The sequence below is a fragment of the Microcaecilia unicolor genome, chromosome 1 (genome assembly GCF_901765095.1).
Source record: "Microcaecilia unicolor chromosome 1, aMicUni1.1, whole genome shotgun sequence".
In the NCBI taxonomy this organism is placed as follows: domain Eukaryota; kingdom Metazoa; phylum Chordata; class Amphibia; order Gymnophiona; family Siphonopidae; genus Microcaecilia; species Microcaecilia unicolor.
Genome location: NC_044031.1, coordinates 6,687,523 through 6,759,417, shown reverse-complemented (window position 1 = coordinate 6,759,417; position 71,895 = coordinate 6,687,523). Strand labels below are relative to the sequence as shown.

The 71,895-nt window shown below is 46.3% G+C and overlaps 1 protein-coding gene across 1 annotated transcript; it reads right to left on the bottom strand.

Moving 5' to 3' along the window:
• Nucleotides 1-27,784: 27,784 nt before the first annotated feature.
• Nucleotides 27,785-49,702, bottom strand: LOC115462536 (oocyte zinc finger protein XlCOF6-like). The gene is made up of 3 exons (XM_030192533.1): nucleotides 49,669-49,702; nucleotides 29,023-30,681; nucleotides 27,785-28,959 (listed from the first exon to the last, which is right to left on the bottom strand). The coding sequence occupies exons 1-3, from the start codon at nucleotides 49,700-49,702 to the stop codon at nucleotides 28,361-28,363; spliced, it is 2,292 nt and encodes a 763-aa protein (XP_030048393.1). The 3' UTR covers nucleotides 27,785-28,360.
• Between the last annotated feature and the right edge of the window lie 22,193 nt (nucleotides 49,703-71,895).

The following is a 71,895-nucleotide window of genomic DNA, read 5'->3' as shown; positions in this document are numbered from 1 at the left end:
TAGCTTTGGTATTATTGTTTAGTTCCTAGCCTTGCTTCTGGTCTGCATTTCCTTGTCTTGTGTCTGTGTTCCTTTTTAGTGGCTGCGTGGCAGCTTTTAGTCCTGACGATCACCTGTCTGTGTTTCTGTCTTAGTGGCTGCCTGGCAGCTTTTAGTCCTGATTCTGTTGTGTGTTTCCTGTTGGTATCCAGTTCCTGCCCAGTCCGGTAAGTCCTGCCGGCCGCCTGCACCCAGGGGCTCAACCCCTGGGGAAGGGCAGTCAAGTGCAGGTGAAGTCTAGCTGTTTCTGTCAGAGTTCTGCCTTGTCTCTGGTGTGGGGTGGTTTAGCCTGCCACTGCCGCTCCTCGGCAGTGGCCCAAGGGCTCACGAACCTAGTTTCTGCCTGGAAAGCCTAACAGTATTAGAGCTGAAATAAGGAAGAGGCAGGCTAATATTATGGTCAATAACTGAGTGATTCTAAAGAAGAATGAAAAATATTTTACAGGTTACAAAATAAAACATACTCTAAAAAGAATCTACTGTATCTACAATAGGGGGGTCAGTGGGATGTAAGAGAGATAGAGAGATGTATGTTAACATATAGGATACCATCTAGTGGGATATGTTGCATGTGTACATACATGGTATCATAAGATTTTGTCATCAATAGAACCTTGATCTTTCCGCTTCTTCTTGGAGGGTGCTAGAGAGTTGGCACGCTAGACTGCTATGGTGATAGGAATAACTAATTGGACTAAGGCACACTGACCTTGCTAGCATGGCGGAAGTTTGGATACAGGGTCTCCGTGCCACAAGGGTTATAAACAAAAATGGATTGTGGTGTGTCCAAAGCACACAAATAGACAGAGTACTTAGCATAATAAGTACCTGTATATAATATGTAAGCCGCATTGAGCCTGCCATGAGTGGGAAAGCGCGGGGTACAAATGTAATAAAAAAAAATACCGCTGCCATTCTACATTACCACATGTGACAGTACAGACATCAAATTGGAGTATCACTGGTTGGGAGCTTAGAACTAACCTAAAGGTGTATTGGGTTATAGTACATGTCATCAGGGTTAGTGATCTCAAAATCTTGTGTGTGAGTGAAGTCAATTATGGCGATAAGGCCAAGGGCTAAGAAATGAGAAATATACATATTTCTTAATATGGTAGTTCAAAATTTTACCTTAGCAGTTGATCAACAGACAGTTCAATCAATGTTTACAGGAAAGGGATGGCTATGGCTCCCATGGTAGGGAAGGAGAGTCTTACAAGATCAATAAGCTCAAACAGCTCAGGAATCCTGTTTCCAATCTGTCTAAGAGAGTACCAAAGTTCCCAATCTCTTTCTAATACTGCATAAGTGATGAGCCAAAAAGGAAACATAGGCAAGAAAACAAATACTAAGCTATGAGTAACCAATCAAAAATCCGAAGAGAATTGTTGATTCGTGTAACTGATTCCTGTGTCATGTAAAGTATATTGGATTTAAGCTTTAGTAGAGGTTAGCTTGAGCATACCTATAAAGAACAGAAGGAAAGCGAGAATAAAAACTAAAATCAGAAAAAGAGTTACAAGGGTTAATTTTTAAGTTCTGTGGGGAAGTGACAAGGCAGTTTCCCATATTTGTGTGTTTGATCTGAGTCTGCTTCTGAGGTGCCCGCTGTGAGCATCGGAATAACTGAAAGACAGAATGCCACTTCTAAAAATAAAAAAGTAAGTTTACATTCTTATCAAAAATTTATGCAAGTGTAATTAGTGTTATGACTGGGGATGTGAGCCCTGGTGCCCCGACTGAGCACGGCGAAGATGGAGTGCACCGCACTCGGTCAGGCAGCCAGACAACCCCTAGCTTCACCTGCACTTAGCCACTATTCCCCAGGAGTTGAGCCCCTAGGTTCAAGCAGCCAGCAGGACTTCTGGAACCAGTGGGGTTGCAGGACCACCAACCAGACAGGTAGCCAACAGACACAGTCCAAGAGCCAGGAAAACAGTAGAGCTGAGAATAGTCAAAACACAGTCCAGGGTCAGAGGCAGGCAGCAACACAACGCGTGGTCAGGAAACAAGCCAAGGTCTGGAACACTGAAAATACTGGAAACAGGATAACCGACAAGGAACACGGATGTGGACCACGACCTCTATGCAGCAGAAGCCGAAGCAACGAAGGGCTGGAAGCAGTGCCTTAAGTAGGGAAGGAATTAGGCTCAAGCATGTGCAGCTGATCCAAGATGGCTGCCCCCATCAGCAGAGTAGCACAACGCCCAAATATGGGCTTCCTTCCTGTTCTCATATACAAGATGGCTGCCCCCTCCTGAGGTAGCCAAGATGGCTGCTGTCCTTGATCCAACCAAGATGACGGCTGCCAGAAATAGGAAACAGAAACAGACCCATCCTAGAGAAACCACATCCAAAATAGCCGGCTATCTCTGCCGGACCGTGCCTCGCCGGCGAATCGGCCGCGCAGGCCTGGAACCAGGTGAGGAACGTAACAGTATCCCCCCGGAAGCCTCCCCCTTCTCCCTGGCCCGGGCCGAGTAGGATGAAGAGAATGGTACTCACGGACCAGGTCTGGAGCATGGACATTGGTTGCTGATTCCCAGGAGTTGTCCTCTGATCCGAAATGCTTCCAGGACAGCAAGTAGAACAGCTTCCCACCAAGCAGCTTTGAATCCAGGATCTGGTCCACTTTGTACTCAGGGTCCGGATCGCTCTCAGGCACAACTACCTTCTTGGGCTCCGGATGCCACTTGGACCTACGGAAAGGCTTCATTGTTCACTCGGAGTTGACTGGGTAGGTGCAACCGGTATGTCACTGCTCCTATCCTGGAGCACACAGCAAATGGTCCAATGAACCGGGGAGCAAACTTCAGAGAGGGGAGCCTCAACTTCAGGTATCAGGTACTTAACCATACTTTCTCTCCCGGCAGAAACGTGGGAGCCGCTTGTCTCCGGCGGTCGTAAGTCTCCTTGGCCTTGATTGCTGCCTATCTTAGCTGTTCTTGGACCTTCCTCCAGGCATCCTGGAGTACACGAACTGTGGGTTGTACCTGAGGTGGAACCTCCACAGGAGAAATGGGCGGAGGTAGACGCGGATGGCGTCCATAGATGGTGTTGAACGGGGTAGTCCATGAGGCTGAATGCAGACTGTTGTTGTAGGCGAACTCTGCCCAGGGCAACAGAATGGCCCAATCATCCTGGCGCTGATTCGAGTAAGCCCGGAGGAACGCCGTTACCGTCTGACTGACCTGATACACCATACCGTTGGTCAGAGGGTGGTAGGCAGATGAAAATAGTGTAGTCACCCCAAAAGCTGAGCACAAGGCTCTCCAGAAACGCGAGGTGAACTGTGAGCCCCAATCGCTAACGATCCTCAGTGGTAGTCCATGGAGCCGGAAGATGTGAGTGATGAAGCTAGCGGCAAGGTTGGCAGCAGTGGGTAAGGACTTAATAGGAATGAAGTGGGCCATCTTGGAAAACCGATCAATCACCACCCAGATGACCGTGTTGCTCTGCGAAGGCGGCAGATCCGTGATAAAGTCCATAGACAAGTCCTCCAATGGCTGCTGTGGTACCGAGTGGTACCAGCATGGGTTGCATAAGACCCCACTGTTTTTGATGGGAACTCTTAGTTCGGGCGCACACCAGACAGGTGGACACATACTGCAGTATATCTTGCGCCATCCGAGGCCACCAGTAGGACCGGGAAATGAGATGGAGGGTCTTGTGAAACCCGAAATGCCCGGCAAACTCGGAAGCGTGCCCCCAGCGGAGCACCTTCCTACGGAGCCCCACTGGCACCGCCTTCCGACACGCGGCACTGGCCCCAGGCATGGAGGGAATACAGGCCAGATTCAGCATCGGGTAGGTTTCCTCCTGGTCCTCGGGAGCCTCAAAACTGCGAGAGAGGGCATCCGCCTGGACGTTCTTCTCCCCCGCCCTGAAGATCAGTCGGAAGTCAAACCGGGCAAAGAACAGCGACCACCGCGCCTGGCGAGGATTCAGTCTGGTGGCATTCTGTAGATACAGTAGATTCTTGTGATCAGTTATTACAGTCACTGGATGCGTAGCTCCCTCTAGCAAGTATTGCCACTCCTCAAAAGCCAACTTAAGTGCCAGCAGCTCCTGATCACCCACCGTATAGTTCCGCTCCGTGGGGGTGAACTTGCGAGAAAAGAAAAAACAGGGATGTTTCTTCCTGGCTGCCGACGTCTGGGAGAGTACTGCCCCTATTCCCAAGGAGGATGCGTCCACTTCCAACAAGAAAGGCTGAGTCGGATCCGGACTGCGGAGTACCGGGGCAGAAAGGAAGGCCTTCTTCAGGGTGTCGAACGCTGCAATTGCTTCCAGCGCCCAATTCCTCATATCAGCGCCCTTCCTCGTGAGGGCCGTCAGAGGAGCTGCGATAATGGAATAGTTCTGGATGAACTGCTGGTAGTAGTTCACGAACCCCAGGAACCTCTGCAAGGCCCGCAGACCCTGGGGAGCCAGTCTCGAATCGCCATCACCTTACCCGGATCCATCTGTAAGCCGGTGGAAGACACGATATACCCCAGGAAGGGCAGACTCTGTTGGTGGAACGCACATTTCTCCAACTTGGCATACAGCCGATGCTCTCGAAGGCGCTGGAGCACTGTGTGGACATGGGTGACGTGCTGTGACAGAGAAGGGGAAAAATCAGAGTAACATCCAGATAGACGATCACGGAGGAGTAGAGTAAGTCTTGAAAAATTAAATTCACAAAATTCTGGAAGACCGCTGGGGCATTGCAGAGGCCGAATGGCATTACCCGGTATTCGAAGTGCCCTTCGTGGGTATTAAAGGCCGTCTTCCACTCATCTCCCTTCCGGATCCGCACCAGGTTGTAGGCCCCATGCAGATCCAACTTGGTGAATGTCTTGGCCCCTTGAAGTCGGTCAAATAGTTTTGGGATAGTCAATGCACGGGTGGAGCGACCCGTCCTTCTTCGAGACAAAGAAGAATCCGGCCCCAGCTGGCGAAGTGGAGGCTTGATGAATCCCTTGTGAAGATTTTCTTGGATGTAGTCCCTCATGGGACTCTACCCGAGACAAGGTATACAGGCATCCCCTGGGAGGGTTAGCTCCTGGCAGCAAGTCAATGGCACAGTCGAAGGACCGATGAGGAGGAAGCGTGTCAGCCGCCCGGGCACTGAACACATCATGGCAATCTTGATAGTCCTTAGGCAGCCCGGGCGACCCTTACTGGGAGGTCTGGAGCTGAGCAGAGCAGATAGGCATGGGAGGCTTGACCTGCTGGAGACAGTTCTGGGCACACCGGGAACCCCATTGTCCGATCTCCCCGGTGGACCAGTCGATAACCGGAGCATGTAGATGGAGCCAAGGCAACCCGAGGATCACTGGGTGAATGGCTCGAGCGAGCACCAGGAACTGGATCTCCTCCTGATGTAGCACCCCCACCTGCAGATGCAGGGGTGAGGTGATCTGAGTGATGATCCAGGGAAGACTATTCCCTTGGATGGAGGTGACCCGAAGCACTGGTTGGCAAGGCACCGTGGAGACACCCAACTGCGACAGGAACTCGGCATCAATGAAGTTTCCTCTGGCCCCAGAGTCCAGCAAGGCCCTCGTATGAACCTGACGTCCTTCTCCTTGGAGCAGTACGGGAACAGAGAGTAAGATGTCAGGAAGGGATGCCAACCAACCCAAAGCCACTCCCTTCACGGGGCTCAGGTCGGAGCATTTCCCGACTCTCCAGGCTTATTTGGGCAGGCATCCATCAGGTGGCCCGGTTGGCCACAGTATAGGGACAAATGGTTCCTCCGGTGGTACGCCCTCTCTGGTCTGGATAACCGATGCCGTCCCAGTACCATGGGCTCCTCTTCAGTTCTTTCCGAACCTTCGTCAAGAACCCGGGGCATCTCCGGTCGGCGTGGACGAAGCCTGGGTCTCTGAACGGCCTGCTGAGTAGTCCTCTCCTGGGCTCGTTCCTGGAACCGGACGTCAATCCTGGTGCAGAGGGCAATAAGCGCATCCAGAGTTGCAGGAATCTCTCCACCCGCCAATTCGTCCTTGATCCTGCCATCCAGACCTTGCCAGAATATGGCCGTTAAGGCCTCCTGGTTCCACCGGAGTTCTGCGGCTAGGGTACGGAACTGGACGGCATACGCTCTGACCGACCTGGAGCCTGCTGGATCCGCAGCAGCTCCCCAGAAGCAGAAGAAGGTCAGCCAGGCACGTTGAATACCATCCAGAACTGCCGTAGGAACTCATCAAGGTCTGCCAAAATCGGACTCCACTGCTCCCACAGTGGGGACACCCAAGCCAAGGCGGCACCGGAAAGCAGGGAGATGATGTAGGTCACTTTTACTTTGTCAGAAGGAAAAGCCTCCGATTGCAGCTCAAACAGGATTTGGCACTGGTTGAGAAAACCCCGGCATGCTAAAGGGGTACCGTCGAACCGCGGAGGCTCGGGAAGTCGCAATCGTGCGGCGGAAGCCTCCGCCCTAGAGCCCGGAGGAGCTACGGCAGCCTGTTGCTGGAGTGCTGGTAGCTGGTCGCAGACATCCTGCAAGACATTGGACAAGCGGGTTAGCTGAGCCTGCTGCTGGTGTAGAACCTGAGCCAGGTTGGAAAGCTTGGTCTTGTCTGGCGAGCTCATGGCTTCGGCTTACTGTTATGACTGGGGATGTGAGCCCTTGTGCCCCGACTGTGCACGGCGAAGATGGAGTGCACCGCACTCGGTCAGGCAGCCAGACAACCTCTAGCTTCACCTGCACTTAGCCACTATTCCCCAGGAGTTGAGCCCCTGGGTTCAAGCGGCCGACAGAACTTCCGGAACCGGCGGGGTTGCAGGACCACCGACCAGACAGGTAGCCAACAGACACAGTCCAAGAGCCAGGAAAACAGTAGAGCTGAGAATATAGTCAAAACACAGTCCAGGGTCAGAGGCAGGCAGCAACACAACGCGTGGTCAGGAAACAAGCCAAGGTCTGGAACACCGAAAATACTGGAAACAGGATAACCGACAAGGAACACAGATGTGGACCACGACCTCTATGCAGCAGAAGCCGAAGCAACGAAGGGCTGGAGGCAGTGCCTTAAGTAGGGAAGGAATTAGGCTCAAGCATGTGCAGCTGATCCAAGATGGCTGCCCCCATCAGCAGAGTAGCACAATGCCCAAATATGGGCTTCCTTCCTGTTCTCGTATACAAGATGGCTGCCCCCTCCTGAGCTTGCCAAGATGGGTACTGTCCTTGATCCAACCAAGATGACGGCTGCCAGAAATAGGAAACAGAAACAGACCCATCCTGGAGAAACCACATCCAAAATAGCTGGCTATCTCTGCCGGACCGTGCCTCGCCGGCGAATCGGCCGCGCAGGCCTGGAACCACGTGAGGAACGTAACAATTAGTGGCTATAGAATTAATACTTTAACTCAAACTTATTTAAATGCTTACAAGTTATGTGGAAAGAACAGAAGTTTAATGCTTTGTTATCTGTTTTAGAAGTACAGCACTCAGACAGAAAAGGGAAGTTGTAATTTTCAGTGCGTATGTATGTTGAATAGACTTATACTTTAACTAACTTATCCTATAACGTTTCAACAGAATAAATGCCATAATTTTATAAGTCCATGATTCCTATAAGCCAACAAATAAATGTCCAAACAGTGTTATAAAAAGTATTCTTAATGCTGATGCAGTTTCAGAGACACTTCCGGATCCAGGCTGTCTTCCAGTAACAGCAGTGTTGGTGAGAGAAACTTTCACTTCCTCATGTGATACTGCAGCTTCTATATTGGAAAAGTCTTTCTGAAATGAAAGCAATTAGAATGTCTGTTGTTCTGGTGTGTCTGGTTCTGTTATGTGAGGAAAAATCTTTTGTTCCTGGACCGAAGCTTGTCTAAAATTCTGATGTTTCTGAAGAGTTCTGGTCACTTCCGGATTCAGCTCCTAAAGAGTTTTTTTTTTTTTTAGCAGTGTGAAGTTGCAACTCAACTGCAGTCGCGGCCACCTCCTCAACTCTGAAGGGACCGGCGTAAACTGAGTCTTTCCAGATCTTGTGTGTTTATCTGGGGTTTCTGGTTACCCAATCAATACTAGCCTGGCTTGTTAAATCTGACAGGAACAAGACAGAATTGTTAGTGCAGATTGTAATTTGTCTCAATACAATAGAATGGGAGACCAAAGGATAACATTAGAAAACCTAGTAGAAAAGTAGAAAAATAAAATCCTTTTAACATATGAATTAACAACACTTGTTGTGAAGCATCTTCTGTCTTCCGGCAAGATGCAGTTGGACCAAAGTTGCATCAGACTATACACAGTTTGGGTTTCACATAAGAAATGGCATGCAGGTGCTGTAAGGCGTCAACATGGAGTAGATAAGAACAGACGTAATCTGTAACATGACTTAAAAGAATAAAACCAGTAAACATGTCAAAAAGCATCTCAATCTAGACCTCAGGTCAAAGCTGTAACTTAAAATATTTAACATGGTAGTTTTCTGTTCTTTGGATAACTAGAGGTAAGCCTTTGCTTAGAATCATCAAATAGGGACATTACAATAATGGAAAAAGAAAAGAAAAGAAAGTTGTCTAAGACAGTCAGAGCTCAGACGAACAGCACAGCAACTTCTGCATTTTCAGTAGTGCACGATTTAAGGAAGTCAGAAATACATGAATTAAAAAAACGGAATCTTTAAAAAGGCAGGCAAAAGCAGCACCCTTGATTGACTTTCACATAGAGATCAATTAGGATTTATAACATTTCTAATCAATCAAAGAAGCAGGAAATAGCAGATAGTTTCAAGAAGAAACGCAAAATGCAGCTCTAATTCTGTACATAACAAAGGGAGGCAGTGTTTATCAAAAGAAGGAAGTTGAGAAAGCAGACTGAGTACAGAAGAAAACAAACAAAATAAAACATGGAAAAGAAAATAAGATGATACCTTTTTATTGGACATAATACATTTCTTGATTAGCTTTCGAAGATTGCCCTTTTCCGATCTGACGAAGAAGGGCAACCTTCAAAAGCTAATCAAGAAATGTACTAAGTTATGTCCAATAAAAAAGGTATCATCTTATTTTCTTTTCCATGTTTTATTTTGTTTGATTTCTATTGATAACCTTTAAGAGTGGACTAACACAGCTACCATACAGAAGAAAAGAAACTGTTTTTTTTTTTCTTTTTTTCCCGTCTGAAAGTTGCACTTATTCTCAGTTCAAGAATATGTTAAAATGTATCCCTATTTATACTAAAACAATGAAATCTCAAACAATAGACGCAGGACCCAGAAAACAATAGACGGAGGACCCAGAGAAAAAAGGAAACCGATATGGTTCTCCAAGAAAGTGGCTGAGAAAATAAAGGCTAAAGAGTTAGCGTTCCAGAAATATAGAAAATCTCAAGAAGAGGAACACGGGGAGGAATACCGGGTGAAACTGAAAGAAGCCAAGAGAGAGATACGTCTGGCGAAGGCGCAAGCGGAAGAACAAATGGCTAGAAATGTAAGGAGGGGAGACAAAAATTTCTTCAGGTATATTAGTGAAAGGAGAATGACTAAAAAGGGAATTCTGAGACTGAAAGATACAGCAAAACGCTATGTGGATAATGATGAAGAAAAAGCAAATTTGCTAAATAGATACTTTTGTTCTGTTTACACTGAAGAAAATCCTGGAGAAGGACCGCGAGGGACTGGCAAACGTACACCTGAGAATGGAGTGGATAGAGCACCGTTCATGGAAGAGAGTGTGTATCAACAACTTGGAAAGCTAAAGGTGGACAAAGCCACGGGACCGGACGGGATCCACCCCAGAATATTGAGGGAGCTCAGAGAGGTTCTGGCGGGTCCTCTTAAAGATTTGTTTAATAAATCCTTGGAGACGGGAGAGGTTCCGAGGGATTGGAGAACGGCGGATGTGATCCCTCTTCACAAAAGTGGTGATAGGGAAGAAGCTGGAAACTACAGGCCAGTAAGCCTCACTTTGGTTATTGGAAAAGTAATGGAAGCGATGCTGAAGGAAAGGATAGTGAATTTCCTGGAAGCCAATAAGTTGCAAGATCCCAGACAACATGGTTTTACCAGAGGGAAATCGTGCCAAACAAATCTCATTGAATTCTTTGATTGGGTAACTGGAGAATTAAATCATCGACATGCTATAGAGGTCATCTACTTAGATTTTAGCAAAGCTTTTGACACGGTTCCCCACAGGAGGCTCTTAAATAAACTCGATGGGCTGAAGATAGGTCCCGAAGTGGTGAACTGGATTAGGAACTGGTTGACGGACAGACGACACAGGGTGGTGGTAAATGGAGTTCGCTTGGAGGGAAAGTGGAGTAGTGGAGTGCCTCAGGGATTGGTGCTGGGGCCGATTCTGTTCAATATATTTGTGAGTGACATTGCCGAAGGGTTAGAAGGTAAAGTTTGTCTATTTGCGGAGGATACTAAGATTTGCAACAGAGTGGACACCCGGGAGGGAGTGGAAAGCATGAAAAAGGATCTGAGGAAGCTAGAAGAATGGTCTAAGGTTTGGCAATTAAAATTCAATGCGAAGAAATGCAAAGTGATGCACTTAGGGAGTAGAAACCCAAGAGAGACTTATGTGTTAGGCGGTGAGAGTCTGATAGGTACTGAGGGGGAGAGGGATCTTGGGGTGATAGTATCCGAGGATCTGAAGGCGACGAAACAGTGTGACAAGGCGGTGGCCGTAGCAAGAAGGTTGCTAGGCTGTATAGAGAGAGGTGTGATCAGCAGAAGAAAGGAAGTGTTGATGCCCCTGTACAAGTCGTTGGTGAGGCCCCACCTGGAGTATTGTGTTCAGTTTTGGAGGCCGTACCTTGCGAAGGATGTTAAAAAAATGGAAGCGGTGCAAAGAAAAGCTACGAGAATGGTACGGGATTTGCGTTCCAAGTCGTATGAAGAGAGACTTGCTGACCTGTACATGTATACCCTGGAGGAAAGGAGGAACAGGGGTGATATGATACAGACGTTCAAATATTTGAAAGGTATTAATCCGCAAACAAATCTTTTCCGGAGATGGGAAGGCGGTAGAACGAGAGGACATGAAATGAGGTTGAAGGGGGGCAGCCTCAGGAAAGATGTCAGGAAGTATTTTTTCACGGAGAGAGTAGTGGATGCTTGGAATGCTCTCCCGCGGGAGATGGTGGAAATGAAAACGGTAACGGAATTGAAACATGCGTGGGATAAGCATCAAGGAATCCTGTGCAGAAGGAATGGATCCTCAGGAGCTTAGTCAAGACCGGGAGGCGGGGCTGGTGGTTGGGAGGCAGGGATAGTGCTGGGCAGACTTATACGGTCTGTGCCAGAGCCGGTGGTGGGAAGCGGGACTGGTGGTTGGGAGGCAGGGATAGTGCTGGGCAGACTTATACGGTCTGTGCTAGAGCCGGTAGTTGGGAGGCGGGGCTGGTGGTTGGGAGGCGGGGATAGTGCTGGGCAGACTTATACGGTCTGTGCCCTGAAGAACACAGGTACAAATCAAAGTAAGGTATACACAAAATTAGCACGAGTTATCTTGTTGGGCAGACTGGATGGACCATGCTGGTCTTTTTCTGCCGCCATCTACTATGTTACTATGTATATGTTACTATGTTATCTCCCTTGTGTGGCCAGTACAAGAGAGCTTTCTTCGCAGCTCATGTAACTCCCTTATAGGTAGGAGAAAAAGTTTACGTTATTTTATTTATTTATTTAGGTAATTTATACCCTGCCTTTTGCCGCAGTTTAGCAGCCTCAAAGCAGCTTACAATGAACTAATGAAATAATTACAATGAGAATTGAGAGGGTAGAAGGAACAGAGAAAGAAAGGAAGGGAAGGGAATATAAATACAATCTTAAAACAAATAAATAAAGTAGGCAGTTAAATGAAAGCAAAAAGAAGAAGAAGGAAGGAAGAGTCCAAAATCAGGTCTTGACTCGCTGAGACTCATTAAGGCAGGCGAACAGGACAGCAAAGCCGAGAAGGCAGTGACTGATGCCTGAGACAAGCAGTGTAGGTGACGACCGCGGCCAGCGGGAGACATTGGAAAGGCTGGTGAAGAATCGGGACACAAAGGTGCCAGGGAAGTGCTGATTGAGCGGCGTCAAACATCCACCTTGCAGATTGGCATCGCGTTGAACCGGCAGTGCCGAGGATGAAGATGAAGATGGAGAGCACCGGGCCGCGAAGCAGTTTGCCAGAAATTGCCTTCATAGCTGCTTCTGCCATAGTCATTTCTCGCTTCAGGTGGTTTCAGCTCCCCAAGGCAGGTTGGTCCAGTGTTGGACTTGCGGCCCTGCTTTCTTTGGAGAAACAATGAAATAGAAGATGCTGGATCAACCTGTTTGAAAAAAAAAAATGAAGTCAGTTGGTGATGTACATCCTGCAAAGTGCCACTGCTCCCCTCTTGTCTGTTTCCTCTAGAAATATAAACAGGATGTGAGCTCTAAAGCAAGCAGAGTAGCAGAGTTAATTAATGAAAGTTTTAGAGCTTATCAACACCATCACGAAACTTGAAAGATAAGTGATTTATATTTCTATAAGATTTACGTATAGCTACTGGAAATGAAAAATGGCTGACTTGCCATTAGTACACTGAAGCGGAAAAGTAAAATGTAATGTACTTTATACTACGACATAGCTTAACTACTTCCTAAAATGCAATCATACAGGCAGGAAAAACAGAACTTTAGTGAAACATAACAGATAAACATTTCAGTACTTAGCAATGCATTATTTTTTGTAGAAATACTTCAAATGGAATGAAATAGCATAGCTAATCCATAAGTAATGAAGAGAAAATATACGCTCCTTGGAGATCTCTGCAGCTGATAAGCAATCTCATGGAGTGCAATGACCTAATTTAAAAATAAAGAAATGGTTTCACATTATTCATCTGGCGTAACTATGTTATTTCTATAGGACAGACATATACGAATTTAGATCATAGTACCAGTAGTGCATGCAAATGAATACACAGCTATTTACAGACTCATAACTAGAATTCTGTCTTAGCAAGAAGAGGAAGCATATTCAGGAACAAACTAATTTCAAATACATTTTTAAAACAGACAATCAAGAACTGATACACTGGTTAGCAAAATGAGAATTTAATTCTCTAATTCTAGTTAAAAGAAATTTATTAAGAATTTGCACGTCTAATGAGTTTTGGGAGTCTCAGCATATATAAGCAATTTACATAGAACCTTTTCCGGAGATGCGAAGGCAGTAGAACGAGAGGACATGGAATGAGATTGAAGGGGGGCAGACTCAAGAAAAATGTCAGGAAGTACTTTTTCACGGAGAGAGTGGTGGATACTTGGAATGCCCTCCCGAGGGAGGTGGTGGAGTTGAAAACGGTAACGGAATTCAAACACGCGTGGGATAAACATAAAGGAATCCTGTTCAGAAGGAATGGATCCTCAGGAGCTTAGCCGAGATTGGGTGGCAGAGCCGGTGGCGGGAGGCGGGGCTAGTGGTTGGGAGGCGGGGATAGTGCTGGGCAGACTTATACGGTCTGTGCCCTGAAAAGTATAGGTACAAATCAAGGTAACGTATACACAAAAAGTAGGACATATGAGTTTATCTTGTTGGGCAGACTGGATGGACCGTGCAGGTCTTTTTCTGCCGTCATCTACTATGTTACTATGTTACCATGGATGAAAAGATCCATATGTGGCTTTCCCAGTTTTATGGGATTCGTTATAAGCAATTAAGCGACGTAACTTAGCTGGCTCAAAGGAGCCAAAGACAGGCCACTGAAGGTCCGTCTTCTTTATTCCATTTCTTAAACCATTTCTCGCACATGCGAGTGAGTTATTTTTTCTCGGAAGGGGTTAAATATAAAGTAGTGAAAGGTTAAGTTTGACAGTGTGACAAATAAGAAATAAATTATAACAGTCTTGCTGCTACACTAAAACAAAAGTAATAACACAATCTTTCTGTTGTACCTAAAACATGCGTCAAAACACAATTTAAAAGTGAATGAAGAGTATAAAATCTTCAGGGGTAGTCTCTCAACTGGTGTAAACTCACCACTCTTCAGAGCTATGCCTCAAAAACCGGGAGTCACCCCGACTTAAATAAATCACTTGGACCGGATGGCTTATATCCAAGGGTACTCAAAGAACTCAAGCATGAATTTGCTGATCTGCTGTTAGTAATATGTAACCTGTTATTAAAATTGTCCATAGTATCTGAAGATTGGAGGGTGATAATGTAACGTCTATTTTTAAAAAGGATTCCAGGAGTGATACGGGAAATTATAGACCGGTAAGCCTGACATCAGAGCCGGGTATAGTGATAGAAACTATTATAAAGAATAAAATTACGGAACACATAAATAAACATGGTTTAATGGGACAGGGTCAGCAAAGCTTTGGCCAAGAGAAGTCTTGCCTCACCAATTTGCTTCATTTCTTTGAAGGCGTGAATAAAAATGTGGATAAAAGTGAGCCAGTTGATGTAGTGTATCTAGGTTTTCAGAAATCTTTTGACAAATTTCCCAATGAAAATGAAATGTTCTGGTGTGGATTAGGAATTGGTTGTTGGACAGAAAACAAAGGGTAGGATAAAATGGTCATTTCTCTCAATGGAGGAGGGTGAATAGTAGAGTGCCACAGGGATCAGAACTGGGACCGGTGCTATTTAACATATTTATAAAGGATATGGAAATTGGAATGACGAGTGAGGTGATTAAATGTGCAGATGACACAGAACTATTTGTCATGGTCTTACTGTGACTCGGGACTTCAGCACCACACAGCTGACAAGCTCGGAGTGGCTATGCGGCAGGAAGGTGTATTCACTCCTGTGTTGTGGGACCTGCTGCACACTGCGCCTATACAAGCCAAACCATTCTGTTATAACAATATGGATTTTACAGCCTGTGGCCTGTATGCATCAGTAACCATCTGAAACCAGCTTGGTTACAAAAAGGAAAATTACTGCTGATGACTTCATCCAAGGACATATTCTTTTTTGCAAACTAGCCCAGTTCTCTCCTGGGAAGATTGGAGGAGAGAGACACACATGGCTCCAATATGGGATCAGACTTGCAGGTGGATAGAAGGCTCGGAAAGAGCAAGAGACTGATTTCCTAAACACCAGTGAACTATTTATATACTAGTAAAAATGGCCCGTTTCTGGCGCCGATGAAACGGGCGCTAGCGGGCACGGGACTCCCTTCCCCTCCCCTTACGGTACCTGTTCCGTTGGCCCAGGAAAGAAAGAGCCCCCTCTTTCCTCCCGTAGCGGTGGCTTCCTTGCTGCATGGTGTGGGAGTCCGGCTCTCGGCGTTTCAAAATGGGCGCCGAGAGTTGAAGTCTTGCGAGGCAGCTTGAACTCTCGGCGGCCATTTTGAAACGCCGAGAGCCGGACTCCCACACCATGCAGCAAGGAAGCCACCGCTACGGGAGGAAAGAGGGGGCTCTTTCTTTCCTGGGCCGACGGAACAGGTACCTCTAGACCACCAGGGAGACACGCGTAAGGGGAGGGGAGGTGACAGGGAGGGAGGGAGGGAGGTTGGTGAGGTTAAGCGTGTGCTACCGTGGGCGGGGCTATGTGGCGAAAGGGGTGGGGTTCATGTGCACGTCAGCGGCGAGTGGGATTTGTTGGAAGGGGAGGAGTAGGTACTGCTCCCCGTGCATTAATTTGTTTTCGTGTTCCGCCCTGGACGTCATCACATGTGACGCGAGGGCGGGGCATGAAGATGTTGTGGTGGCTTCACCACCATGAAACCACGAACCGGTGTGTGAGTGACTTCAGTGACGTCAGTGTCCTCAGAACGTTGAGGCTGCGTTTTATTATAGTAGATATATTTCTTTACCTAATAAATAATATATATTCCATCTGTGGCATTGTTCCTTTTTCCAGCACAGCTAGCTAGCCATTGGGTCAAAGAGGTACGCTTCCCCTAGACACGAGTCCAGAATAATTGCTATTTAGGAGTGTTCTGTCAGCTAAGTATCTCAGGATATATATATATTAGGAGTTGTCCTCCTGGATATATACCCCTACAACACCCCCAAGCTCATAGCACTATGTCAGACGACAATGGAGGAGCAGTACTTAACCCCACCAGTCTCCTGCCTAGACGCTCTTGGGTCATTAGCCACCCTAGCTGCTGTCATGCTCCTAGGGATCTTGAGACGCCGTTGCTTGACAGTTCAGAAAAAGTGATTACTCCGGAGTTTGTGAAGAACCTGCAGATGTGTGAAGTTCACTAGAAAAGGCACTGTGAGAGTGCCTAAGTGAACTGACCAGTGTGGACGCGTCTGGAATTTTGTTTAAAGACGTCTGTATGTATTTATTTATTTTTTATTTTCATGGGGGAAGTTAATTTGTAGTTTTCAACTGCTTTCTTTGACAGCAGGAGCTAGATTGTATATTTTAATTTGTGCGTACCAATAATTCTTTATTGCAGAAAGCTTTTGTGAATGATTTGTTAACTTTGGAGCAGGATAACAACTCAGTATCAGTAGTTTGCTTAAGTACTGTTTTTCTCTTGTACTCTGTAAAATGCCATAAATAGTTGTTCATAGCCTTGGCTATTTGTGAAAGGGTTAACAGCTTGTGAAAAGTGTGTTGGAGTGGTTTTGCAGACAGCGAGACTTTCTCATTTACATAGGCATAGTTTGACTGTTTAATTTTTTGGGGGGGGCAAAGGATGGGGCGGAGCATATTAGCATATTCATTTGCATATATACATATGCAAATGAATATGCTAATATGGAGGAAGGAATTGAAATTTATAGGCAAAATATCACAGATGCACATTTCAAAAAGCTGACATATTTCAATTAATAAATTATGAATAAAATACTTTTATCTACCTTTGTTGTCTGATCATTTAGTTTTTCTATTCGCTTTGGTCCCAGTGTCTTCTGTTTTATGCAGTGTCTTCTTTCCAGTAGGCTTCCCTCTGCTCCCCACCCTCCCAGTCCCATCCATCTCCTGCTCCTTCCCTCTGCTCCCCACCCCTCCCAGTCCCATCCATCCCCTGCTCCTTCCCTCTGCTTCCCACCCTCCCAGTCCCATCCATCTCCTGCTCCTTCCCTCTGCTTCCCACCCTCCCAGTCCCATCCATCTCTTGCTCCTTCCCTCTGCTCCCCTCCTCTCCCAGTCCCATCCGTCTCTTGCTCCATCCCTCTGCTCCCCACCCCTCCCAGTCCCATCCATCTTCCCTCTGCTCCCCACCCCTCCCAGTCCCATCCGTCTCTTGCTCCATCCCTCTGCTCCCCACCCCTCCCAGTCCCATCCATCTTCCCTCTGCTGCCCCCCCCCCCGCGAGGTCCAGGATCATGACTCCGTTTACCCCCTTTCTTCCTCCCTCCCTCCGGCGCAGGCAGCAGTCTTCTTCAACCTTTCTGTGCTCCTGGCAGCGGTAGCGACGTATACACGCTACCTTCGGTCTGCCCTGGAAGCCTTCTCTTCAAGTTCCTGTTCCCACCTATGCGGGAACAGGAACTTGAAGAGAAGGCTTCGGGGCAGAGCCGAAGGCAGCGTGTACGTCGCTACCGCTGCCAGGAACACAGAAAAGTTGAAGAAGACTGCTGCCTGCGCCGGAGGGAGGAAGAGAGGGGGTAGACAGACACGCTTGTTGTCTGTCCGCTTCGCTTCCCTGCCCTCTCTGTCTGCGTCCCGCCCGAAAGGAAATGACATCAGAGGAAGGCGGGATGCAGACAGAGAGGGCAGGGAAGCAAAGCGGACGGAGACGAGCGCGTGCCTGCTTGTTTTTTTTTTTTTACTACTAGCGCCAGTCGTCACGTCGTCGTCATTTGGGGGGGGCATTGCCCCCCCTCGCCCCCCCCCCCCCAGTCTACGCCCATGCTCATTTAGTAGGAAAAAAAAAGAGGAATTTTTTTTGTTCCAGTCTGTGTTACTTGATTCACTTGCATAAAAGATAGCCGTACTTTTTTTTTTTTCTTCCCTAAAGTTCTGGCAGAGGTTATGTTTCTTTTCTGTTGCTGTCCGTCATCAATGTGTGTGTGTGAGTGCAGACTGGCCAGTTTTCTATGTGGGCGTTTTCCTTTCAATACGCTGTGTTTCCTGCCGTGTAATGCTTTATTTTAGCTGTGCAGCATGAGTTAATTGCATTTTGCTTTTAAATCCACCTGCTTTCTGTTTCAAGGGCCCTGATCTAGAAATCAGAGGATTATTTAAAATGCAATACAAATGTTAATTTCCAAATTATAGGCTCTTTCTTGCCTGCTCTATATTTCTTATCAGTCAGTCAAGGCTGCAGCTTTGTTTCCTTCAGTACGATTTTATTTTACAGCTCAATTTTTTGGGTTCACAGCTTATCATGAATTCTTCTGAATTTTCTGTTCCTAGTTTTCAAGGCTACAGACTGATGTTCCCGAGGTCTGCCTTTAAAAAAAAAAAATCTTTGCAGTTTGTGAGCGTTGTACTCCTTGTATGACTTGGGTCTGACTAGAAAAAGTTTATGAATATCTTAAAAGTCATGTGTTGTCTCACATAACCCTTATGGTCGGCAATAAAGAAATTACTTTCCCGTATAATGCATTTGACGATGCACAAGTAATTCCTTTATCCTCTGACACTATTATAGCAAAGAATGCAGGTGCTGCTATACTACAAGAACCATTGTAAAATCATGCTCACTATTGCATTTCTACAGCATAATCTAAATTATAACCTCTTAATTCCTTGACTTTCAATTGTTCATCTGTCTTTATGCGTTTTTTTTCCATAGTAACATAGTAAACATAGTAACATAGTAGATGACGGCAGAAAAAGACCTGCATGGTCCATCCAGTCTGCCCAAGACAAACTCATATGTGTATACCTTACCTTGAATTTGTACCTGTCCTTTTCAGGGCACAGACCATATAAGTCTGCCCAGCAGTATTTCCCGCCTCCCAACCACCAGTCCCGCCTCCCATCAGCGACTCTGGTACAGACTGTATAAGTCTGCCCTCCCCTATGCTCGCCTCCCAACCACCAACCCTCTTCCCCCCACCTGCTCCACCACCCAATTTCCCTCGCAGGAGAACCGATAAATGTTTAGATGCTCTCCGTTTCACTTACACTGCTATTTGAGTGGAGGAGTGGCCTAGTGGTTAGGGTGGTGGACTTTGGTCCTGGGGAATTGAGGAACTGAGTTCAATTCCCAGCACAGGCAGCTCCTTGTGACTCTGGGCAAGTCACTTAACCCTCCATTGCCTGCCACATTGAGCCTGCCATGAGTGGGAAAGCATGGGGTACAAATGTAACAAAAATAAAAATTTGGCAGCACATATACTAAAATTGGAACCCTAATTTTTGTAATGTAGTCTTATTTCTGTATACTAAAATTTGACTGTACAGCGTATATAAAAACAAACACAGGAATTGTTGTTAAGCTTTTTTATACACCTTACGGTACTGTATTTTGTGCTCTTACAGTGCTTTTCTAGGCAACTGCCTAAGTTTACTCTTGTTTGTTTAAATTGCCCTCACAAGTTATCGTTTTAAAACTTTTTCCCCTTCCTTACAAATAGCCACATGTCATTAATGAGGAAAAAAAAGGGCATAACAGTCACATCAGTATTAGATTTTCAAACGTGCAAATTAATGACGTGTGTCTGTTTAATGATTTTTACGCAGAGGCTTGTTGGTAACATATCTCATTACCCAGTTAAGCAATTGTGCACACATTATGTGAATTGTTACTTGGGGCCTAAACAGAGGCCCTTGTTGTCCTACTCTGTTTACTTGATTTTTTTGTTTGCAGTTATTTTTTTTTTCAGGTTCGTAAAATTGTCCTTTCACCTTCATTGACACCTTACAGTACAAGCAGGACATTACGTCATTTGAACCCTGACTATGTGACCACTGCCAGTACCAGTCTTCACTGAAATTACGTCTACAATACAACAGGTTACAGGTTTATTCTTCAAAATTAACTTCAACTAGATTTGCATTAAGTATCAAACCTTGTGCTAATGCTATTTCCTGCTAATAGGTACTGTGACCTTTATGATCTCATGTCTATAAACTTCTATTAAGTTGTAATTGCTCTGCTCTGTTTAGTTGGTTTATTGTTTTCCTTCAAAGCACCCTTATTTACTCCACGTTGGCCTCCTTCTGAAGCATGCTGCGAGACTAGTCTGAAAACAGTGACACCTACAGCTGCTTTGCTGGATGGAAAATTTCATTGGACTCCTTAGTGTAATTTCAGACCTGCTCTAATTTGTTTTTTTATCTGGAACTTGATCTACTGCATGAACTGTTGACCTCTACCCCAGCGATTTCTGTTCCATTTTTAGTTATAATGCTTTCTGTCTGCTTACTAGCTGTACACTCATATGTTTCCACATGTTTTTGTTTCTATTTTTCTGTATATGCCCTCTTATCATTCACCTACTGGCTGCTCTCTTCCTTCTGGGTAATCAGCCATTTGTGAGTCTGCAGCCCATACTAGATACACTAACTGTCCCTTTATATGTGTTATGGGGGGAAATATGAGCCCTTGTGCCCCGACTGAGCACGGCAAAGATGGAGTGGCACCGCACTCGGTGAGGCAGCCAGACAACCCCTAGCTTCACCTGGGAAGTGACCACCGTTCCCTGAGAGTTGAGCCCCCAGGTGCGGGCAGCCACCAGGACTTCTGGAACCGGCAGGGTTGCATGGCCACCAACCTGCGAGTAATCAGGAAACAGTCCGAGGTCTGGGCAGGCAGCAACACAACGCAAAGTCAAGAAACAATCCAAGGTCTGGTACACAGGAAACACTGGAACAAGGTAACCGTCCAGGAACACGGGACGAGAACCACGACCTCTATGCAGCAGAAGCCGAAGCATGGGAGGACTGGAAGCAGTGCTTTAAATAGTACTGGAATTAGGCTCAACCATGTGCAGCTGTTCCAAGATGGCTGCCCCCATCAGAGGAGATGCTCAACGCCCAAATATGGACTTCCTTCCTGAAGCAGCTCAGCTCCAAGATGGCTGCCACCACCTGAGACGCCCATCACCAAGATGGCCGCCCTAACCTGGAGATACCCACATCCAAGATGGCCGTTGCATCCTTGAATGCCCATACCCTGTGCAAGCAGACTGCACCTCTGGAGGAGTGTAGCAGAGCGTAACAACATGAGTCTTTTATAGATAGATAAAGAGGCACCCTTCCTGGATCAGGCACTCCACAATAGGGATGGTAACAAGAATATTCACAGCATATGAGATTTCCCAATACTGTAAATTTCTGTTTGTCAGGCAGTATGTAGAAATCACTGGCAACATATCTGAAGAAAACGTTAACTCACAAACCTGTTTCTCTGTCTAATGTCATTCCAGATCAGCTTAAAGATCCTACACACACTTGTCAGTCCCTGCTGTAAAGCTGCAAAATCATACTTCCTGATTCAGACATCGGAAGTCTGCTATAAAACTTGACTCAGCCATACTTCATACTGTACGATTGGGGACTTATGGTTCTAGATTTTTCATGTATTTCATTTTTTGTCATTATTCTCACTGCCTTGCTAACAATAGTTTTGTTGATATAAAGGGAATTTACATTTTGTATTATTTCACTATTTGTGAAAGAATTGCTATAACATTTTAATCCTCTCATGTCTGTTTTGAGTTAGGATCCTGGTCAAGATGATCATGCTGCCTGGAGTCCTTACCTCAGGTTTTCTATATTCTGTGAACCTTTACTTGACAGTTGGACCACCTCTATGGGATTGGCCTACTTAAACTTGAACAGGGAAGCATACCATTACCTAGACCTAATACTGGAGAATTGGTACACTTTTGGCTGATCTCATATAAGATCCTAAATAGACAGTGGTGCCCTTGGTTCTTCTTTAGGTAAAGGGGAGAGAGTTTTGAGCTGTTTGAAATTGTTCACACACAAAACCACTGGGGGGCCATCCCTTTACTGCCTCCATCCTGTTTTTCATTTTCTGTTGTTGGTCACAGATCCTGAACCTGTTGAGCTCGGCAAGGTTCAAGCAGGAGTCTAGGTCCTTATCCAGGCTAACAAGAGGGAAAATTGCACTTCACCTTGCTAGCAGGGTCCATACCAAGTACTCCTGAGTACCCCCACGGCTGTATCGCACTGCAAGAAGGTACTAGAACCAGGTGCTGAGATTAAGCAACCAGAGTACACCAACTTCTTGCAAGGGTAAGCCCGGCTGCATAGGGGAGGTGCTTCAATAGGAACCCTCGTCTCAAACCGGTGAAGAAAACAACCCAAGCGAGAATTTAGGGTCCAAATGGAGGCCTTACCATCTGATCCGCATGATACTGCTCCTGTCTAATCGGGACACTTTTACAATTGGACTCTTACCCTAACATCATCTTTCCTTGAAGGAGCTTCTTTCTAGAACCATCTATCTGATCTTCGCCCTTCACCTACTGTTTTCTCTGGAACTTGAACTGGACTTTGCATTTTGGACTTTTACCATAGTGAAGTATTTGCCATAATGACTTTGTGCAATTAAAAAAATAAAATTCTTGCATGCACCCTGTTGTCTTATTCAATTTATCTCCAAGTACTAAAATTACGTCTGACAGACATGTTCCAATACGGTCTGTGCCAGAGCCGGTGGTGGGAGGAGGGGCTGGTGGTTGGGAGGCGGGGATAGTGCTGGGCAGACTTATACGGTCTGTGCCCTGAAGAGGACAGGTACAAATCAAGGTAGGGTATACACAAAAAGTAGCACATATGAGTTTATCTTGTTGGGCAGACTGGATGGACCGTGCAGGTCTTTTTCTGCCGTCATCTACTATGTTACTATGTTTTTTATTCTTCCAACTCTTTGTTTTTCTCCTATTCTTGTTGCTCACTCCCCACCCTTTGCTTCTCTTCTTAATCTGTCTGCTTGGTTTCATATGGTTTCTGCTACTGCTATGCATGTTAACTATTTATTTTAATTCTATCTGTCCTGTTTTCCTTTTATGGATCTTTTCTGGCACTGTTCCACATACTTATACCTATAAGTTCCTGGAACTACTTCTGATATCTGAACACTTGCCCGCTTGATTTTCTATTTCTGTTGAATTTTGTTTATTTTCTAACACTGATCTTGCTGCAGTTTCTTTTTCACTCCTAGTTTGCAGGCCGCTACTTATGCTAAGTGGCTTTAGAAATGTTGATATTACATGTTGCAATTTATTAATTTAGTGTATATCTGCTCATCCTGTTGTTTTTTGTTGATGATTGTTTTTTCAGGTTTCTGTCCTTGTGTATGACATATGCCACCATAGTTTTAATTGTCAATGGCCCATTTTTACTCATGATACCATACCATTTGCTTTATGCTTCCCCTTACACATATCATTCTCTCCTGGACCCCATTTTTGTCCTTAAATTCTATTTTTTGTTTTAATCATTAGTTTTTTAGCACAATCATCCCTTGTGACCTTTTCTCTCTGAGGCACTTCCAGTATTGGCTCTGAAGAACCCAGTCCTAGTTACCACCTCTGTGTGTGCTCAGAGTGTGTGAAAGGCTTCATGCTACTCGCTATTCAGCCTTTCAAGAGGGAAATGTATATGCCTTCCTATGCTTGGCCTGTTACTAAGAGCTAGGCCTAAGGCCTGTACTGTCAGTTTGGTTCTCACATGTTAGCCTACTAACTCAGCATCTTGTGTAACAATCATTGCTTTCTCAGGAGCTGAGAACTGACACTTCATAACATTTGTTTGGAGCTGAGTATGTTTTTCATATAAGATGGATGTAACCTTGGCAGTTGCTGCAAGGCTGAGGACACAGTGTGAGGGCTAAGGGAGATAGACAGAGAGAGGACACAAGGGTATTGTTCTATGTAATTTTTTGCTCTGTGACTAACTGCACTCTATACTGATAACTGACTAACTAATGGCCACAGACTGTTCACATGCAAACACATCAGGAGAGACTGATAGAATACAGGAACAATTCCATATATGGTATAAGTCAACCTAATGGTGCTAGTTTATGGGAAATCACATGATTTATGAGAAATGTAATTTGCAAGAGTATATATGTGATGTCCGGGAGGGCTTAGGAGAGCAGTCCCTTGTCTTTCAAGATGCAAATTACTGACTGACAACCTGCTCCAGGGAGAGAACTTTTGTTTGTCTTTTTTGGCTCTGTGATAATAAAGGTAATTACTGGCTGCGCCTAACGGAGTCTAAGTTCTCTTTCTTATTTTTCCAGCTGTTGGGGCTGTAGTGCTTTCTCTCCCTGTGGGGGCTAAGGGACAGAAATACACACTGGTTTCTCACAATTACACTTCTTTCTGCCCGTAACATACCAGAAATCAGTCTTTTATACTTCTGCGGTATTATCCCATCTGGATCTTCTCCCAAGAGCATTCCTAATGCAGAATTAATTATAGGTGTATTAGTAATCTGTGAGTCAATTGTGAGGACTTGATTCTAAAAATGTAGGGACAAAGTCCACCACATACATTCAAATGTCCCTACTTGATTCCATTGCCTCCAGCATAAACCTGAAGTCTTAGAATCCTATTTCACCATTTGGTTTCACTTTTAAAAGGATTCTCTGATGCAATCTGAGGTTTATCTTCTTACTGAAGCTTTCCCCCCCCACACAAAACGTACATATGGTTTCACTCCCATGTGGATTCTCTGATGCATAGTAAGCTTTTTTTCTCTCTCTCATCAAAGCTATACCACACTTACTACATGTAAATAGTTCCAGTTATGAGACAATGTGTCCAACTTAGACAATTTTGCACATCTAATGTAATGTAATGCTCAAGGCAGATTACAGATTGAAGCAATGAGACAATTTTCATTGAATAAACAATGAATCCATTTAGTCATCAGACTTACATGACTACAAAATCCTTCGGATATTGAGTAAAAGCCTTTCTAAAAGTAGTGTAGCAAGTAATATTTCTAATATCTTTAGGTAATTTGTTCCATAACTCTGGTCCTGTTAATAATTATTGTTCTATTCTTTGCAATCTTACGACAAAAAAACAACCACGGAATCTCCAACCTTGTTTCTTGTACTGAACTTAGAGTCCTAGAAATGGAGTAGATTGAAACCCCATTAGAAAGGTACTTGGGGGCCAACTCATGAAAAATTTTTTTAAACAAATAACAGCTTAAAATGAATTCTAGCTTGAACTGGAAACCAATGCACTTTAAATCAAATATATGTGACGTAGTCAGTGAATCTGCCACCACAAATCACCTTGGCAGCCGCATTTTGTGCGAGCTGCAAGTGCTGAATAGAAGAATCAGGTAATCCCAGCAAGACTATATTACAGTAGTCTAATTGACTTGTTATTGTAGCCTCCAATACCGGTCTTCAATGCGATTGTTCCAGAAAAGGCTTAATTCTAACCCACCAGTCTACTATCTAATAGATAATGCTGGTGTAAATAATCCTGTAATTGTATCCCAACTACTGCCTCAGGTCTATAATTTAAGCATTGTTTAGAATCTAATGTTGGTCCCTTTAATAAAGGGGTTAGCACAGTATATCCTAATTGAACAGGCATGTTCCCTTCCTTTAAAAGTTGATTCACTAAGACCCCCTTTTATCAAGCCGCGGTAATGCCGACAAAGCCTATTCACCTTAAAAGGTCTCCGTCAGCATTGCTGCGTGGCAGCCGCTAGTGTGGCTTGATAAAAGGGGGCCTAAATTAATCAGAAAAATCAAAGAAAATGAGGCCATATGTTTGAACACGTAGGTTGGACATGGTTTGAGTCTACAGGCCCTTTTAGCAAACTTAAGGGGTCTTTTACTATGCCGTGGTAGCGTTTTTACGATAATGATTAGCACTCGCTAAACCCTAGAGACGCCCATACTATGGGCATCTCTAGCATTTAGCACATTCTAATCATTAGCGTGTGCTAAAAACGCTACTGCGGCTTAGTAAAACACCCCCCTAGAGAAGAGCTTCTCAATAACAGTTTGATCAACCATTGAGAAAGTGCTCCAGTAGCGATCTACTGGAATCTCATCTGATTGTGGTCCCCTTAAATTAATTGCAAACGAGTTCTTTTCGTTGTCCCTCAAACTCTACCCTTACTCAATTCCACTTGGATTTTACTATTTTTTTTTATTCCTGAGAAACACCCAAATTAAAGCTCTGCTGCTCAGCTGGAGAAGAAAGACTTCTAACAACATTAAAAAGTTCTTTAGAGAAGTGACCTGATTCTAGTAATGAAACTGACTCCTAAGCTACAGTGTATGGACTGCAATCTCAGTCTCTTGGATTCAGTGGCATACCTAGGATATTTGACACCCGGGGCCCATCATTTTTTTTAACACCCCCTCCTCTATATGAAAATATTATTTTTAGTAATAATCCACAAGCCACACAACAAGGGTGTACCTACGAAAGGCAGCATCTTAAACACTGCAGTGAGCACTAGAACATCAATACACCCATTGTAAAACTAACTAAGACATTAGTAAACATGATTCTGCCAACAGAAAACCATGCCTTTTTCACAAATATAGAACACCGATACATCCTCACCAAGTATAGAATAAGTAAATTTACCAAACAAGATGAAGAAATAAAGCATAAAATGGATCGTTTAAAATTTGAGATCCAGCAAAGGAAAATTAAAAAATTTCGTTGTGATGAAAAGGATTATGAAAACAAATTAGTATACCCATGGTTGTATAAAGAAAGTAGTGAACAAAAGCCTGCATTTGAAGAAGGGAGTGATGGGCTAGATTCAGATTCAACCAGTTCAGGTAGCGATAGCCGTTTTTTAGAACAAGGCAGAGGCAAACGTGGGCGAGGCAGAGCCTTGAGACGAGGGTCCAGGCAAGATCGAAATTATGGACCAGACAGATTCGACGACCGACCACTCGGTCACAACAGTAAAAGACTCTGTAGCAATCGATCTATCTAAATACTCCCTATCAGCGGTTGAATATAAAGTACTCGCGAAGGGATTATCATATGTGCCTACGGTGTTTCATGATCCTTTTCAGACTACAGTGGATCTCGAGAGATTTTTGCGTTCAATACAGATTAAATCTTTTTTACAGGACAATCTACTGAGAGAATAGAAACCTCAAGAGTCATATTAAGATCAAAATGGATTCCTCCTGCTCCACCGGAACCAGCAGTTACTATTTTCAAACAACTGATTATTAAGGTTACCAGGTTTTGAACATAGTGAATTGAGGCTGGCAGACAGTAGAGGCCGTAATTTAAAAGAGATTCTTGCCCCTTCAACTTTAAGACAATCTACATGTACACAGGAGAAGAATGAAATAGGACACAGAAGATGCGGAGAATGTGGAATTTGTAATATTATGCTGAATATTAACGAGTTTATAGATCCCCAATCTAAGAAAAAGTATATTTTACAGCAAAGTACTTCCTGTTCATCTGATTGGGTGGTTTATTGTATTATTCATAGTTGCAACAAACTTTATATAGGTCAGATGTCTCGAAAATTATCCACCAGATTGATCGTGCACAAAAGCAATATTAATACTAAGAAGACTACGGCACCTCTGGCAGTCCATTGCAATAAGGAAGGACATTCTTTTGAAAGCCTAAGGTGTTTCGTGCTTCAACAACTTAAATGGCATTCAGGAGGAGGTGATAAAAAACTTCTTCTATTAAGACAAAAACAACGCTGGATCTTTTGTTTACATACGTTATATCCGTTTGGTATAAATACCAAAATAGAATGGAATCAATTTTTTTTTAATATGACGTGACATTTTTTGAATGCAGCGTGACATCATTTGATTGACACCTCTGGAGGTGGGCTTTGAATCGAAGGCGTCTGACATAGCCCTATATAAACTGCGGTCATTTTTCAGCAGCTAGAAGTGGAAGTGGACAGATAACGGAGCATATTGTAAGGATCACTTTGTGAAGTAACTTGTGAAGTCACGTCTTTGAAAAAGTATGCTGATGTGATATATTGCGCTTTTTCTACAGATCTTATCAGTCAGACACCACGGACCCTGAGGCAGAATTCGAAGCTTGGGCCGAAGTCGGGCCGTGGAGGGTTTCATAGTGACTGTAAAGTTAAAAGATAAGTGCATTTTGATCCGTTGAAAAAAATACAGACGGTTCTTATCTATTTAAGAGTATTAGAGCAGTAGCCATACTCGTGCAAGAAAAAGGAGGTTTTTGCCCGTGATGATTTAAGGGACCTCCCGTATGTTGATTTTATCAACGACGGAGTGTTCCCTTATGATTTGAGGTTTTTCCTCCGCTTTAAAATCACTTAAGTGCATCAGAAGTAGTTGGGGATATCACTTATTGCTACATGAACAATTGACTATTGGATATCCTAGATAGCTCTTGTTATTTAGATAGAAATCAAGGTCAGGGATACATATAAAGTAGCACATATGAATTTATTTTGTCAGGCACACTGGATGGACTGTTTCAGTCCGGTGTGGGTTTTCTGATGTGCGGTCAGTGTTTGTTTCCTACTAAAGAAATCACTTCACTCCTATGTGGATTCTCTGGTGTCTGGTCAGTGCTCCCTTCTCACTAAAACGTTTACCACACTCAGTGCATAAAAATGGTTTCACTCCTAAATGGCTGTTTTGGTGTCTTCTAAGTTTTCCTTTGTGAATGAAGCTTTTACCACACTCACTGCATGCAAATGGCTTCTCTCCTGTGTGGATTCCCTGGTGGCTGTTCAGTGCTCTCTTCTCAGTAAAGCTTTTACCACACTCACTACATGTAAATGGCTTCTCTCCTGTGTGGATTCTCTGGTGTATGATCAGACTTCCCATTACGCTAAAGCTTTTATCACACTGATTACATATAAATGGCTTCTCTCCTGTATGGCTTCTCTGGTGTCTGGTCAGTGTTCCATTCGCACTAAAGCTTTTACCACACTCAGGACATGTAAATGGCTTCACTCCTATGTGGATTCTCTGGTGTCTGGTCAGTGTTCTCTTCGCACTAAAGCTTTTACCACACTCAGGACATGGGAATGGCTTTTCGCCTGTGTGGATTCTTTGGTGTATGATCAGTGTTTCCTTTCTACTAAACCTTTTATCACACTCAGTGCATAAAAATGGTTTCACTCCTAAATGGCTGTTTTGGTGTCTTTTAAGTTTTCCTTTATGAATGAAACTTTTACTACACTCACTACATGTAAATGGCTTATCTCCTGTGTGGACTCTCTGGTGTATGGTCAGTGTTTTCTTCTCAGTAAAGCTTTTACCACACTCACTACATGTAAACGGCTTCTCACCTGTGTGTCTTCTCTGGTGTTTGTTCAGATTTCCCATTATGGTAAAGCTTTTACCACACTCACTACATGTAAATGGCTTCTCTCCTGTGTGGATTCTCTGGTGGCTGTTCAGTGTTCTCTTCTCAGTAAAGCTTTTACCACATTCACTACATGTAAACAGATTCTCCCCTGTGTGGATTCTCTGGTGTATGATCAGACTTCCCATTACGCTAAAGCTTTTACCACACTTATTACATATAAATGGCTTTGCTCCTGTGTGGATTCTCTGGTGTATGATCAGTCTTTCCTTTTTACTAAAGCTTTTACCACATTCACTACATTTAAATGGCTTTTCTCCTGTGTGGATTCTCTGGTGTCTGGTCAGTGTTTTCTTCTTAGTAAAGCTTTTACCACACTCACTACATGTAAATGGCTTCTCTCCTGTATGGATTTTCTGGTGGTTGATCAGTTTTTCCTTCGTACTTAAGCTTTTACCACATTCACTACATGAAAATCGCTCAATGCTGTGGATTCTCTTGTGTTTTGTGAGGTGTTCTTTTTGACTGAAGCTTTCATTATAGTCAGTACAGGTAAATGGGTTCATTCCAGTGTCAGTTTTCGGGTGGTCTCTGAGACTGTCTGTAGTGAAGCTTTTACTGCACATAGTAGAGGTAAATGGTTTCACTACTGAATTAAGTCTCTTGGGCATTGTGAGGTTTCCTTTCCAACAAGCACTTATACCACTGTCAGCAGAAGTATATAATCTCTCATTTTTCTTGATTTCCTGGTATTTTGAGAGTGTTGCCTTCCTGCAAAATATTTGTTCAGATTTAGTAGAAGTGTCCGATTCCCCAGCAGTTTGAGCTTTTTGGTGATCTATGACTGCTTCCTCTTGACTAAAGCTTTTCTGACATTCAGCACTTGAAAGTGAGCTCTGTCCTTGGTGGAATTTTTCTTCCTTGTTGGAGCTTTTCTCACATCCAGGACATGAAGATATTCTCTCATCAGTGATGTTTTTCTTATATTTTATAATGTCTGCTTTGTTCGTAAAGCTTTTCCCATATTCTGTAAATGTACACATTGTAGTTTCTTTATTAGTTTTCTCATGTTGCATTAGCTCTTTCTTCCTATTGAAACCTTTACCACATTCAGAACCTGTAAAATGTTTTTCTTTTAAGACTGTTTTCTGTTGTCCCTGTAGTTTCCTCTTTTGACTGACGTTTTTCCCACTGTCCGTACATGTAGACAGTCTCTCGTCAGTATCAGATCTGTGATGTGATTTTAGAACGAGATGATTACTAAGGAATATCTCACAAATATCACAGGGACAACTTTGATCTCTCATCTGGTTTCTCTCCTCTTCCCCTGTCTGTATATTACTGGTACTGTTTTCACACAGAGCTGAGCCTCCTGGTGAAGGTTTTTGTTTGTTTTGATTCTTTTCCTTTTCTCCCCTGTCAGAACTGGAAGAAGTTTCCTCTTTGTCTCTTTCTGATAACATCTTTTTCCCTTCAGGCTTCTCACTGAGCTTCCAGTGATGTGTCTCTGAATTACTGTTTTTAGGATCCTCTTGTTCTAAATAAAAGAAAGAGAATTGAGTATTATTGTAGGACACAAAAAACAGGAGGTCGAAAATGCTGCCATCAAAATGTATCACAAGGAAAAAGCAGCAATGATGAGCCAGTAATTATGAAATCGTAAAATGGACAAACAATCCACCTAAAGCCGCCTAGGTACATATTTTATATATATTTTTGGGAGGGGGGGTTGTGGAGGGTTTGTCTTTTTTTGTCTTAGTTCTCTGCATAGGGTATTGTAAGAAGATTATTTTACCCCTTTATTTCTGTTTATCTTTCAGGGGATTCTTTGTCCATTTTACAATTTATAATTCTACCTCTGAATGCCGAAACATGTTGGGCTGACGAACTAATAGAAAAAGTACTTTGGACTTAGAGTTTCCACTACATAAAATGCTGTTTTGATACCTTAAAGGATTTAAAGAAATAATTACTGTCTCCTCATTGCTGCTTTGTTATTGTAGGAGAAGAACAATTTAAGAAGTTTAAGGGCCGTAGGTTTGCCACGTGGAAATCAGCACTACCGCCTGGCATACCCAGAGTTTGCTGTGTGCCATTTTCCACTCCCCACAACTGTACACCACTACCATAGCCCTTATGGGTGAAGGGGGGCACCTAGATGTGGGTACAGTTGGTTTCTGGTGGGTTTTCGAGGGCTCGCTGTTTCCTCCACAAACGTAACAGGTAGGGGGATTATGAGCCTGGGTCCACCTGTCTGAAGTACACTGCAGTACCCACTAAAACTGCTGCAGGGACCTGCTTACTGCTGTGATGGACCTGAGCATGACATCTGAGGCTGGCACAAAATATTTTTATAGGTGTTTTTTGAGGGTGGGAGGGGGTTAGTGACCACTGGGTGAGTCAGGGGAGGTCATCCCCAATTCTCTACGGTGGTCATCTGGTCATTTCAGGCAGCTTTTTGTGGCTAGGTCTTAAGAAAAACACGACTAGGTAAAGTCGTCCAAGAGTTCGTCATGGATGTCCTTGTTTTTTTCGATTATGGGTCGAGGATGTCCAAGTGTTAGATACTACTACTACTTATCATTTCTATAGCGCTACAAGGCATACGAAGTGCTGAACACCATACACAAAAAAAACAGTCCCTGCTCAAAGAGCTTACAATCTAAGTAAGACAGGTAAACAGACAGAACAACTAAGAGGTAAGGGAATTAAAGAGGTGGGGCAGGGCAAGTGAGTAATGGTTAGGAGTCAAAAGCAGCGTTAAAGAGGTGGGCTTTTAGCCTGGATTTGAAAACGGCCAAAGACGGGGCTAGACGTACAGGCTCGGGAAGTCTATTCCAGGCGTGAGGTGCAGCGAGATAAAAGGATCGGAGTCTGGAATTAGCAGTAGAGGAGAAAGGGATAGATAAGAGAGATTTATCTACAGAACGGAGTACCCGAGGGGGGGGGGAGTAGGGAGAGACAAGAGTGGAGAGGTACTGGGGAGTGACAGAGTGAATGCACTTATAGGTCAATAAGAGAAGTTTGAATTGAATGTGGAAACGGATAGGAAGCCAGTGAAGTGACTTAAGGAGAGGGCTAATGTGAGCATAGCGACTTTGGCGGAAAATGAGTCGCGCAGCAGAGTTTTGGACTGATTGAAGAGGAGAGAGATGGCTAAGAGGGAGGCCGGTGAGAAGCAGGTTACAATAATCAAGACGAGAGGTGATAAGAGTGTGGATAAGGGTTCTGGCAGAGGGCTCAGAGATGAAGGGATGGATTTTGCTGATGTTATAGAGGAAGAAAATGACAGGTTTTGGCAATCTGCTGAATGTGAGCAGAGAAGGAAAGAGAGGAGTCAAAGATGACCCCAAGGTTTCGAGTTGATGAGAAAGGGAGAATGATAGTGCCATCCACAGAAATAGAGAGAGGGGGGAGAGGAGAGGTAGGCTTAGGGGGAAAGATGAGAAGCTCGGTTACGCCCAAGTCCCGCCTTCGCTACGCCTCCAACACGCCCCCATGAATTTTGGCCGTCCCTGCGACGAAAAGCAGTTGGGGACGTCCAAAATCGGCTTTCAATTATACCGATTTGGATGATCCTGTGAGAAGCACGTCCACCTTCCGATTTGTGTCGAAAGATGGTCGTCCTCTTTCGAAAAGAAGCCTGATGATCTCCCTCAAGTTGATATTTAAAAGCTCCTTGTTGGTCTTTCCACATTGGTATAATAGCCATTGAAGTCTTGATGTCATGGATTCAGATAAGGTGAGCCCTTGGACCAAAGCTGGAGTTTTGGCAGACAGGTCGCCTAGGCTGGCACAGGCAGGATTCAAAACAGACTGGGCTGAAGACAAAATCAAGAACAGGCAAGACTGGACCAATAAACCAGGAGACTCAACAAGGCAGGACAGAGGTAACAAGGCACAATGGACAAGACAAAGACTGGATCCAGGCGAGACAAGGAGAAAAAGGCAAAGGGGCAGAACTGGAACCAAGACAGGACAGGCAGACTCGGAACTGGATTAAAACTGGGACTGGGACCCAAGCAATACAAGGCAAGACACAGAACTAGATTAAAACTGGATCCAGAAAAGGGCAAGACCAAGACAAGACTATAAACAAGGCAGGAACACAGCTTGGCTTTAGCAGAAAGCAGGAACAAAGCTTGGCTTTAACAGAAAGCAGGAACAAAGCTTGGCTTTAGCAGAAAGCAGGAACAAAGCTTGGCTTTAGCAGAAAGCAGAAACACAGCTTGGCTTTAACAGAAAGCAAGAGCACAGCTTGGCTTTAACAGAAAGCAGGAACACAGCTTGGCTTTAGCAGAAAGCAAAAACAGGGTTACAGACAACAAGAGCAGGGTGTGGCTGGAGGAAGTGACATCACCGAACGAGATGGCTGCCTAGGCAGAGAGCTCTGACTAGCCTTTGAGCAAAAACAAGCACCACCGCGGCTGTTGCACTCAAAAAATAACTGAACATAGATGCGTAATAGAAACGCTCTTTAGTCGTAACCAGATGACTTCCCAGGCATCGAAGCCAGATTTGTCCGGGTTCGAATATGCGGTGTACACCACATCAACCCACGTGGACAACAGAGAAGCACGAGCGCCCGATCCTAAGGCGCAACGAGTTACCCAGAGTTTGCTGCTGCTGTTCCTCTCTGGTGGATCTATAGAGCAGGACTCGGAGCCCCTACAAGACATAAAGCAATTGCAGCAGGAGATAAAGACAGACCTAAAAGCGGCGCGCAATGACCTGGCCATATTAGGGGCAGATCTGAGAGGTGAGATTGGGGCGTTGGGCGCCGAGTGGAGGAGGCAGAAGAGCGACTTCATGCGGAGTCTCTTACCACGTTAACACAGCAAAGAAAGGAGGCACAGGCTTATATGCGTCATATATAAGAACGAAGACTTGGAGAACCGAAGCTGACGCTGTAATATACGCTTTCGGGGCCTGCCCGACACACCATTATATTCTGACTGCGAGGCTGTGATACAAAAACTGGCAAGTGCATTGCTTGCAGAGGTACAGATAACACTAGACTCCACAGAAATCCGCACAGAGCGAGCAAACCGGTCCTTGGGGGCACCAAGATCCAATAAACCTCGTGACCGCTCTCTCTCCCCCAGTGAATCAAACTGATTAACGGACCTTTTCAACGCCCGATACGGTGACCGAAAGCAAGTGGAATGGCTGGGCATACTTATACATACCTGATTACTGTGATGGCGACGAAATCTGCACACAAAGATAAACTCCGGAACAAAACGACGGAATCCAAGATGGCGTCCTCGCCGAGTCCTGCGGGCCCTTCGGTCTCATCTGCGTGGGTTGCAGAAATAACTACAGAGATGACCGCAATGTGGGAGGAACTGCTAGAGAGGCGATTGACATCCAATTTACTACTACTACTACTACTACTACTACTTAACATTTCTAGAGCGCTACTAGGGTTACGCAGCGCTGTACAATTTAAAAAGAAGGACAGTCCCTGCTCAGATGAGCTTACAATCTAAAGGACAAAATGTCAAGTTGGTGTAGTCTAGATTTCTGAGTACAGATGTGGTGGTTAGGTGCCGAAGGCGACATTGAAGAGGTGGGCTTTGAGCAGTGATTTGAAGATGGGCAGGGAGGGGGCTTGGCGTATGGGCTCAGGGAGTTTGTTCCACGCTTGAGGTGAGGCGAGGCAGAAAGGGCGGAGCCTGGAGTTGGCGGTGGTGGAGATGGGTACTGAAAGGAGGGATTTGTCTAGAGAGCGGAGGTTACGGGTAGGAACGTAAGGGGAGATGAGGGTAGAGAGGTAAGGAGGGGCTGAAGATCGAGTGCATTTGTAGGTTAGTAGGAGAAGCTTGAACTGTATGCGGTACCTGATCGGAAGCCAGTGAAGTGACTTGAGGAGAGGGGTGATATGAGTATATCGGTCCAGGCGGAAGATAAGACGTGCAGCCGACACCAAGTTGGAGCAGTTGCAGACTCGGATGGAAGAGCTGACCCGCGAGTGTGTGAACTTCCAGACCCGAACGAGAGAAGTCGAGGACCGGGTGACAGAAGTGGAGGACGTACAAAAAGATCTCAGGAAAAAGCTGGAAAGCTTAGAGCAAAAGGTGGAGGATTTGGAAAATCGTTCCAGGAGGAACAATTTGCATTTGATCGGGCTCCCCGAAAATGTGGATGAGAAGGATCTGGCAGGCATGCTTGAAAACTGGCTTACAAAGACAATTGCTTTCCCTGCGTCATACTGACTCTAACAAACCAAGAGCAGTTATTCTCCGAGTGTTAAATTTTGCACACAAACAGCATATTCTGAGGTCCTCATGCTTAGACAAACCTTTACTATTTGAAAGCAAACGGATCCTCTGTTTCCAAGAAAATTCGGCAGGAGTGGCGGGATGGAGGCGCGCTTTTTCACCGCTATGCGCCAAGCTGTTCTCTGGGAAGATACGCTTCACCCTGCTGTACCCTGCTGTGCTGAAGATTACCTACAAGGGAACGGTTCGTTCGTTCAAATGAGCGACGGAGGCGCAAGGATAAGTGGATCAGATAATGGAGGAAACAGCTGCAGATCCGAGTTGAGCGATATGGAGTCAAAGTGAGAATGGCGAAATGTCCTTTTCAATCTCCCCCGAGGGCTATCTCTTGAGGGGAGAATATGCAGGTTGTGATCATCTTAGACCCTGCAGTCAAGCTAGAAGAGTGGCTGGACACTGACTGGTAACAGAGCGGCCGAGTAAGCTGCTACAGAAACAAGGGAATATACAAGTTAGCACTCTATGGGGGGGATATAGTATAAGCTGGGGGGCCTACTACAAAAAAGGACTTAGGCCTTGATGTGAAATCTTATTTGTTGGGGGGAGGATGGTTTGTACATAGATAAAGAGGCTTGTGCCTAATTTTGCTCAGTTTTGTGAAGAGTTATACTTTGTGAGGGGTAGAGGTTGAGATTAAGGGAGTTTGAGGGAAGATCTCTGGGGGAGGGAGCGGGGTGGTGTCAATACGCGACAGTCCTCCTTTTTCTCCAGAATGTGGGATAAGGGGGCACAGGAACGGAGGGTGAGGGGGTCAGGGGGATGGGGAAATGGTGGAGCTATAGTGGGGATGTTGATAACTGGAAACGGGAGCTCGGGGGGAGAACAAGATGGGAGGATGTTAATGAGTGAATGGAGAATGACTGGCGGGAGTGGGTCAGACCTGGGGAGGCGGGAGCTGGACACTTGCCTGGGGGTAATCTGAGGGACACTGGCAGTTTAAACCTTTTACAAATGTATAGATCATGGTAAAGTTGGTAACCTGGAATGTCGGTGGAATTAATTCCCCGATTAAAAGAACGAAAATTTTACAACACCTACAGAGACACAAAGTTGATATTGCCTTACTACAAGAAACTCACCTTAGTCAAACGGAGCATGCCAAGTTGGCGGCGGAAGCCCAAGGAAAGAAAGGAAGGGTGGCAGTGTTATTTCGTAAGGGGGTGGCAGCGGCAATTAAACCCATATATACAGACTTGGGGGGTAGATATGTAATGGTAGAAGTGGAAAGTAAGGGTCAAAAAATCCTGCTGTGTAATATCTATGCGCCTAACCAGTATGATAAAAAGTTCTATCAGGAAGTAATAAGACATCTAATTGGTTATTCTGGGGCCCCGGTGGTGGTGGGAGGAGATTTTAACACGGTGTGGGACCCCCAAATGGACTGTTCGCAAGGGGTTCGGCGGGATCTGGGGGCCTCCAATAGAGGCCTGAAAAGGATAGAGGGACTCTTAGATTTAGTCGACATCTGGCGTACATTACACCCCATGGAAAGAGACTTTATGCACCTCTCCCGGGTGTCACCTCTCACCCAGGCACGAATTGATTACATCTTAACATCAAGGGAATTGTTTGGTAAAATATTTAAAATGGAGATTGGTCCCTATACAATTTTGGATCATGCCTGGGTGTGTATGGACTGGGAAGTGGGCCCAAAGACCCATAAGAGCAGCCCTTGAAGGTTTCTGATTGAACTGTATGGGGATATGGGCTTTAGGGAGAAGCTTGTGGAGTCCTGGCGAGACTATACGGTCTTGAATAAGGGGCACATAGACAACCCAATATTATACTGGGATGCCGCGAAAGCGGTACTTCGTGGCGAAATCATTAGTTACACACATTTCGTTTGCACAGCGCAAAACAGAGAGATACTGAGACTGAGTTCCCAAGTGTGCAAGGCCCGTAAACTGTATGGGTGGACGCATAAGGAGACACACAGGTCTCGTTTAATGGAGCTGCAGGTGGCGCCTAACGAGTTATTACATCAAAGAGCCCCTAAATGTCTAGATTATTATAAATATAAGTTATATAAGCATGGAAATAAAACAGGTCAATTACTGGCCCGATTGGCGCAGCCCAAGGGGGGAATAGGAAGGGTACTACAGCTGAGTGATGGTCAAGGGGAGATGGTGAGCACGGATGAGGCCATCTGTGAGGACTTCTATAAATTTTACAGTCAACTGTATGCAAAGCCTATAGCTCAGGGGCTCCCGGGGACCATATATCTGAATAATATTAACTTACCCTCCCTGAGACAGGAGGATGTGGAGAAGCTAAATCGGCCGATACAAGAGGATGAGGTAGCTTTGGGAATAGCGAAGAGTCCATTGCTCAAGGCCCCAGGCCCGGATGGATTACGGATAGTTTTATAAAGTGCTGGGGGAGGATATCATACCAACGCTGACTAGGTACAATAAGGTGGTTGACTTGATGGAATTGCAGTCCAATTTGTCCCTGGCGCAAATCGTAGTCCTGCCAAAGCCAGGTAAAGACCTGGCGAAAGCCGGAATCCTATCGTCCTAGATCATTGTTAAACGTGGAGGCGAAAATTTTGGCTAAGATCATGGCCAATCGAATGGCGGGTGTGCTACCGGGGTTAGTGCATGAGGCGCAAGTGGGGTTTGTGGAGGGGAGAACGGTAGCAAAGAATCTCATGAAGGTTTTGACGGCATTGGAGTTTAGGAGGCGAAGAGAGGTGCCATCATTGCTTATAAGTTTTGACGCTGAAAAGGCGTTTGACAGGGTCCATTGGGACTTCTTGTTTGCAACCCTGGAGGCGTATGGCTTTGCGGGAAGGTTCTTGTCAGCAGTTAGGACCCTCTATCACTCCCCTCAGGCCAGGGTCTTGGTAAATGGAATAGAGTCTCGGATTTTCCCTATACTTCGGGGAACAAGACAGGGATGCCCACTGTCCCCTCTACTATTTGTACTATCATTGGACCCACTTATTCAAGATATTATAGATAGCCCTTCGGTAAAAGGGATAAGGGTGGATGCATCTCAATTCAGAGTAGCGGCCTTTGCTGACGACCTCCTTGTGCTGCTGACGGAACCCCGAGTCTCTTTTGAGGCCTTAATGGAAATTTTGAAAATATATGGAGATTTTGTGGGGTTGCGGCTAAATTTGACTAAATCAGAAGTACTAGCATCCTCACCAGAAGTGAAGCGAATGATGGGCTTGGATTTTCCTTTGAGTTGGGCCGAGGGTTCATTCAAGTACCTTGGTATTTGGTTGACCTTGGATCTGAAGTTATTATATGCCCTTAATATTATGGCCCTTATAGGTGAAACAAAGAAGCAGTTGAAGAAATGGGGAGCCCTCCTGTTGTCACTGCGGGGTCAGGTGAATCTGGTGTAAATGATCATATTCCCTCGCTGGCTGTACGTGTTGCAGACACTGCCGCTTCGCTTGCTACAGAAGGACTTGAAAAGCTTATGTGGGACTTTCAGTAAGTTCTGTTGGGCAAAGAAGAAGTCTAAACTGAGGTATTCGCTTATGATGGGAGGGTTGGAGACAGGGAGGTCTAGGGCTGCCGGATTTGCTCTTATATAACCAAGCCTGCTTGCTACATCATCTAGGAGACTGGTTCAGTCAAACTAGTGTATATACTCCGATAGACATGGAACTGGAGTATCTTGCCCCTTATGAGTTTTTCTCGCTGTTGCACCAGACACGTAGGTAGCTTCCGCGTTCTCTTAGGAATAGTATGCTACTTAATTCATTACGGGAAGCATGGAGGGGGCTAGTGAAGGCATTGGAGGGGTGTCCCACGACATCGAATCAGCTGACCCTTCGGGGGAATCCAGCCTTCGAACCAGGTCAGGATAATTCGGTGTTCCTGGCGTGGGAAAGACTGGGAATTGTAAAGCTCAAACAGTTGCTTGGGGCGGACGGGGGTTTAATAGGATATGAGGAGCTGCAAGCTCGGATAGGGACATCTTGGGGGGACCGGTTTGCATATGCCCAAGTTAAGCATTACGGTAGATTACGAGAATTTTTCCAAGAAATGGAGGCCACGGGAATGTCAGTATCAGCACTCCACAAGGCACTAGTTCGAAGGAGGCCTCCAAAAAGTTATGTAGATATCAAGAGAAGGTGGGAACAGGAATCGGGGGGCCCCCTAACGGGTTGGGATGTTGGGCTTACGATGCAGGGAATTCCAACCATTAGTTCCGACGAGAGGCTCCGGGAATGTGGCTATTGGGTAATTATGAGGGCATATATGTCGGGGCAGCCACTGACACACGCAGACTTCTTGCGAGGGGCTACTTGTGTTAAATGCGGTTATTTCCCTCACACACTCTTCCATGCTTTTTGGGACTGCCCAGGGGTGAATGTTCTTTGGGAGGAGATTAGGAGGTTCATGACTCAATTGTGGGGGACCCCTGTGGTGGGAACCTGGGACCACTTTATACTAAATACGCAAGGGGCCTTTTGTGATCAACCTATGGGAGCTCGACTTTTGAGGCGAAAAATGGTGGCTCGAAAGAGCACCTTGCAGTACTGGACAGTGCCAGAGCCCCCGGCTTACTGGCACTGGATGAATCAGGTACATTTGTTGGCATCGTGGGAGGCAAGGGAGGCCAGCGGGTCCCCGAAGTGCCTGGCACGTTTTACACAGATTTGGGGCCCTTATTTGCGGGTGTTGAGCGCCAGAGGACGTAGTTTGCTTCTCAATACAATGTAACATGATCTCATCGAAAGCCTCCGTGAGCACTTCAGAGACACGCATAGCTCCACCAGGGAACATCCTCCGGGGAGGGGGGCTATCCTGGGACAGTAGGCAGACAGCAGACACAAGAGTAATCCAGGTACAGGCAGAGTCAGTAGGCAGGCGGCAAACACGAGAGTAATCCAGGTACAGGCAAGGTCGGGAGGCAGGCAGCAGACACAAGAGTAATCCAGGTACAGGCAGAGTCAGTAACGAAGAACAAAGTAGAGGAGAAGCACACCACCGAGCAAGTAACCAAAGTAGAAGCCGAAGCAAGGAGTCTAGGGAGAGCTCAGCTGATAAAGTGCTGGCGTCTGACATCAGCATGGAGAAGGGGCACAGCCATAGGACAAGAGCAGGGGAAGGAGGAACCGGAAGACCAATAGGAGAGAAGCAAGGCAAGCCAGGCAGAGGAAGAGCACGTGGGTAGAAGCAAAGCAATCAAGGAGCCTGCAGCCAGAGAACTACACACACATGGCTCAGGGCTGTGCCAGTCAAGTGTTCGTGTCGACGGGACCCTGCGCAGCCCAAGGACAATGCTTGCGTTGAGGGAGGGGACATGACATGTGGATTGTGAAATCTGCAGGAAGACCTTAGGAAACTGAAAGACTAGGCATCCAAATGGCAGATGAAATTTAATGTAGATAAACGCAAAGTGATACACATTGCAAAGAATAATCCGAATCATAGTTGGCTTTTGTGTGGGGAAATCTTGCCTGGTTGAAGGATAGGAAACAGAGAGTGGGGTTAAATGGGCAGTATTCACAATGGAGAAGGGTAGTTAGTGGGGTTCCTCAGGGGTCTGTGCTAGGACTGCTGCTTTTTAATATATTTATAAATGATTTAGAGATGGGAGTAACTAGCGAGGTAATTAAATTTGCTGATAACACAAAGTTATTCAAAGTCGTTAACTCGCGACAGGATTGTGAAAAATTACAGAAGGACCTTACGAGACTGGGAGACTGGGCGGCTAAATGGCAGATGACGTTTAGTGTGAGCAAGTGCAAGGTGATGCATGTGGGAAAAAAGAACCCGAATTATAGCTACGTCATGCAAGGTTCCACGTTAGGAGTTACGGACCAAGAAAGGGATCTGGGTGTCGTTGTTGATAATACGCTGAAACCTTCTGCTCAGTGTGCTGCTGCGGCTAGGAAAGCGAATAGAATGTTGGGTATTATTAGGAAAGGTATGGAAAACAGGTGTGAGGGGAGACATGATAGAGGTATATAAAATAATGAGTGGAGTGGAACAGGTGGATGTGAAGCGTCTGTTCATGCTTTCCAAAAATACTAGGACTAGGGGGCATGCAATGAAACTACAGTGTAGTAAATTTAAAACAAATCGGAGAAAAGTTTTCTTCACCCAACGCGTAATTAAACTCTGGAATTCGTTTCTGGAGAACGTGGTGAAGGCGGTTAGCTTGGCAGAGTTTAAAAAGGGGTTAGACGGTTTCCTAAAGGACAAGTCCATAAACCGCTACTAAATGGACTTGGGAAAAATCCACAATTCCAGGAATAACATGTATAGAATGTTTGTACTGCCAGGTGCCCTTGGCCTGGATTGGCCGCTGTCGTGGACAGGATGCTGGGCTCGATGGACCCTTGGTCTTTTCCCAGTGTGGCATTACTTATGTACCTGATGCTAGGGTCCACCTTAGGAGTCAGCACTCAAGAAAATGATCTAGGTATTATTGTAAACAATACTCTGAAATCTTCTGCCCATTGTGCGAGTTTTTTTGAACCAAGCAGTATCCGTACCTGGTGAACTCCCTTGTGACCTGCCTTTATTAACCACCTGGTAAGGTTCCTAGTTGCCTTGCAACAGAGGTCCTCAGAGGAGTTTCCTTTGGTGGAGTTCGTTTGCAGTGCTACTGAAGTTTTTCCTGTTTTAGTTTTGACCCTGCTTGTTTTCTAAGTTACTCTACTGTCTGATGCCTGCCTAGACCCGGCTTGACTCCTGGCTTGCTTTGCTGTCGTCTGCTTGCCCTGACCCAGCTGGGTTCCTGGTTCTTTTCACTGCTGGTTCCTGTAGTTCTGCTTTCCTGCCCAGTCCGGTAAGTCCTGTCGACCGCCCATATTCTGGGGCTCAACCCTTGAGGAACGGTGGTTAAGTGCATGTGAAGTTTGAGCTATTTCCGGTCCAGCTGGTGCCAGCCTGAGCTGCCTTGGCGGCAGTCTCCGTCTCAGTGTTCCGTCCCGGGTTTGCCGGGACGTCTGTTCTGCCTTGTCTGTGTTTTGATGATTCTTCCTGCTGCTGCCGTCCTTCGGCAGTGGCCCAACGGCTCACTAACCTAGAGGTCCACAAGAAGCGTGACAGATGCTAGGAATTATTAGGAAAGGGATTCAAAATAAGACCATGAATATTATAATGTCTCTGTATTACTCAAAAAAAAAAAAAAAGCAGAATTAGAAAAGGTTCAAACAAGAGTGACTAACTACTACTACTACTACTTAACATTTCTAGAGCACTACTAGGGTTACGCAGCGCTGTACAAATTAACAAATAAGGACAGTCCCTGCTCAGAAGAGCTTACAATCTAAAGGACGAAATGTCAAGTTGGGGTAGTTAAGATTTCCTGAGAAGAGGCGTAGTGATTAGGTACCGAAGGCGACATTGAAGAGGTGGGCTTTGAGCAATGATTTGAAGATGGGTAGGGAGGGGGCCCGGCGTATGGGCTCAGGGAGTTTGTTCCAAGCATGGGGAGAGGCGAGGCAGAAGGGGCGAAGCCTAGAGGTGGCAGTGGTGGAGAAGGGTACTGAAAGGAGGGATTTGTCTAGAGAGCGGAGGTTACGGGTGAGGACATAAGGGGAGATGACAGTAGAGAGGTAGTGGGGGGCTGCAGACTGAGTGCATTTGTAGGTGAGTAGGAGAAGCTTGAACTGTATGCGGTATCTGATCGGAAGCCAGTGAAGTGACTTGAAGAGAGGGGTGATATGAGTATATCGGTTGAGGCGGAAGATAAGACGTGCGGCCGAGTTCTGGATGGACTGAAGGGGGGGATAGATGGCTAAGTGGGAGGCCGGTGAGGAGTAGGTTGCAGTAGTCAAGGCGAGAGGTAATGAGAGAGTGGATGAGAGTTCGAGTGGTGTGCTCGGAGAGGAGGGGGCGAATTTTGCTAATGTTATAGAGGAAGAAGCGACAGGTCTTGGCTATCTGCTGGATATGCACAGAGAAGGAGAGGGAGGAGTCGAAGATGACACCAAGGTTGCGGGCAGATGAGACGGGGACGATGAGGGTGTTATCAATTGAGATAGAGAGTGAAGGGAGAGGAGAAGTGGGTTTGGGTGGGAACACAATAAGTTCCGTCTTGGCCATATTTAGTTTCAGGTGATGGTTGGACATCCAGGCAGCAATGTCGGATAAGCAGGCCAGTACTTTGGCCTGGGTTTCTGCAGTGATTTCTGGTGTGGAGAGATAAAGCTGGGTGTCGTCAGCATAAAGATGATAGTGGAAACCATGAGAAGAGATCAGGAAGCCTAAGGAAGAGGTGTAGATTGAAAAAAGAAGGGACCCAAGGACAGATCCCTGGGGAACTCCAACAGAGAGCGGGATGGGGGTGGAGGAAGAACCATGAGAATGTACTCTGAAGGTACGATGGGAGAGATAAGAGGAGAACCAGGAGAGGACAGAGCCCTGGAACCCAAAGGAGGACAGTGTGTCAAGAAGTAGGTTGTGATTCACAGTGTCAAAAGCGGCAGATAGGTCGAGGAGGATGAGGATTGAATAGTGACCTTTAGATTTGGCGAGGAACAGGTCATTGCAGACTTTAGATAGTGCTGTTTCTGTCGAGTGTAGGGGGCGAAAGCCGGATTGAAGCGGATCGAGGATGACATGAGAGGAGAGGAAATCAATGCAGCGGCTGTGAATGGCGCGTTCAAGTATCTTGGAGAGGAAGGGTAGGAGAGAAATGGGGCGGTAGTTGGAGGGACAGGTAGGGTCAAGTGATGGTTTTTTGAGGAGTGGTGTGACCACGGCATGCTTGAAGGTGTCTGGGACAGTTGCAGTGGAGAGAGAGAGGTTGAGGATATGACAGATGGTGGGGGTGATAGTAGGAGTGATGGTGTTAAGTAAGTTGGTGGGGATGGGGTCTGAGGAACAGGTGGTGGATTTCGAGGAGGAGAGGAGATGGGCGGTTTCCTCTTCGGTTATTGCAGGAAAAGAGGAGAAGGAGGCCTGGGTAGGTTGGTTGAGAGAGTGGGTTATAGGATGAAGAGGAGGAGAAGGTTTAGTGGTGAATTCAAGGTTGATCTTCTGGACCTTGTCACGGAAGTAGTCGGCCAGAGATTGCGGAGAGAGTGAGGGGGGAGTGGGAGCGGAGGGCACTTTGAGGAGGGAGTTGAGGGTGGCGAAGAGAGACGACGAGGGTTAGAGCTGAGGGAATTAGTCAATTGGGTGTAATAGTCCTGTTTAGCGAGGAATAGGGAGGATTGGAAGGAGGATAGCATGAATTTGAAGTGAATGAAGTCAATATGGGCGCGAGATTTCCTCCAGAGGCGTTCAGCCGAACGGGCGCAGGAGCGAAGGTATCGGGTGCAAGGGGTCAGCCAGGGCTGGGGATTGGTACGCCTTGTGGGACGGGAAATGGACGGTGCAAGGGTGTCAAGAGCAGAGGAGAGAGTGGCATTGTAAGTGGAGACAGCTTTGTCAACAGATTTGGAGGACAAGATGGAAGGGAGGAGATCAGAGATACAAGAGGATAAGGTGGGGGGGGGGTCAACAGCCTGGAGATTTCTGGACGTGGTAGTTAGTGTGGGGCGAGATTGAGGGGGAGGGTGCTGAAGTGTGAATGTGATTAGGTGATGGTCAGAGAGAGGAAGAGCTGAAACGCAGAAATTGGAGGGAGAGCAAGTGGAAGAGAGGACGAGATCAAGACAGTGGCCAGATTTATGAATAGGGGTAGTGGGGCTCAGTTGGAGGTTGAAGGAGGAGGTAAGAGTGAGGAACTGAGAAACATATGAGTCAGATGGGTTATCAGTGTGAATGTTGAAGTCACCAAGAATGAGGGATGGGGATGAGGGCTCGAGAAAAACGGTGAGCCAGGCATCGAAGTCGGTAAGGAAGGAAGGGAGGGATTTATCGGGGGGGGGGGGGGGGGGCCGTTAATGACTGCAACTCTGAGTGGCAGTGGGTGGAATAGACGGATGGAGTGAACTTCAAAGGATGAGAAGCAGTGAGACTGAGGTAGGTGGAGAGGTTGAAAACTGCAGGAGGGCGAAAGTAGTAGCCCGACGCCGCCACCGCGGCCAGCTGGGCGGGGCGAATGGGAGAAGAGATAGCCTCCGTGGCATAGGGCTGCGATTGAGGCAGAGTTGTCCAGGGTGAGTCAGGTTTCAGTTAGGGCGAGCAGATGAAGGGAATGGGAGATGAAGAGATCGTGGGTGAAGGGAAGTTTGTTGCAGATCGAGTGGGCGTTCCACAGGGCGCACGAGAAGGGGAGGGAGGAGGGGGGGGAGGAGGGGAATAGGGATGAGATTGGAGATATCGCGGGAACGTTTGCATAGATGAGATGAGGATGAGGACAGGTGTGGGGGACCTGGGTTGGGATTGATGTCTCCCGCGGATAGCAGGAGAAGGAGCAAGAGAGTGCGGAGAAGGGTGGGAGAGGAAGGGTGACGAAGGCGATGAAGACGGGATGCGCTTAGGAAGAAAGGGGAAGGGTTCATGGCAGGAAGTGTTGAAGGTTGAGAGCTAGGAAGGAGGAGGAAGACAGTAGGGATGGTGAGGTGGTGGGGACAGGGGTAGGTAGGGTATTGCAGTAGCGAGGAGGACGGAAGAGGACAGGGATGGGTAGTGAGATCGTGTGGTAGATGGCGGTTGGAGGGGGAAAAGATTGGGGAGGGACAGGGCAAGGAATAGGATGTGGATGGGGGCCATGGGTAGTGACTGAGGTGTTCACAGGCCAGGTCGGTGGGCTGGGAGACAGGCAGGTGGTGAGGGTGATCAGTCGGGGAGGGGAGTGATGAGCTGGTAGGAAGATGGGCTGGGAGGCGGACAGGTTTCGGGGTGGGTGGTAGTCTGTCAGGTGAGTGGCTAGTAGGCAGGTTGAGTGGCAGGAGCAGGTGGATTGGGTATCAGGCAGGCAGGAGCAGGTGAGTGCGGTGGAGAGCACGGCAGTAGTGCTGGAACAAGCTGGAATGGTTTGAAGCAGGAGCTGGCGGACTAGACAAGCTGAAGCAGACAGACTGGAACAGGCTAGAACAAGCTGAAGCAGACGGGCTGGAACAGGCTGAATCAGGCAGACTGGAGCAAGCTGGCTAGAGCAGGAGGTCTGGAGTAAGCAGGGAGGCTGGATCAGGCGGACTGGAACAAGCTGGAGCAAGCAGGGAGAAGCTGGAGCAGGCGGGCTGGAACAAGCTGGATCATGCGGGCTGTAACAGGTAGGAGCAGATGGCTGGAGCAAGCAGGGAGAGCAGGATCGGGTGGACTGGAACAAGCTGGAAGAAGCTGGATCAGGCGAACTGGAGCAAGCAGGGAGAGCCGGATCGGGTGGACTGGAAAAAGCTGGATCAGGCGGACTGGAACAGGCAGGAAGAAGCTGGATCGGGCGGACTGGAACAGGCAGGAAGAAGCTGGGTCAGGCGGACTGGAGCATTGAGTAGAAGCGATTAAAGAGGTTAGGGCTCTTCAGCGTGGAAAAGAGACCGAGAAGGGGGGGTGACCAGGGTGTAAAAGGGGCTATCAAGGAAGACAAAGAAATAGCAGAAAAACTAAATGAGTTCTTTGTTTCGGTCTTAACCGAGGAAGATTTGGGAAGGATACCGGTGCCGGACAGGGTATTCGAGGCTGACGAGTCCGAAAAACTTAATGAAATATCTGTAAACCTGGAAGACGTAATGGAGCAGTTCTGCAAACTGAAGAGTAGCAAATCTCCTGGACCTCATGGTATTCATCCCAGGGCACTGATAGAACTAACATGAGCTGGCAGAGCTACTGTTAGTGATTTGTAATTTATCTTTAAATTGAGTGTGCTACCGGAAGATTGGAGAGTGGCCAATGTAACGCCGATATTTAAGAAAGGTTCCAGAGGAGATCCGGGAAATTATAGACCGGTAAGTCTGACGTCCGTGCCGGGGAAGATGGTAGAGGCTAAATTAGAGGGACATGGGATCGGAGGTAGTGTCTTACTGTGGATTAAAAACTGGTTGAAAGATAGGAAACAGAGAGTAGGGTTAAAAGGTCAATATTCGCAATGGAGAAGGGTAGTTAGTGGGGTCCCTCAGGGATCTGTGCTGGGACCTCTGCTTTTTAACATATTCATAAATGACCTAGAGATGGGGGTAACTAGTGAGGTAATCAAATTTGCTGATGACACAAAGTTATTCAAAGTCGTCAAATCGCAGGAAGATTGTGAAAAATTACAAGAGGACCTTACGAGACTGGGCGTCTAAATGGCAGATGACGTTTAATGTGAACAAGTGCAAAGTGATGCATGTGGGAAAGAGGAACCCAAACTATAGCTACGTCATGCAGGGTTCAGCGTTAGGAGTCACGGGATCTAAGTGTCATCGTTGATGATACGTTGAAACCTTCTACTCAATGTGCTGCTGCAGCTAGGAAAGCAAATAGAATGTTGGGCATTATTAGGAAAGGGATGAAAAACAAAAACGAGGATATTATTCTGCCATTGTATCGCTCCATGGTGCGACCGCACCTCAAGTATTGTGTGCAATTCTGGTCGCCGCACCTCAAAAAAGGTATAGTGGAATTGGATAAGGTGCAGAGAAGGGCAACAAAGATGATACAGGAGATGGGATGACTTCCCTATCAGGATAGGCTGAAGAGGCTGGGGCTATTCAGCTTGGAGAAAAGGCGGCTGAGGGGAGATATGATAGAGGTCTATAAGATAAAGAATGGAACGGGTCGATGTGGAGCGTCTGTTTACGCTTTCCAAAAATACTAGGACAAGGGGGAATGCGATGAAGCTGCAGTGTAGTAAATTTAAAACGAGTCGGAGGAAATTTTTCTTCATTCAATGCATAGTTAGACTCTGGAATTCGTTGCCGGAAAAAGCGGTTAAGGCGGTTGACTTAGCAGACTTTAAAAAAGGGTTGGACGGCTTTCTGGAAGAAAAGGCCCTAGAATGTTATTCAATGGACATGGGAAAAATTCACTTTCTGGGATGGGCAGGACAAATTGTTTGTTCCTTTGGTCAATGTCGGAGACAGGGTGCTGGGCTCGATGGAACCTTGGTCTGTCACAGCATGGCGATGCTTATGTAATTATGTACGATTGAGGTCCTTAAAATTCTGAGTGGTGCAGAATGGGTAAAAGTGAGATGGGAATAACTAGTGAGGTAATTAAATTCGCCGATGACACAAAATTATTCAGGGTCGTCAAGTCGCAGGAGGAATGTGAACGATTACAGGAGGACCTTGCGAGACTGGGAGAATGGGCGTGCAAGTGGCAGATGAAGTTCAATGTTGACAAGTGCAAAGTGATGCATGTGGGTAAGAGGAACCCGAATTATAGCTACGTCTTGCAAGGTTCCGCGTTAGGAGTTACGGATCAAGAAAGGGATCTGGGTGTCGTCGTCGATGATACGCTGAAACCTTCTGCTCAGTGTGCTGCTGCGGCTAGGAAAGCGAATAGAATGTTGGGTGTTATTAGGAAGGGTATGGAGTCCAGGTGTGCGGATGTTATAATGCCGTTGTATCGCTCCATGGTGCGACCGCACCTGGAGTACTGTGTTCAGTACTGGTCTCCGTATCTCAAAAAAGATATAGTAGAACTGGAAAAGGTACAGCGAAGGGCGACGAAAATGATAGTGGGGATGGGACGACTTTCCTATGAAGAGAGGCTGAGAAGGCTAGGGCTTTTTAGCTTGGAGAAGAGACGGCTGAGGGGAGATATGATAGAAGTGTATAAAATAATGAGTGGAATGGATCGGGTGGATGTGAAGCGACTGTTCACGCTATCCAAAAATACTAGGACTAGAGGGCATGAGTTGAAGCTACAGTGTGGTAAATTTAAAACGAATCGGAGAAAATTTTTCTTCACCCAACGTGTAATTAGACTCTGGAATTCGTTGCCGGAGAACGTGGTACGGGCGGTTAGCTTGACGGAGTTTAAAAAGGGGTTAGATAGATTCCTAAAGGACAAGTCCATAGACCGCTATTAAATGGACTTGGAAAAATTCCGCATTTTTAGGTATAACTTGTCTGGAATGTTTTTACGTTTGGAGAGCGTGCCAGGTGCCCTTGACCTGGATTGGCCACTGTCGGTGACAGGATTCTGGGCTAGATGGACCTTTGGTCTTTCCCAGTATGGCACTACTTATGTACTCTTTCAAAAAGTACAAAGACTAGAGGACACTCAATGCAGTTACACGGAAATACTTTTAAAACAAACAGGAGGAAATATTTTTTCACTCAAGGAATAGTTAAGTACTGGAACTCGTAGCCACTTGGGTCATCTTGCCATCGCTCATTATCAGTCGCATCGGCTTCCTGCACTGAGACTCACCCACTGCCAGTCACTCCTTAATGTGCTTGAGAAGGGATTTTAACAGGGGGAATAACAGGAAATCCTTACCTAGAGATATCAGTGTCTCATAATTCTCCTTCATCACCTCCCTCCAAAGCTCCTTCTGCCCTTCATCTAAATACTCCCACTCCTCCTGGGAGAAAGAGACAGCGACATCCTCAAAAGTCACCCGCATCTGAAACACAAACCAGAAACACACTCAGGGACACGGGGAGATACTCAGAATGCATTAGATTTCAGCTCCTGACATGTTACCTCCCTCAGGCCTTTGTTTTGCATGCATTAAAAAAAACATTTCTGCTTTATCTGTATTGCGTTTTGTGTAGAATTCTCCCGGCATAAACACCCGGCTCTTCGGTGCTCCAGGGCTGATTCCACCTAAGCTGTCTCCCAGCTCAGGCTTGATTCCCCCCCCCCCCCCCCCCACATTCTCAGTTTCCAACTGGTATGAACCCCTCCCTAAGGATAAACCCCCCAGCTTTATTTCTCTTTTCCCTCATTCCATCATCCCCACCTCCTCTGCAGGTCTTTCGCCAGTCCGCCCAGTGCGCACACATCCCATGACTCTCTGTCAATCTGTGTCTTGTAGGGTGAGATAAATAATACCTAGGGCAACAGGTACCCACAGATTACTTAGACCAAGATTCCCTGATGCATAAGTCTGCCTAACAGACTCACTAGCTCTGTCTAGGGTGAGATACAGGAATCTTGCTTCTGGCACCTCTCCAGGTGTTGGTGTGTAGAGTGAAAAAGAAAGACACAGCTGATAGATAGATATATATTGTCTAAACTACACTCTGATTATCCTGAGACTAAGTACGGTAATGATTAGAACAGTACAAATGATAACCTAATAATCCTTATGAAACTTATCACATCTTATGCAAAATACACATTAGCTGCTTTCCCTGACCAAGAGCTGACATAAACCAGTCGTACTTAGATAAAACCACTGCCTAACCCCAGACCAGGAAATATATCACTGTGATCTTACCACGCTGTCGTGATGACGGCTTCAGATAAGACCGGAGCAGAATCTCCCCAGACGCTATATTAGCTGTCTGTGTCTTATGTAGTGCAGGTCTTTATCAGCAAACAAGTAGGTTCCCGTCACTCCTTTGGTTATCAGAGCCAATATCTCTGCCACAGGTATTTGCACCAGGATGCAGGTCACGAGGTTGGTATCATACAAAGTCTCTGGCTCCCCCGAGCCTTGCTGGATTTCTCAGGTCCTCTTACCAGTTGCCCCTCTTCCAAGGGTCTCCGACTCACTAACTTACTTCTGTTCCCGCTTTCCCCGTACCTCTCCGTCAGGTGACGGTAGGAACCAATCCGGATCTTGTCCAGTTCAGTACATGGGCAAGAAGAGTTCTTTGTTTTGTGACCTTGGAGAATGGTAACTTCTGGAGCCATGTCTGCCTCCCTACTTCGTTCTCAGGGTGATAGAAGGGGGTGTTTAGAACACAGACTGTCCTTGGCTTTAGCAAGCCTGTCAGTGATTTTCCACAAGCTGAAGCTGGATCTTGCTGACACAGAGAGGTTGCAGCAGCCATCTTATTATACCAAGATGTCATAGGCTTGTATAGGCCACGACCAGCTTAGGCTAGATCACAGGGAAATACCCCTACAGTCTCCCCCCCCATACACAGTAAAGATGCCGAGAGCTCTCTCTTGTATCTGCCCCATTGCATACATACACTAGTTCTCCTTCTGAAATCCCTCTTGCCCCCAGCAAACATAGTTCCACAGTTATCTCAGAATACTCCACACACCACACAACCCCCAGCTCTCAACCTCCCCCGCACTCACAGCATCACAGTCTCCCCGCAGCTCTTTCTGAACGCCGATAATACATCTCTGCTCTCTGTCTCCCTCCCTTGGTACATACATCCACCTACACCCATCTACTCCCCCCCACCTATGCAATCCCCAAAATTCAGCCATGGTGCTGCATTCACACGTTTCACCCATAGCACCCCCAGCTTGCCCTCCTTCTCCCTATCCACACTTTCATTTTTACACCCCTCCTGAGCTTGCCCTTTTTGTCCCGAGCTCTTCATTTTCAATTCTTTAATATTTCTTATTCGCATTGGCAACTTATTCCGGTAAACTGGACCAGCAATGTAAAAAATCTTACTTCTATCTCAACAGAACGATATAGGAACTGACTCATTGCGTGCTCTGTAGTCCTAGTATTTTTGGATAGAGGTTTATCAGAATGACATGATCGGTGGAATCAAACGCTGCTAAAACACAATGATGATAACAAAGTCTCTGTATCATGAAAGGAACGAAAACCAAATTGATTAGGATCCAAAATCTTATGTAAATCCAAAAAAAGAAATGTTACTGTCTGAGATTTATGTCCTGACCAATAAACATTTCTCTCATTTCAATCTTACTATCACCATCAACAGTCAGACAATTCTGTACAAAACATAAGATAGATGAGCATTGCCATACTGGGATAAAACAAAGGTCCTTCAAGTCCAGTATCCTGTTTTTTTTAACAGTGGCCAATCCAGGTCACAAGTACCTGGGAAGATTCCAGAACAGTAAAACAGATTTAATGCTGCTTATCCTAGAAATAAGAAGTGGATCTTCCCAAATCCATCTTAATAATGACTTATGGACTTTTCTTTTAGGAAATTATTAAACCCTTTTTAAACCCCGCTAAGCTAACTACTTTTACCACATTCTCTGACAACAAACTCCAGACTTTAATTACAAGTTAAATGAGGAAATAGTTTCTCCAATTTGTTTTAAATTTAGTACTCAGCAGATTCATTGCATGCTCTGTAGTCCTAGTCTTTTTGGATAGAGGACATTTCACCTCTACCCCTTCCACAAGCAAACACATTTTACAAAGCAAGAGGACAGGAAGTAGAAAGTGAGAGTCTGGTAAAGCAGGAGGAGAATGAGGAAGAAGAGCCTGAGGGGCTGCAGGGAATGGACTGATCAGTGCCAGGCTCACTTCTTGTGTGTGTGTGGCATTGCCTGGCACTGCATCCCTGCTGCCCACCTCCTGCCAGTGTGAGGGGAGGAGAATGAGGAAGAAGAGCCTGAGGGGCTACAGCAGGGAATGGATTGAGCAGTGCCAGGCTCATTTGTTCTTGTGTGTGTGTGGCATTGCCTGGCACTGCATCCCCTGCTGCCCACCTCCTGCCAGTGAGGGGAGGAGAATGAGGAAGAAGAGCCTGAGGGGCTACAGCAGGGAACAGATTGAGCAGTGCCAGGCTCATTTGTTCTTGTGTGTGTGTGGCATTGCCTGGCACTGCATCCCCTGCTGCCCACCTCCTGCCAGTGAGGGGAGGAGAATGAGGAAGAAGAGCCTGAGGGGCTACAGAAGGGAATGGATTGAGCAGTGCCAGGCTCATTTGTTCTTGTGTGTGTGTGGCATTGCCTGGCACTGCATCCCCTGCTGCCCACCTCCTGCCAGTGAGGGGAGGAGAATGAGGAAGAAGAGCCTGAGGGGCTACAGAAGGGAATGGATTGAGCAGTGCCAGGCTCATTTCTTCTTGTGTGTGTGTGTGTGGCATTGCCTGGCACTGCATCCCCTGCTGCCCACCTCCTGCCAGTGAGGGGAGGAGAATGAGGAAGAAGAGCCTGAGGGGCTACAGAAGGGAATGGATTGAGCAGTGCCAGGCTCATTTCTTCTTGTGTGTGTGTGGCATTGCCTGGCACTGCATCCCCTGCTGCCCACCTCCTGCCAGTCTCCTACCTGCTGCATCCTCCTGCCCTTGTCCAGGCTCCTCTGTGAATGTCTCCTGGGCTGCAGGGATGGGTTTCTCTGGATGCCACTGATCAGCTTCTTTAGCACCTGCTTCTGAAACAGGAAGTCTGTGCATTGAATAAAGGAAGAGAGACTGAGCCTGAGAGACCTCCCCCAGCCCTCTGGGTTTGTAGCCTATGAGACTTGGGTCTGAGCTAATGTTGTGTTATTTAAAGTCTTCTGGGCTGCAGCTGGCAGGGAAGAAAGAAGGAACTCCCAGAGGGGCGGGGTCTTTCTTGTCCTCCAGTCCCCTTGTGACCAATCAATGGAAGGGGCGTGGTCTCCTTGCACGCTGTGTTCTCAGTCTAACCTCCTTGTGAGTTACATCAGAAAGAGTCACTTCCTGGGCGGCACATGGAATGCAATGAATGAGAGCAGAGAGAGGCAGCACCAAGGAGCTTGAATAGGTAGGAGATCGAGTGACGTCAAAAGGTTGAAGCCAATTAGGGCAGTATAAGTTTCCCCGTCTGCGCGCAGTCGTCATCCCCGTACACTCAAAACATGCTGGATATGGATCTGTACATCTACTGTCTGGAATTTTGGAAGATAGAAATGAAATAGAAATTAAATTTGGATGTGCTCTGTAGAAGTTGTTGCTTACTCTTGCAATGTGATGGATGCATCTGATAATCTTTGAATAACTGCCTGTACTAAAGGCAATGGATTTGTGAACATGTGGTATCATTCAAGGACAAACTTTTAAATGCCCAGTTAAACAGGGGTGTATCTGAGGTTCGGCGGTAGGGGGGGCAGGGGCTAGAGTGAGAGGGCACTGGTGGATGGGGGGGCGCCGAGGTGGTCCGGGGAGAGAGCATGCAGCTTTCACAGCACGACGAAGATGAAGAAGTTAAAGAAGACTGCTGGCGGGGGGTTGGGGTCCCCCGCCAGCTGAAGCAATATTTTAAAAAGCCGGCAGGAGGAAGTGCACCTCGGGGGTAGGTGACGGCGGTAGGCGGGGGAGGGAGGGAGGGTTAACAGCGGTAGGGGGGTCCGGGGCGATATTTGCGGGGGAATATAAGCATTAATCTTTGTTATGTATCCAATACTGTTTATTGTAAGCTACATTGATCTCAAACTTCTTTAGTACATACATAACTACATAAGTATTGCCATACTGGGAAAGACCAACGGTCCATCGAGCCCAGCATCCTGTTTCCAACAGTGGCCAATCCAGGTCACAAATACCCGGCAAGATCCCAAATATGTATTGTAAGCCACTTTGAGCCTGCAAAGAGGTGGGAAAATGTGGGATACAAATGCAACAAATAATAAATAAATAAATACTGCTTATCTCATAAATAGTGGATTTTCCCCAAGTCCATTTAATAACGGTCTATGGACTTTTCCTTTAGGAAGCCGGCCAAACCTTTTTTAAACTCCGCTAAGCTAACCGCCTTTACAACATCCTCTGGCAACAAATTCCAGAGTTTAATTACACGTTGAGTGAAGAAAAATTTTCTCCGATTCGTTTTAAATTGACTACATTGTAGCTTCATCGCATGCCCCCTAGTCCTAGTATTTTTGGAAAGCGTTCAACTCCACTCATTATTTTACAGACCTCTATCATATCTCCCCTCAGCTGAACAGCCCTGGCCACTTTAGCCTTTCCTCATAGGGAACTGGATTAGGAACTGGTTGACAGACAGGCGCCAGAGGGTGGTGGTGAATGGAGTTCGCTCGAAGGAGGGAAAGGTGAGTAGTGGAGTGCCTCAGAGATTGGTGCTGGGTCCGATTCTGTTCAATATATTTGTGAGTGACATTGCTGAAGGGTTAGAAGGTAAAGTTTGCCTATTTGCGGATGATACTAAGAGTTGTAACACAGTGGACACCCCGGAGGGAGTGGAAAACATGAAAAAGGATCTGAAAAAGCTAGAAGAATGGTCTAAGGTTTGGCAATTAAAATTCAATGTGAAGAAATGCAAAGTGATGCACTTAGGGAGTAGAAATCCAAGAGAGGCGTATGTGTTAGGCGGTGAGAGTCTGCTAGGTACGGATGGGGAGAGGGATCTTGGGGTGATAGTATCTGAGGATCTGAAGGCGATGAAACACTGTGACAAGGCGGTGGCTGTAGCTAGGTTACTAGGCTGTTTAGAGAGAGGTGTGACCAGCAGAAGAAAAGAGGTGTTGATGCCCCTGTACAAGTCTTTGGTGAGGCCCCACCTGGAGTATTGTGTTCAGTTTTGGAGGCCGTATCTTGCTAAGGATGTAAAAAGAATTGAAGCGGTGCAAAGAAAAGCTACGAGAATGGTATGGGAATTGCGTTACAAGACGTATGAGGAGAGACTTGCGGACCTGAACATGTATACCCTGGAGGAAAGGAGGAACAGGGGTGATATGATACAGACATTCAAATATTTGAAAGGTATTAATCCGCAAACAAACCTTTTCCGGAGATGGGAAGGCGGTAGAATGAGAGGGCATGAAATGAGATTGAAGGGGGGCAGACTCAAGAAGAATGTCAGGAAGTATTTTTTCATGGAGAGGGTGGTGGATGCTTGGAATGCCCTCCCACGGGAGGTGGTGGAGATGAAAACGGTAACGGAATTCAAACATGCGTGGGATAAACATAAAGGAATCCTGTGCAGAAGGAAGGGATCTTCAGGAGCTTAGCCTAGAATGGGTGGCAGAGCTGGTGGTTGGGAGGCGGGGCTAGTGCTGGGCAGACATATACAGTCTGTGCCAGAGCAGGTGGTGGGAGGCAGGACTAGTGCTGGGCAGACTTATACAGTCTGTGCCGGGGCTGGTGGTTGGGCGGCGGGGATAGTGTTGGGCAGACTTATACGGTCTGTGCCAGAGCCGGTGGTGGGAGGCAGGGATAGTGCTGGGCAGACTTACAGGGTCTGTGCCAGAGCTGGTGGTTGGGAGGCGGGGATAGGGCTGGCCAGACTTATACGGTCTGTGCACTGAAGAGGACAGTACAAATAAAAAAGTAGCACATATGAATTTATCTTGTTGGGCAGACTGGATGGACCGTGCAGGTCTTTTTCTGCCATCATCTACTATGTTACTATGCTACTGTAGTTTCATGAGCTGTATCAGTGGAGAGAAAGTAGAAGCTTAAGTGGGATCAGTTCATTGCAGACATAAGAAAAGTAGTTCCACAGATAGAGGCAGCTCGGAGTTAGGTGTTTGGGAGTGCAGTACCCTCTTCTAGAAGGGTATTTTCAGGGTGAAAAGACTAGTGCTTTTCCAGAGCTACAACAGGATCATTGCTTTGTCCTGGAGCAAAATGGATACTGTCCTCATGGACAGGGGGGGCGGAGCTAGAAGCTCATACAGACTCAGAGAAGAAAGAGTAGAAAGGCCAATAGGGACAAAGCCTGCCCTCGAGTGGCAAGGGCGGCTCTAGGGGGCAGCCCCTGATTGGAGGAAAAGGTCATACCTGGCTGACCTCTCGGGACAGAGGTAGTAAGAATGGCCAGGAAGTGCTGGCACGTAAACAAAGAAGCCAAGCTTGGCTGAGACAGAGGAGTGATCTAAGCAGCATCACAACCAGTAGTAACAGATCTTATACAGACAAGCAAGTAGGGTTGCGTTGTCTGTGAACTACATTACACACAATGCATTGCTCACACACATATCCTAGCAGTGAAGACATTAACACATTTCAGGGTCACATTATAACTAGTGCCAGACTGTCAGGGGACAGAACACCCGCGATTTAACGACTTTGAATAACTTTGTGTCATCAGCAAATTTAATTACCTCACTAGATACTCCCATCTCTAGGTCATTTATAAATATGTTATATTTTCATAATTTTTATTAATTTTTATATACTTATTACAGAAGTTATCATACTGCAAAAGTGTAATACAGCCTTTAAGTAATTAATACAGAAGAAATAATAATTAAGCAAATTGTCCTAAACAAAGACAAAATATTGGCTTCCTTAGACCCCAATAATGGGGGGGGGGGGGGGGGGGGGGTAGGAATTAGTGAAGATAACACAATCATAACATATAAATGAGAAAGTTTGGTTCCGTTAGTCCCATATATATCTCAACTCTATCGTTGTTTATTGTCTAGGAAAGTCTGAAGCTGATCAGGCATATAATATATATATTTAACTTGATTTAACCTGATGACACATTTACAGGGATAGGCCAGGAGGAAAAGACCTCCCAGTTCCAATACTTTTGACCTCATAGAGAGAAACTTTTTTCGTTTTTCTTGTGTTGATTTAGTCACATCCGGATAAAGCCAAATCTTTTGGCCAGCAAAAACACGGTTAGTTGATTTAAAGTAAAGACGCATTACTGCATTTAAATCCTGTTGGAATACAAAGGAAATTATCAACGTCCCCCTTTCAGGTGATTCTTCAATTGTTTGCTCCAAAATGGCTGTGACATTTTGTAAGTCTATAGAATTCTCTGTTCCAACTTTTTTCATCGTGCTTGGTATATAATAGATCTTATTCAAAGGGGGAAAAACTTCTTGGGGAAAAATAAATATGTTATAAAGCAGCGGTCCCAGCACAGACCCCTGGTGAACCCCACTAACTACCCTTCTCCATTGAGAATACTGACCATTTAACCCAACTCTCTGTTTTCTATCTTTTAACCAGTTTTTAATCCACAATAGAAAACTACCTCCTATCCCATGACTCTTCAATTTCCTCTGGAGTCTTTCATGAAGTACTTTGTCAAACGCCTTCTGAAAATCCAGATACACAATATCAACCGGCTTCCCTTTATCCACATGTTTGTTCACCCCTTCAAAGAAATGTAGTAGATTGGTGAGGCAAGATTTCCCTTCTCTAAATCCATGTTGACTGGCCTGCTTATAATCGAACGAGAAAATCGCCCAAGTTCTGACCTAAATCAGGAGATGGACGTTTATCTCACAAAAACGAATAACGCGGTATAATTGAAAGTCGAACTTGGACATTTTCAACTGCACTCCATCGCGGAAGCGTACAAAGTTGACGGGGGGGGGTGTCGGAGGCGTGGTGAAGGCGGGACAGGGGCATGGTTATCACCCGAACAGAGATGGGCGCCTTTCGCCGATAATGGAAAAGTATGCGTTTGTAGCTAGAATTTAGGGCACTTTTCCTGGACCCTGTTTTTTCACGAATAAGGCCCCAAAAAGTGCCCTAAATGACCAGATTACCACCAGAGGGAATCGGGGATGACCTCCCCTGACTCCCCCAGTGGTCACTAACCTCCTCCCACCACAAAAAAATGATGTTTCACAACTTATTTTCACCCTCAAATGTCATACCCACCTCCCTGGCAGCAGTATGCAGGTCCCTGGAGCAGTTGTTAGGGGGTGCAGTGGACTTCAGGCAGGTGGACCCAGGCCCATCCCCCCTACCTGTTACAATTGTGCTGCTTAATGCTTAGTCGTCCAACCCCCCAAACCCACTGTACCCACATGTAGGTGCCCCCCTTCACCCCTTAGGGCTATAGCAATGGTGTAGACTTGTGGGCAGTGGGTTTTGAGGGGGATTTGGGGGGCTCAACACACAAGGGAAGGGTGCTATGCACCTGGGAGCTCTTTTACCTTTTTTTTTGTTTTTGTAAAAGTGCCCCCTAGGGTGCCCGGTTGGTGTCCTGGCATGTGAGGGGGAGCAGTGCACTACGAATCCTGGCCCCTCCCACGAACAAATGCCTTGGATTTATTCGTTTTTGAGCTGGGCGCTTTCATTTTCCATTATCGCTGAAAAACAAAAACGCCCAGCTCACAAATTATCGAATAAAACATGGACGTCTATTTTTTTCGAAAATACAGTTCGGTCCGCCCCGTCACAGACCCATTCTCGGAGATAAACGCCCATGGAGATAGACGTTTTCGTTCTATTATGCCCCTCCACGTCTCATTAGTCCATGCTTTTGAACGTGCTCTGTAATTTTGTTCTTAATAATAGTCTCTACCATTTTGCCCGGCACCGATGTCAGACTCACCGGTCTATAATTTCCCAGATCTCCTCTGGAACCTTTTTTTCGAAGTCCCTCTTAGCCTTCCTTATCAGCGCTTTGCATTTGACTTGACATTCCTTATGCTGTTTCTTATTATTTTCAGTTGGTTCCTTCTTCCATTTTCTGAAGGATTTTCTTTTAACTCTAATAGCTTCCTTCACCTCACTTTTTAACCACACCGGCTGTCGTTTGGTCTTCCGTTCTCCGTTTTTAATATGTGGAATATATTTGGCCTGGGCTTCCAGGATGGTGTTTTGAACAGCATCCACACCTGATGTAAATTTTTGACCCTCGCAGCCGCTTCTCAGTTTTTTTTCACTGTTCTTCTCATTTTATCAGTCTCCTTTTTTAAAGTTAAACGCTAACATGATTTCCTATGTATACTTACTTCAAAGCTAATATCAAATCCGATCATATTATGATCACTGTTATCAAGCAGTCCCAGCACCATTACCTCCCGTACCAGATATGCGCTCCACTAAGGACTAGGTCTAGAATTCTTCATTCTCTCGTCGGCTCCTATACCAGCTGATCCATAAAGCAGTCCTTGATTTCATCAAGGAATTTTACCTCCCTAGCGTGCCCCGATGTTACATTTACCCAGTCAATATCGTGGTAATTGAAACCACCCATTATTATTGTGTTGCCCAGTTTGTTTACATCCCTAATTTGCTTTAACATTTCTGCATCCGTCTGTTCATCCTGGCCAGGCGGACGGTAGTACACTCCTATCACTATCCTTTTCCCCTTTACACATGGACTTTCAATCCACAGTGATTCCAAGAAGTGTTTTGTTTCCTGCAGAATTTTCCAATTTATTTGATTCAAGGCTCTCCTTAATATACAATGCTACCCCCTCCACCAATTCGATCCACCCTATCACTACGATATAATTTGTACCCCGGTATGACAGTGTCCCACTGGTTATCCTCCTTCCACCAGGTCTCAGAGATGCCTATTATATCTAATTTTTAATTTAGTGCAATGTATTCTAACTTTCCCACCTTATTTCTTAGATTTCTGGAATTTGCATATAGACATTTCAAACTATGTTTGTTGTTCCTATTTACATCATGCTCAGTACTTGACAGTATTAATTTGCAATCTTTTGTCTGATTTTTATTTAAGGACACCTGATCTACTATGATCTCTTTTGCAACCTCACTATCAGGATACCCTATCTTCCTTGTTTTGGTGATATCTTTGAAAGATACTTTTCCCGAACCATGTGCTTTTGAGCAATTGTCGGCCTTCCCCGTTTCTAGTTTAAAAGCTGCTCTATCACCTTTTTAAATGCTGATGCCAGCAGCCTGGTCCCACCCTGGTTAAGGTGGAGCCCATCCTTTCGGAATAGACTCCCCCTTCCCCAGAATGTTGCCCAGCTCCTAACAAATCTAAAACCCTCCTCCCTGCACCGTCTCATCCATGCATTTAGAGCTCTGTCTCTTGGGTCCTGCGAGTGGAACAGGTAGCATTTCAGAGAATGCTACCCTAGAGGTTCTGGATTTAAGCTTTCTACCTAAGTGCCTAAATTTGGCTTCCAGAACCTCTCTCTCACATTTTCCTATGTCATTGGTTCCCACATGTACCAAGACAGCTGGCTCCTCCCCAGCACTATCTAAAATCCTATCTAGGTGATGCGTGAGGTCCACCACCTTCGCACCAGGCAGGCGTCACCGGGCGATCCTCACGTCCACTAGCCACCCAGCTATCTATATGCCTAATCATCGAGGGTGGGTGGTAAGACTACTAGATCCTGCAGTGCCTGCTAGATTCTGTTAATGCTGTGGTACAAAGTTTTTAAAACTAAGGGGAAAAGACTATGGAGATTAGTTGATTACATTTGCTTTTTGTATTTTTATTTTGCCAATCACTAATCTACAATTCCTCCATTATACCCCTATCTTTAAGTTCCCAAAGCACAAAGCAAAATAGTGTTCACTTACCAGAGAAATGTCCTCTTCTCTCAGAACTTCTCAGAGTGGAGAAATGCTGGACATGGATGGAGGGGAGAGAAGACAGAGGAAGTAGATGCACTTGGATGGAGGGGAGGGGAGGAGAGTAAGGAGAAATGCTGGACACGGATGGAGGGGAGGGAAGACAGAGGAAGTAGATGCACTTGGATGGAGGGGAGGGGAGGAGAGTAAGGAGAAATGCTGGACATGGATGGAGGGGAGGGAAGACAGAGGAAGTAGATGCACTTGGATGGAGGGGAGGGGGAGGAGAGTAAGGAGAAATGCTGGACATGGATGGAGGGGAGGGAAGACAGAGGAAGTAGATGCACTTGGATGGAGGGGAGGGAGAGTAAGGAGAAATGCTGGACACGGATGGAGGGAAGGGAAGACAGAGGAAGTAGATGCACTTGGATGGAGGGGAGGGGAGGAGAGTAAGGAGAAATGCTGGACATGGATGGAGGGGAGGGAAGACAGAGGAAGTAGATGCACTTGGATGGAGGGGAGGGGAGGAGAGTAAGGAGAAATGCTGGACATGGATGGAGGGGAGGGAAGACAGAGGAGTAGATGCACTTGGATGGAGGGGAGGAGAGTAAGGAGAAATGCTGGACATGGATGGAGGGGAGGGAAGACAGAGGAAGTAGATGCACTTGGATGGAGGGGAGGGGAGGAGAGTAAGGAGAAATGCTGGACACGGATGGAGGGAAGGGAAGACAGAGGAAGTAGATGCACTTGGATGGAGGGGAGGGGAGGAGAGTAAGGAGAAATGCTGGACATGGATGGAGGGGAGGGAAGACAGAGGAAGTAGATGCACTTGGATGGAGGGGAGGAGAGTAAGGAGAAATGCTGGACATGGATGGAGGGGAGGGAAGACAGAGGAAGTAGATGCACTTGGATGGAGGGGAGGGGAGGAGAGTAAGGAGAAATGCTGGACATGGATGGAGGGGATGGAAGACAGAGGAAGTAGATGCACTTGGATGGAGGGGAGGGGAGGAGAGTAAGTAGAAATGCTGGACATGGATGGAGGGGAGGGAAGACAGAGGAAGTAGATGCACTTGGATGGAGGGGAGGGGAGGAGAGTAAGGAGAAATGCTGGACATGGATGGAGGGGAGGGAAGACAGAGGAAGTAGATGCACTTGGATGGAGGGGAGGGGAGGAGAGTAAGGAGAAATGCTGGACACGGATGGAGGGGAGGGAAGACAGAGGAAGTAGATGCACTTGGATGGAGGGGAGGGGAGGAGAGTAAGGAGAAATGCTGGACATGGATGGAGGGGAGGGAAGACAGAGGAAGTAGATGCACTTGGATGGAGGGGAGGAGAGTAAGGAGAAATGCTGGACATGGATGGAGGGGAGGGAAGACAGAGGAAGTAGATGCACTTGGATGGAGGGGAGGGGAGGAGAGTAAGGAGAAATGCTGGACATGGATGGAGGGGAGGGAAGACAGAGGAAGTAGATGCACTTGGATGGAGGGGAGGGGAGGAGAGTAAGGAGAAATGCTGGACATGGATGGAGGGGAGGGAAGACAGAGGAAGTAGATGCACTTGGATGGAGGGGAGGGGAGGAGAGTAAGGAGAAATGCTGGACATGGATGGAGGGAAGGGAAGACAGAGGAAGTAGATGCACTTGGATGGAGGGGAGGGAGGAGAGTAAGGAGAAATGCTGGACATGGATGGAGGGGAGGGAAGACAGAGGAAGTAGATGCACTTGGATGGAGGGGAGGGGAGGAGAGTAAGGAGAAATGCTGGATATGGATGGAGGGGAGGGAAGACAGAGGAAGTAGATGCACTTGGATGGAGGGGAGGGGAGGAGAGTAAGGAGAATTGCTGGACATGGATGGAGGGGAGGGAAGAAAGAGGAAGTAGATGCACTTGGATGGAGGGGAGGGGAGGAGAGTAAGGAGAAATGCTGGACATGGATGGAGGGGAGGGAAGACAGAGGAAGTAGATGCACTTGGATGGAGGGGAGGAGAGTAAGGAGAAATGCTGGACACGGATGGAGGGAGGGAAGACAGAGGAAGTAGATGCACTTGGATGGAGGGGAGGGGAGGAGAGTAAGGAGAAATGCTGGATATGGATGGAGGGGAGGGAAGACAGAGGAAGTAGATGCACTTGGATGGAGGGGAGGGGAGGAGAGTAAGGAGAATTGCTGGACATGGATGGAGGGGAGGGAAGAAAGAGGAAGTAGATGCACTTGGATGGAGGGGAGGGGAGGAGAGTAAGGAGAAATGCTGGACATGGATGGAGGGGAGGGAAGACAGAGGAAGTAGATGCACTTGGATGGAGGGGAGGAGAGTAAGGAGAAATGCTGGACACGGATGGAGGGGAGGGAAGACAGAGGAAGTAGATGCACTTGGATGGAGGGGAGGGGAGGAGAGTAAGGAGAAATGCTGGACATGGATGGAGGGGAGGGAAGACAGAGGAAGTAGATGCACTTGGATGGAGGGGAGGGGAGGAGAGTAAGGAGAAATGCTGGACATGGATGGAGGGGAGGGAAGACAGAGGAAGTAGATGCACTTGGATGGAGGGGAGGGGAGGAGAGTAAGGAGAAATGCTGGATATGGATGGAGGGAAAAATGCTGAATTTAAGGGGTGGATCGGAACACTTTGACGGCAGATGCTGAAACTGGAGGGACAGAGCTACAGATGGTAGACAGGACGCATAAGGACACAGGAGGATGGTGGACATGGTGAGAGAAAAAATATCAAAAGGAAAGAAGACACTGCATAAAACAGAAGACACTGGGGCCAAAGCGAATAGAAAAACAACACAACAAAAATAGAAAAAAGTATTTTATTCAGAATTTATTAATTGGAATATGTCAGCTTTTGGAAATGTGCATCTGTGATATTTTGCATGTAAGTTTCAATTTCTCTAGTATTGCTGCATGGCAAGTCTGACTTCTTGAGGTAACTTTCCAGTTCAGTATTTCGCCTTCATATTTTTTGATTTCTAGTTCCTTGTGTCACGTCTGTTGTGTCATGTGTTTTTCATGTATGATCAAACTGCAGTATTCTGCTAGCGTATTTGCAGCCCTTTTTGTTTTGTTTTTCACTAGGTAGTGTACTGGTGTTTTAGAGCCCGGTGTAATTACAGTGCTGCCTTTCCACGCATAAGGTTGTAGTTCGTCCTGTCCTTGGAATTAGTGCTGTTATGGTTTGGTAAGGTTATGAATGTGTTTTTGCACAAGCTTATGTAAAGTGTTTTGCAGTGGAGAAATTGTGTGTTGGCCTTACTGAGGTGGCACAAAACATCAGAAAGGGTTTTTAAAGCCTAAATCATGACACACTATCTCTTGAAGGATCTACATATAGAACCTATGCAATTCTAAGGTCAACACTGGTATGGGAAAGGGGGTAGGGAAATACTACTGGAGAGGAAAAGGGAGTGTTGGGTAAGGAGGAAAGAAGGGAGAAAGAGCTGGCTTTTTTGGGAATAACCATAATGAATATGTATGAGATATGTCTTCCTTCCTTCCGTCCTCCATATTAGCATATTCATTTGCATATATATATATACAGATATGAATATGCTAATATGCCCCGCCCCATCCTTTGCCCCCCCCCCCCCCCCAGTGGTGTGCTGGTAAATTTTTAACAAAATGCTCTCTCTCCGGTCCACCTCAGCGCCCCCCCCCCATCCACCAGTGCGCTCCCCCCATCCACCTCTGCGCCCCCCAAAATTGCAGAGCTGGCTATAGCCGGGGGGGGGGGGGGGGGGCAATGCATTACTCTCTCCAGGAAAAAACATTTAAATGATCCCAGGTTCCATTCTAATTCATGTTTAATGTGGGATAAAATGCCATAAATAAGTAAATAAATATAAACTTTTAATGTTGAGCACCTGATTCTCAAAGTGAACATATTCCAAACACTATAATGAAAATAAAATGATTTTTTTTTTCTACCTTTGTTGTCTGGTGACTTTGTTTCTCTGATCATACTGGCCCAGTATCTGATTCTGCTGCTCTCTATCTGTTCCCTTGACTCCGTTTCCAGGGCTTCCTTTCCATTTATTTCTTTTCTTTCCTCCTTTCTTCTTCATTTCTGGTCCTCCGCAGACTTGACTGTACAGTGGATCCAGCTTCTGCCTATTTTCTCCATCCATGTGCAGTTTCTCTCCTCACTTCCTTTTCCCTCATCTAATCTCCTTCCTCTATCTTCCCTCCATATCTAGCTTTTCTTCTCTCTCCCTTCCCTTCCCTCCATCCATGTCCAGAATTTCTCTTGCCTTCCCCTCCATCCATGTCTTGAAACTCTCCTCTCTCCCCTGCCCTACTACTACTACTTAACATTTCTAGAGCGCTACAAGGGTTACGCAGAGCTGTACAAATTAACGAATAAGCACGGTCCCTGCTCAGAAGAGCTTACAATCTAAAAGACGAAATGTCAAGTTGGGGTAGATGACATTTCCTGAGAAGAGATGAAGTGATTAGGTGCCGAAGGCGACATTGAAGAGGTGGGCTTTGAGCAATGATTTGAAGATGGGTAGGGAGGGGGCCCGGCGTATGGGCTCAGGGAGTTTGTTCCAAGCATGGGGTGAGGCGAGGCAGAAAGGGCGAAGCCTAGAGTTGACGGTGGTGGAGAAGGGTACTGAAAGGAGGGATTTGTCTTGAGAGCGGATGTTACGGGTAGGGACGTAAGGGGAGATGAGGGTAGAGAGGTAAGGAGGGGCTGCAGATCGAGTGCATTTGTAGGTGAGTAGGAGAAGCTTGAACTGTATTCGGTATCTGATCGGAAGCCAGTGAAGTGACTTGAGGAGAGGGGTGATATGAGTATATCGGTTAAGGCGGAAGATAAGACGTGCGGCAGAGTTCTGAATGGACTGAAGGGGGGATAGACAGCTAAGTGGGAGGCCGGTGAGGAGTAGGTTGCAGTAGTCTCCCCTGCCCCCCTCTATCCATTCATACCCAGCAATTCTCTTCTCTCCCCTGCCCCTCTTCCCATCCATGCCCAGCAATTCTCTTCTCTCCCCTGCCCTCCATGCCCAGCAATTCTCTTCTCTCCCCTGCCCCCCTCTACCCATCCATGCCCAGCAATTCTCTCCCCTGCCCCCCTCTGCCCATCCATGCCCAGTAATTCTCCCCTGCCCCCTCTGCCCATCCATGCCCAGCAGTTCTCTCCCCTGCCCCCCTTTGCCCATCCATGCCCAGCAATTCTCTCCCCTGCCCCCCGTCCATCCATGCCCTGCAATTCTCTCCCCTGCCTCCCTCTGCCCATCCATGCCCAGCAGTTCTCTCCCCTGCCTCCCTCTGCACATCCATGCCCAGCAGTTCTCTCCCCTGCCCCCCCCGCCCATCCATGCCCAGCAGTTCTCTCCCCTGCCCCCCTTTGCCCATCCATGCCCAGCAATTCTCTCCCCTGCCCCCCGTCCATCCATGCCCTGCAATTCTCTCCCCTGCCTCCCTCTGCCCATCCATGCCCAGTAATTCTCTCCCCTGCCCATCCATGCCCAGCAATTCTCCTCCCTCCCCTGCCCTCCCGCTCCCATCCGTCAGTTTCAATTACCTCCCTCGAAGCGCCGCATTATTTAAGGCCCTGCAGCCCATCTCCAGCTGCCTTCCCTGCTTGCTTCTGAGGAGTTCGCGCCCTTAGTCCCGCCTTCGCGGAAAAAGGAAATGACATCAGAATGACGTCAGAAGGCGGGACTAAGGGCGCGAACTCCTCAGAAGCAAGCAGGGAAGGCAGCTGGAGACGGGCAGCAGGGCTTTAAATAAGGCGGCGCTTCGAGGGAGGTAATTGAAACTGACGGATGGGAGCGGCAAGGGAGGGTGGGGGTGAAGGACATCGCTAGACATGGATGGGAGCGGGAGGAGAGGAAAGCATGGCGCCCTCCTGCCATGCTTACCTCATGCAATCGAGCCGGCTCGCCCCAAACAACAACCGGCTCGCAAGAGCTGTCAAAATTTAACAAGCGGCTCTTGCGAGCCGGTGCGAGCCGGCTCCAGCACACCACTGCCCCCCCTCCCAAATGAAACAGTCAAACTACAACCATGGCTAGGAGGACATACGAGAAGTGGAAGGGCAGTGGTCCAGGCTAAAAGAAGCTATAAATATGGCCACAAACCTTTATGTAAGGAGAGTAAATTAAAGCAAGAGAAAAAGGAAACCGATATGGTTCTCCAAGAAAGTGGCTGAGAAAATAAAGGCTAAAGAGTTGGCGCTCATGAAATACAGAAAAACTCAAGAAGAGGAACACAGAGAAGAATATTGTATGCAACTAAAAGAAGCCAAGAGAGAGATACTTCTGGCGAAAGCGCAAGTGGAAGAACAAATGGCTAGAAATGTAAGGAGGGGGCGACAAATTTCTTCACGTACATTAGTGAAAGGAGGAAGACTAAAAATGGAATTGTGAGACTGAAAGATGCTGCAAACCACTATGATGAAGGAAAAGCAAATTTGCTAAATAAATACTTTTGTTCTGTTTCACTGAAGAAAACCCTCGAGAAGGACCACGATTGACTGGCAAAAGTAAATATGAAAATGGAGTGGATATAGCACCATTCACGGAAGAGAGTGTTTATGAACAACTTGAAAATCTAAAGGTGGACAAAGCCATGGGACCGGACGGGATCCACCCCAGGATATTGAGGGAGCTCAGACAGGTTCTGGCTGGTCCTGTTAAAGATTTGTTTAATAAACCCTTGGAGACGGGGGAGGTTCTGTGGGATTGGAGAAGAGCAGATGTGGTCCCTCTTCACAAAAGTGGTGATAGGGAAGAAGCTAGAAACTACAGTCCGGTAAGCCTCACTTCAGTTATTGGAAAGGTAATGGAAGTGATGCTGAAGAAAAGGATAGTAAATTTCCTGGAAGCCAATAAGTTGAAAGATCCAAGACAACATGGTTTTAGTAAAGGTAAATCGCGCCAAAGGACGAATCTCATTGAATTCTTTGACTGGGTGACCAGAGATTTGAATCAAGGACGAGCTACTTAGATTTCAGAAAAGCTTTTGACACAGTTCCTCACAGGAGGCTCTTGAATAAACTTGACAGGCTAAAGATAGGACCCAATGTGGTGAACTGGATTAGGAACTGGTTGACGGACAGACGCCAGAGGGTGGTGGTTAATGGATTTCATTTGGATGAGGGAAAGGTGAGTAGTAGAGTGCCTCAGGGATTGGTGCTGGGTCCGATTCTGTTCAATATATTTGTGAGTGACATTGCTGAAGGGTTAGAAGGTAAAGTTTGCCTTTTTGTGGATGATACCAAGATTTGTAACAGAGTGGACACCCCAGAGGGAATGAAAAACATGAAAAAGGATCTGCAGAAGTTAGAAGAATGGTCTTATGTTTGCCAAATAAAATTCAATGCAAAGAAATGCAAAGTGATACACTTAAGGAGTAGAAATCCACGGGAGACGTATGTGTTAGGCGGTGAGAGTCTGCTATGTACAGACAGGGAGAGGGAGCTTGTGGTGACAGTACAGTATGCCCTCAGACGGACTCTACACTTGTCTTTTGACTGTACACTTGTCTTTAGATTGTAGCTTTAGATTGTACACCTGTCTTTTAGATTGTAAGCTCCTTGAGCAGGGACTGTCCTTCCATGTCAAATTGTACAGCGCTGCATAACCCTAGTAGCGCTTTAGAAATGTTAAGTAGTAGTAGTAGTAGTAGTGAGGATCTGAAGGCGACGAAACTGTGTGACAAGGCGGTGGCCATAGCCAGAAGGATGCAAGGCTGTATAGAGAGGTGTGACCAGCAGAAGAAAGGTGGTGTTGATGCCCCTGCCTCGATTGTGTATTATGTGCCCTTGACAGATGTGTGTAGTCTCTGTCATGGGGGTGTAAGACCCTCCAGACATCCAAAAGGTCTAGCAAAGAGCAAAAGTTCGGGAGTCCTCTCGACAACCAGAGAGAAGATGTGGGAACAACGTGAGACCTATCCAACTGTGGGTCCCATGCCATATTAAAATCCCCTCCCAAAATCAAAGGGGTTGATTCTTCTTTTGTCAAATGGCCTAGAAACATTTTATAAGAACTGGCATCTATCTGATTTGGTGCATAGATACTGCCCAACAGTACTTGTCTTCTAACAAGTACAATTTTACAAAAAATATATCTTCCCTCCGGGTCTTTAACAGAATTGCTAATCTGGCCAGACACTCCCTTTCTAATCAAAATGGCCACTCCTCCTTTTTTCCCCTTTGATGGGGAATCAACACACTCCCCCACCCACCACTTTTTTAACTTAGCATGCTCTGCCCCAGACAAATGTGTCTCCTGCAAAAGAGCACCATCTGCCCAAATCCTTTGTAAGTATTTCAGTATTTTAGACCGTTTCACAGGGGAGCCTATGCTGCCCACGTTCCAAGTGACTATTTTAACCATCTCAGGTGACGTGTTTTATTTTTTTTAATTTTTATTACACTTGTACCCCGCGCTTTCCCACTCATGGCAGGCTCAATGCAGCTTACATGGGGCAATGGAGGGTTAAGTGACTTGCCCAGAGTCACAAGGAGCTGCCTGTGCCTGAAGTGGGAATCAAACTCAGTTCCTCAGGACCAAAGTCCACCACCCTAACCACTAGGCCACTCCTCCACTGATCCACCACAAAAACTCTTTATCCTCCAGGAGGAGCCACCCCAGCCTATGGCTTCCCCCCCTCTCCTTGTAGTACATGGTTAACACCACACCATCAACATAAGCGGAAGCACCCACCCTCTCCCTGTCCCTATGAGCATCTCCCCTTTGAGCTTTAGTCTCTACCCGACAGGTAAGCCCACACTCCTGTCCCTTTCCCCTACACCCTACCCCCCTTCCCAGTCCCTCCCCCTTAACCCCCTATTACCTGTTCCTATGGAACTAGCACGCATTAACGCACCTTCTAACATTCCCATTAACTTGATACTTTTTCCAGCCCCGACCCCCTACTATTACCCAGCAACCCCTCCTTTTCCTTTCCCCAATCTAAGGTCATAGCCCCAACAAACCCGTACAATCTCTCATATAAAATTCAGCTGCACTAAGAAGGTCTTTTAAACATTTCAGCAACTTTAACCCCAAATACAACTTTACGCACATTGATAACCTTCATATTCTACCGGAAGCAGTCTACCTATTACACATCAAACAATAACTTTAAACCAAGGTCTTCTTACCCATATTGACCCACTTAGCCTCATTACTACTACTACTTATCATTTCTATAGCGCTACTAGATGTACGCAGCGCTGTACACTTGAACATGAAGAGACAGTCCCTGCTCGACAGAGCTTACAATCTAATTAGGACAAACAGGACAAACAAGAGATTAGGGAATATTATTATTGTGCTTATTTATTGCATTTGTATCCCACATTTTCCCACCTTTTTGCGGGCTCAGTGTGGCTGAGCCCGCAAAATATTAAAGTGAGGATGATAAAATAAGGGTTCTGAACAAGTGAACAAGGGTTAGGAATTAAAAGCAGCATCAAAAAGGTGGGCTTTTAGCTTAGATTTGAAGATGGTCAGAGATGGAGCTTGACGTACCGGCTCAGGAAGTCTATTCCAGGCATATGGTGCAGATAAGAGAGATTTACCCAGTGAACGGAGTTCTTGAGGAGGAATGTAGGGAGAGATGAGAGTGGAGAGGTACTGAGGAGCTGCAGAGTGAATGCACTTATAGGTCAATAAGAGGAGTTTGAACTGTATGCGGAAACGGATATGAAACCAGTGAAGTGACTTGAGGAGAGGGCTAATATGAGCATAACGACCCTGGCGGAATATTGGTCGTGCAGCAGAATTTTGAACAGATTGAAGAGAGAGATGGCTAAGTGGGAGACCTGTGAGAAGCAAGTTGCAATAGTCTAAGCGAGAGGTGATAAGAGCGTGGATGAAGGTTCTGGTAGTGTGCTCAGAAAGGAAAGGGGGAATTTTGCTGATATTATAGAGAAAGAAACGACAGGTTTTAGCAGTCTGTTGAATATGTGCAGAGAAGGAGAGGGAGGAGTCGAAGATGACCCCAAGGTTATGAGCTGATGAGACAGGAAAGATGAGAGTGTTATCCACAGAAATAGAGAATGGGGGAGGAGGACAGGTTGGTTTAGGGGGAAAGACAAGAAGCTCAGTCTTGGTCATGCTTAGTTTCAGATGGTGCTGAGACACCCAGGCAGCAATGTGAGACAGGCAGGCTGATACTTTGGCCTGGATTTCGGCTGAGATTTCTGGTGTGGAGAGGTAGATCTGGGAGTCATCAGCGTAAAGATGATACTGAAAACCATGGGATGAGATCAGAGTACCAAGGGAAGAAGTATAGATGGAGAAGAGAAGAGGTCCCAGGACAGATCCCTGAGGTACACCAACTGACAATGGGATAGAAGTAGAAGAGGATCCACTAGCGTATACACTAAAGGTACCCTGGGAGAGATAAGAAGAAAACCAGGAAAGAACAGAGCCCTGAAATCCAAGTGAGGACAGCGTATCAAGGAGTAGGCTGTGATCAACAGTGTCAAAAGCAGCAGATAGATCGAGAAGAATGAGGATAGAATAGAGACCTTTGGATCTGGCTAGGAACAGATCATTGGAGACCTTAGCAAGCGCTGTTTCAGTTGCATGAAGGGAGCGAAAGCCAGATTGAAGGGGATCAAGAATAGCTTGAGATGAAAGAAAGTCAAGGCAACGGTGGTAAACAGCACGTTCAAGTATCTTGGATAG

What these genes read in the sequence shown, in the direction of transcription:
- LOC115462536 (XM_030192533.1), bottom strand. Translation starts at nt 49,702, where the DNA reads ATGAAGGAGAATTATGAGACACTGATATCTCTAG. An exon ending in TGAGACACTGATATCTCTAG is followed by an intron (nt 30,682 to 49,668) that starts GTAAGGATTTCC and finishes TCTTTTATTTAG; the next exon opens with AACAAGAGGATCCTAAAAAC. An exon ending in AGATAAGCCATTTACATGTA is followed by an intron (nt 28,960 to 29,022) that starts GTGAGTGTAGTA and finishes ACAGCCATTTAG; the next exon opens with GAGTGAAACCATTTTTATGC.